Source organism: Pinus tabuliformis, chromosome J, assembly GCF_031772625.1.
Source record: "Pinus tabuliformis cultivar Carrire ecotype Pingquan chromosome J, CPIR1, whole genome shotgun sequence".
Lineage (NCBI taxonomy): Eukaryota > Viridiplantae > Streptophyta > Pinopsida > Pinales > Pinaceae > Pinus > Pinus tabuliformis.
In genome coordinates this window covers 118,686,273-118,758,361 of record NC_142295.1, presented here as the reverse complement: position 1 = coordinate 118,758,361, position 72,089 = coordinate 118,686,273, and the positions used below count along the sequence as shown (strand labels likewise).

Here is a 72,089-nt window from a genome sequence, read left to right as displayed (position 1 = left end):
GGGTTCATTGGAGTAGGTTTCGAAGGTAGAAGAGGTCATCTACATGTGTTTTTGGTCACTTGAAAATTTTTGAAGCCTAGGGTCACCAGGTGTTGGAGGCCATTCCCAGAGCAGCTGGTAACCAATTTGAGTAAAAAATAGTCATTTTTGATAGATTTGAATGTTTTAAACTCATTGGAATATGTACTAATAGCATTGGATGCATGTAACAACAATTTGAGCACTATTGAAGATAATAGAAAGGCTCACACTATGAAGTTTGACCAAGGAGATGTAGCCCTAGAGGGGTGAAATCCTTCAACAAAAATTTGTGTATTGAACTCTGTTATTTCTGCTTGCTATGTTTTTATATGCTGTTGTTCAGCCATTTAAATTCATGCTTTTTAGTTCATGCAAAACACTAAATCTCACCAAGTTAGATGAATTGACAATCACATGCTCATGTATAAGCAAACCAAAGCGAAGGAAATTTTATATCTAGAAATGATACTAGGATAGAATTAACTAGCAATCAATTTCAACTCACCATATCAGAAATTTGTGAGGCCTATTCACAACGACAATTTGTTAATCAAAAATTATTTCAGGGGCATAGCTCAGCGTTACAACACATGCAGAATTTGAGCACCAGAAAGCCAACTATTCTACCATTTTAGTGCCACCACTTCAGCTAGTTCGAATTTCCCTGATATCATTGTAATAAGTTGGATTGATTCAATTTTATTATTTTCAGATACATTTTAGTGATTCTGACAAGATATTTTTGGTGAATTAGTTATAAATACTTCATTTTGAGAAGTATCAAGGGTTGGTTTTTGTATGAAGAACACTATTGTATATTTTCTGACGCATTAGCAGATTACCAGTAATACAGAAGCTCTTTCACAAGATTCTTGTGTCAAGTTGTTGGTGAAGTGTATCTATTTGTCTTATGTGTTTATATTTATCTGTTTATAGCACATATTTGTTTTCCAAATCTGAATTATTAAATAGATAAATAAAAGAAATAATTTGTTTAAATCTACACTCTGCACCTCACTACGAATAATTTTAATGTTTTCTTCTGGTCTTTAGATATAGAATTCAGGTAAAAAATTTTAATATTTAAAGTGAACCTTAAATATGTTCTTCCTTCTCCATTTCACAGACCTTAAAGAATCCATTCGCTTTGGCTACCCTGCCCTGTGATATCTATCTGTAGACACTACAGTCAATTTGTATTTTATGTAACAGACTCCATAGCCCAACGGTAATATAGTTATCAACCAACCATTCAAATACAAATCAAACCCAAAACTTCATAGCTAGCCTAATATTCAATCAAAAAAAGTTAAATCTTACAGAGAGAGCCCTCTCTGAAGCAGGCAGGGCTAGATCCCAGCTTCCAAAGTTGGTTTTGAAGAAAACTGAACAGACTAATAATAGACACTCACACTCATCAAATAAATATCAGACATATAGAAAAACCAGACATGACGGAAAGGACCTCAACCTTACAACATTCCTCACATTCTCATTATTAATCCATCCAAATCAATGTACAAAGATTGATAATAGTACAAATAAATACATGAGGAATTTGGTCTCAAGATAGTACGTCTATCTTGGACACTGTGGTTGAGAAAATATCTCAACAACACACTAATCTAGGAGCCTAACTAGTTGGAGAGAATCTCTCAACCAACTAAGCCTAAACTGACTCATAACCATGAGGAACAAACTCAATCTAGAAAGGTAGAATTCAATCCTAATTTTCATTATTTTAATTAATTTAATTATTTGGACTTAGAATTGCTTTTAATGTGAGAGTGAGGCTAACATTCCCCCCCTCAATGGTAAGTCCAAATTAAGAAACAAGAACCATCTTCCAAGTTCTCATGTTGAAATTGTTGATCCTCAAAAAACATTTGCATGAAAACCACCAAAGCTGGATGCTGAAGAAACTGCAATATGAAGAGGCCATGAGTCAGCTGCATGTCTGATTCATCTCTGAATGTCGCTTGACAAATCCATCATGTGCCAAGCTACAAAAGGATCCAACTGTCCTTTGCTTGAAATGAGCATCTTGTGTCCACTGACAAAACATTGAGAATGCCCACTAGCTACATTGATGTTGATCGCCCACTGGCGAATTTTTTGATATTCACCTGCTGATGAAAATGCCCATTGACTGCTTCGCTGATGTTTTCGAGACTTTCAGTCTGACAACCAATGAAAATTACCATTGGCTACTTCATTGATGTTGTCAAGACTTTTAATCTGACAACCACTGTCAATTTCATTGACATTTTCCCCCTTTGTCAACTAAAAGGAGAGACAATCTTCTTCAAATTATTTTTGAACTCCCCCCTTCAGGTGTAGGAGTGTTTCACTGGTGTACTCCCCCATTCAACTCCACGAGAGTACCATTTTCATTCTTACTATTGGCTGCAATATGTGTGAGTGAATTCGATTGTGAAACTTATTCAATCTTCTGATCGTGGATGACCATTCCCAAGGATCATTCCATGAATAATTTATCTTCAATCTGGTTGATTGTTGTTGTTTGTTGCATTGCGCTAATGAATGATTTGACTCTCCACAATGGTGACAAGGATAGAGATCAAAACACTGATCTTCCAAAAGACCGCTTCTTTGACAATGAAGGCAATTTGGTTTGACTGCAACTTTAGTTTGCATGTATTTCTTTTTGTATTCAACTTTCTCAGAACTAGATGATGTGGTTTGTGCAAGAAACCCTGCACTAAGTTGTGACTCCAGTTGACGAATTTGAGCGCCAGACAGCCAACTATTCTACCATTTTAGTGCCACCACTTGAGCTAGTTCGAATTTCCCTGATATCATTGTAATAAGTTGGATTGATTCAATTTTATTATTTTCAGATACATTTTAGTGATTCTGACAAGACATTTTTTGTGAATTAGTTATAAATACTTCATTTTGAGAAGTATCAAAGGTTGGTTTTTGTATGAAGAACACTATTGTATATTTTTTGACGCATTAGCAAATTACCAGTAATACAGAAGCTCTTTCACAGGATTCTTGTGTGAAGTTGTTGGTGAAGTGCATCTATCTGTCTTATGTGTTTATATTTATCTGTTTATAGCACATATTTGTTTTCCAAATCTGAATTATTAAATAGATAAATAAAAGAGAGAATTTGTTTAAATCTACACTCTGCACCTCGCTACGAATAATTTCAATGTTTTCTTCTGATCTTTAGATATAGAATTCAAGTAAAAATGTTTAATATTTAAAGTGAACCTTAAATATGTTCTTCCTTCTCCATTTCACAGACCTTAAAGAATCCATTCGTTTTGGCTACCCTGCCCTGTGATATCTATTTGTAGACACTACAGTCAATTTGTATTTTATGTAATAGACTCCATAGCCCAATGGTAATCTAGTTATCAACTAACCATTCAAATACAAATCAAACCCCAAACTTCATAGCTAACCTAATATTCAATCAAATAAAGTTAAATCTTACAGAGAGAGCCCTCTCTGAAGCTGGCAGGGCTAGATCCCAACTTCCAAAGTTGGTTTGTGGCTACCTTGGTGATTTTCTTCTACAAACTCATAAAATTACTGAATGCTAATAGATTCACAAAAAGAAGAAATATTACATTTTCATCTTTACTCCAGATCTACCAAGCCCCATCAAATATGTCAAGATGAAAACCTAAAATTACTGAGTCCTAACAGATTCACAAAAAAAGAAATATTACATTCTCATCTTAACTCCGGATCTACCAAGCCCCAACAAATATGTCAAGATGCAAACCTTTTTTTAATGCAAAACTTAAATAAATGTTTTCATGTCGAAATATTTTATTTCTCTTGACTCTTGGTAGATTCTAAGTTAAGATAGATCTATGTTGATTTTGAGGAAAACACACACACACACACACACACATAAGATTAAAATATTAATATTTTATTTCTCTTGACTCTTGGTAGATTCTAAGTTAAGATAGATCTATGATGATTTTGAGCAACACATACACACACACATAAAAGATTAAAATATTTTATTTATAATTCACATTCTACATATTATATTTGAAAGTAGAAAACACACACACACATATATATACCATTGAAGTATTTTATTTATTATTGACATTTTACACATTAGAAATCAATACATGTTCTAATCATATTTGGAAGTAGAGAATATGTACTACACAACTCTTTCTATATATATAAAAAAAATGTTATAATTTTTTTTTAAATGTTATATATATATATATATATATATATATATATATATATATATATATATATATATATATATATATATATATATATGTCAATTCCATATTAAAAAATAATAAATTACAAATTTCCCTAATTTATATATAGTTGATATTGAAATATTTTATTTGGGGTTGACTTTTTACACATTCAGAGTGTAAATACATACCCTAATCATATTTAGAAATAGAAGGCAAATATCTATAGAACTTTCTCTAAATATAAATAATTAATTTTGGTCCTCGCTCTCCATATATATATATATATAATACATCCACAATCCCTAAGCATATTGACTCTATGTTTATTCATTGAGAGAAAAAATAACCCCTTCCTCTCTTATAGTATTTTTTTTTTGTTATTGATATTGTTTAAATGTTATATATCAATTTCATATGAACAATGCAATAAATTACACATATTTCTTTCAATAAAAAGTGAAAACATAAGTTTTTTTTTTGATATAAAATTATGTTACTTAATATAAATATTGAAGTATTTTATTTATGGCTAACAGTAAATTATTTTTTCTTATTAGTTTATTTTTATTTAAGCTATTTACATGCCAATTAAACATAAAAGAAATTACATATCATATTATATCAATTATATTATTTGTATATTGCATATGTGTACTCAGTGAAAAAATTACATATATATTTTTTTATTTTTTATTATTTTCAAATAGTTTATCTCTGTATAAAGTGGATATACATTTAAAATAGAAATTGAAATCTTTTATTTATGGGAGACATTAATATTTTTTTTTTTTTTTATTTGTTATGGTAAGTATTAGTTTATTATTTTTAAATATAATGTAAAACACTTTTTCCATATTAAATTATAAAACACTTATCCAAACTTTTATATGCAGAATTAAATTTTACAATTTTATCCATTAAATATTTTCATTACATTTTTAATTAAAAATTTATTTAAAAAAATATTTACTATTAACACTTTTATAAAATCCAAAAACATCAGTGGATTCCTCCTTTATTATTATTTTTCCCTTTTAAATAAAATTGAAATCAAAAAACATTTACCAATTTTCCTCGAGAGACTCGATAAGAAGGAGAAAAAAAAGGGTGTCATTTCACAAATACGACAAGTGCACGATCTCGAATCGTGATCCCGCTGCAAGTAAAATGTCATTTCACAAATACGACAATTGCATGATCTCGAATCATAGCAGCGTTTGAAGTCAATGTAGGCAGCCGAATGAATGCGTGTACGAGGACCAGCTAGGGATCGACAACTCCTATTTCTTACCCCATAGCAAAGTTAATGCTATGGAGGTACCCCTCTGACAGCCTCATAGAGCATCATCGACCATACATCATCGGACCATGCATTCACTGTCATTCCGTGGACATAGACTGTAGTACAAGCACGCTGACACACCTGAATATTTCTGAACAAACGCTTTCCGGTAAAACCTTACCATGGATAACCGCCATGTACAATACATAAAACTATACCATGCTATGCTATGCATCTGGACGCACATCTGAGATGTGATGAGCTGAGCATGTATGTTATGCATGTTGCTCCATGTTAACCGAACAATTCAAATTCAAATTCGAAATTTGAACTGGTGAACCCGCCCCGCCCAAGTTCGAAATTTGAACTGGTGAACCCGCCCTGCCCAAATTCAAATTCAAGCCCAAATTCAAAATTTGAACATCAATAATTATTTCAAGTCGTCTGGCATCATAGTTTAGGGTGGGCAAGAGACATACATCCGGAATTCCTTCCTGGGGCAGCGCATTACCGCCGGCGGAAGCCCCGACGAGAAGAAATTCAGCGGTGTGGGCATAAGTCTCATGGGCAGCGACAACGCTGTAACAGACGTTGTCATCTTTTCGGCTACTGTGGGGATTGCAGTGACAGGTCAAGCCAATATCCTCAGAGGAGTTCATTGTTATAACAAGGTCATGCGCTTCGGAGGAGTTGGAATCAAACTAAAGCTCTGTGGATTGACTCAGACGAGGAACATCGGTTGTTATTTAGATTATACTGCCATTGTTGCAGAGGATCCTGTGCAGCTTGATATTACCAATAGTTTATTTATTGAGGATGCCAACCTGGTGCTGAAATCAACACTTGCCAAGCACGCCAATATTCTTACCCTCCGCATATTCCATAACCAAATATTCAAGAAATGAAAAGGCTTCCTGTTGTCCCACTATAAAAGGTTCGTCGATAAGCTTCATCTCTGAATAGTCGGTTAGAGCAGGACCGCCATGGGAACTGCTTGCAGAACGAAGGTTGTGCTTCTAATGTTTCCTTAATTTGCTGAAGTCCCTGTTGGAGGTTCTGAGTTTGTTCCTCTAATAGCTCTAGAAGTTGGGCAAACTCAACCAAAGGAGACAATTTGAGATGTTGTTTGATGTGTAAAATCAAATCATAGATCTTCCTGCTGGTTTGATAAAGTTACACATGATTGGTATTGTGCAACGTCATCAAATCATAGATCTTCATGCTGGTTTTATAACATTACACATGATTGGTATTGTGCTATGTCCTGCCACCTATGATGCTTCTTGGAGAAGGGCATCCAAATATTTAAGACATATACTCACAGAGGAACCCTTATCATTCTTGTTCTTCTTTATTGCTTGGCGGTCTCTCTAGATCTTCTTAACAATAGGCTTTATTTTCATTACGACATCTTTTAGAGGCACCAATTATTTCCTGCAGCGAACTGCAATGTCTATGGGATCCATGATCTGTTGGATTACTTTGTCGATACCCACACCAATTTGAAGTTAGCATCTAGCAGTGGGCACATCTAGTTTTGTTTTTTCTTCTTTTTAAAATGGTTTTGATCCTGAGCGTGAGAGATATTGATTTTGAAAAGTTATTCAATTTATAAATTAGGAGTAATATTTACAATGAGATTTATATATAAATTAAATTTGAGTAGGAATTAGTTGTAGATAAAGACGTCCTCGTTGCCTAGAGCAAGCGATCGCAAACACTGTTTAGAGCCAATTCCCATTGCCTTTGTGGAGGCTTTGGAAAATAACGTCTAACACACAAATCACAAAGCAGATCAAGTCAGTAATTATTTATATTATTTTGGTCTTCCAAGGGATAACAGTGCAATTTTTTTATATTATTTTGGTCTTCCAAGGGATAACAGTGCAAATTTTTTATGTATTTTCTGATTCTTTGGTTTCACGTTTGAAATAAGAGCCAACAAATTTAATTTCCAAAAAGCTTTCATTTTTAATTTTGAATTCACCTTCAATTTCATTTCATTTTAAAATTTAAAGCTTTCAGATGGTTTCACGTTTGGAATGAATAATGGATGGAGAATTGAATTTCTGAAAGCTTTCAATCTTAATTGACGAGGGAGAATGTTTAGAAGATTTGTAATTTGAAGTGAGCATCTTCTAACCTCACGGAAAAGAGTGGACACATCTCGTTTCGTTCTTCTATGTCATTTTAATCCGTAGCGTGAGGAAGATCGTTCCGTATAGAAATTAGGGACAGCCCGGTCGAGTTAATGTATACCATGATTATTATATATATTCTAAATTAGAAAAAGAAAAGGGTAGACACGTTTCCAAGTCATTTCCATGATTATTAATATATATTCTGATCTAGAAAAAACGAAGTGTCAACACATTTTAAGTCATTTTCGATTAAGTCATTTTTTACATTTATTTTGACAAATGGAATGGTTATGTTTATTATATTTCTTTATAAAAATTATTACTATATAAATTATGAATTTAAATAAATGTAATGATAATGTTTTTAGCAAAATTTATAATATTATATTTTGTAAAATCGGATGGATTTTATATTTTACATCTAAATTAATTTCATATTTTTTATATTTTAAAATATCTATAAAACAAATCTATATTAAATATGGATGTAGAAAATTGTACACATATATTAATTTTTCCATAATTATATGGATTTTGAATTATTTTTAAATGATATTTTTTAAGAAGAAAGTATAAGATAATTGTTTGTATTGCTGAAATATTTCCATTTAAATGAGGAATAAATACGTAAAAATTGTGGACAAGGAATACAATTGTGAGGCTAATTTCACAAAGAAAATTGATTGTTTTTTATTTTTAAAATAATAAAATTAGAAAAAACCAAACCTTATAGGTAAAGAATTGGTGCAACATTTAAAACTATTAACATAATGAATATTTATATTTTTTACCATGTAAAGCTCACTATGAAGTAAGTCAAAATATAATCTCTCAAGGTAACTATCTAGTAGCTCAAAACATAATTTTTCGTTAAATTTATAAGAGAGACATTCATCATTGAATTTTTACATTAATAATTTTATGGCAAGAAAAATAAAATATAAATTAATATCTCTTTTACAAATTACAAATTTGTTATTTATATAAACACATATATGTATGCTTGCAATTTCACCAATTATGAATATTTGTAACATGTTGTATTAGTTCAATTATGAATATTTGTAACATGTTATATTAGTTTGTCTGGACAAAACATATTGAAGAAAAACATGTTATTATGTTTTATACATTCATAACATTAAAGGGGCCGACCTCCAAGCCCGCCTATACCCCGACCTCTAACATGAAGGTGGGACTAGTGCCAAGGAGAATAGAGGGATTAGAATACCATTAAGAAATTTTTTATTGTTGATTGGGAGAGCCGCCTAGGCATCGTTGTTGAAGGACCAGAGTTCTAAGGCACCTCCTGGTGGTTCAAGATTCCTCATAAGCACCTGAGTGATTCTTCCCAAATGAAATAGGTTCATCAACCAGAAGCTTCCAGTGGTTTCTTTAGCCTCATAGGTAGATCTTGCTCTCAAAAACTAATCACTAGCAAGCCTCCCGGGAGGCATTTCACTATGCAAAGAACTTCATCTCACTTTCAAGAGAAGAGAGCCCATTAGCAACAAGGTTCAACACTATTGTCAAAATGTCTATGGGTATACGTAAGATATGTTCATATATAGAACTTGTGCATGTGCGAAAGATGTGTAACTATCTATCTAGGAGCATTTCAAAAATGTCTGAAAAAATACAATTGAAGGACAAAGAGAACTCCCCAAGCTTGTTTCATCACAATCTAATCAAAACCATTGTCCTTTACCAGCTGGCACAGAAAGGTATGGCTTGGGAAGCCTTTTTGGAAATAGCCCTGAAATGGCATGAAGAAAATGCAGCATCTCAGTCTCCTAGTGTGCCAAAACAGCAAACAGAGGTGGGGTCCTCTAGCAAAATAATGGAGAAGACTCACCTGCGAAACCTGAGGTGACTAAAGTGTATAAGAAAGGACAAAGGCTTGTGTTTTCTTCTCATGGAGTTAAAGGGGCCAAGCCTTCTTCATCGACAAAGTAGGAACCAACAGCAAAAGAGAAAGACACAGTTGAGCATGAGTTTGAATTAGTTGATTTAGAGGTTGAGGATCAAACTTCAAACATGCGACAAACAATAAAGGATAAGGAATATCAAATCGAGGCACTAACAATCAATTTGGAAAGAGCAAAATATGTCATGTCATTCCTTGAACAGGAAAATAATTAGCTCAAAGCAAAGGAGCTGATCCTAGAAGGAAAAATCCAAGTTATTCCAGCAAGTTGGAAAAGGCAAGGAGATCATAGAATCAAGCGAGCCTGAAGCATCAAAGGGGAAAGGAAGGAGGAAAAGACCAAGAACAAGAGGCCTCAATAAAGCTTTGCAAGAAGAGCAAGAACACATTCTGTTGAATGAAAACCTTGACCTAGAGGATAGGATTACCCTTGAGGTCCATCAAGACAAGGAATATTGGCTCAATAGGGTAAATGAACACTTGGAGAAGCTCCTTGAGAAGGAAAACATGGATAATTAGTTTTTCAGACACATGGCGCGCAGATCCCTATCATGGTCATAACTACGCCAAACACATTATGTTCAGTGGATCAACACTATTTGTGCAACTATTAATCTCCATATCCATTTAAATTTTAGGAATGGTGCAACTATTAATCTCCATCTCCATTTCAATTTTAGGAATGATTGAAAAAGGGTTAAAAAATATCCTTTATGTTCTATAAATTCAACATATTAATATAAATTCAATAATATATCATTTCAACATAGTGAGTAGGTAGTTAAAAATGTTTATATATATATATATATATATATATATATATATATATATATATATATATATATATATATATATATATATATATAGATATGTTAGGGCTAACACCTACATATCTCCTCATAATGAAATGTAGAGAGTTTCTCCACACAACGATTTATATTTTCAAATCATAATATAGATAATGAATAAAATTATTCATTTATAAATTACATTTTTTTTAGTTACAATTTATAATTCTTTTTAAAATTATTTATTTTTCATAATAAATTTAAGGTTTTTGGTTAATGTTGTTTGATGCCTGAAAATTCTCTTGAAAGGTTTCAAACGTCGATTTTCCAAACTGGTTCCTACTGATAGAAATGGTCTTGTGAGCTCATTTCTCCACTTTTTCCACTCTAAAAGAATCGACATGAATGAAAAACAATATAATGATCCAATCCAGGTCAACGATGTGGATGTTGAGGACTGAGTTACAATTTCCATGGTAGATGACATGGAAGTTCATATTTTTAACATACTGATAAGAATTAATTAACATCCAAAAACCTAAAAATCTAGAAGAATTAGATATGACTGCAGGAAGGATAAAATATAAACCAAGATTTGGATATGACCTAGCAAGCCAAGGTGTCTGGCTTGCAAATGTGGTGCAATATCATGATGAGACATGGGTGTGAGACTACTATGTGTCAATTGTATGAATGTTGATGTGGCATAAAATGGTACATCTTATGAGTTCCATAACATTATTCCTAGAGCTTATAATGAGATGACAAAGCTCTCGATGAGCAGAAGATGATAATGACCTCCGATTGGGTGTGTTACGTTGTGTATGCTTTGAAACCTTGAAATCTTTGGCATTATGAAATAACAACCCATATTTGTTGGGATTTGGCCATGAACCACTTGGTGAAAATATATTATATTGTTGAGATATGAATAGACAATATGTGAGTCATATTAAATTAAGGTCATCACAAATCAACGGGGTTACCCTATACAATGATTGTCCTACCCATGGGAGTTATCTTCCTTCTCTTATTCTATCATAGGATCAATCATTCCATAATGTATGTAGAACAATCTATTTGTGCACACAATAATAACTATATATGAATGATTTGCTTCAACTAAATAATTCATAATATAATTTGAGTTTGTGATTCTGAGCACAAACACAAATTGTCCACTCACAATAATGCTTCTTAAAGTGTAGGCTTCCTTTCAACTATACTATGTTACCAAACAACATTTTTTCTATGAAAGCATAAACTCATTCTTATAATAACCAAATTGGCTTGTTACAACTGGATAAATTAATTTGTATTGTAATTCATTCATTTGAGTAAATTTACGTCTTCTCAATTTATTAAAAACCAAACTTCTAATCTTAGTTTTGAATTTACTTTATAACAAAAACTCAAGCCATGAAAGTTAATATAAGTTGATGTTTGTGAGACCTTTGTAATGTAAGTTGTATTGTAATTTAATTCATTTGAGTAAATTAAAAAACCATCTTCTCCCCTCGATCAGGGTATGAGCTGGCGAATAGATCCATTAAGGTTGTCATAATGAAAAGCACAAGAAGGGATGGTTCCACTACCTCCCAAATGTTTGACACGTAGGGCGTGGTGGCCATCGACGTGCTTAAGGCAAGTAAGAGGAGGGAAGGTGGCCTTTGCATGCAATTGAGTTTACTGACTGTAAAGGGAAAGAATAATTTGGAGGGTGTAATCACAGAGGTGACGACAATGAAAGAGGAGTGGCAACTTCGAGAAAGAGATGAGATGCGACGTCTTCAAACATAGATAATCGGGTATGTTAACTGGCTCATCCTACATTCTGTTATGCTTCCCTACATTTGTTCTAGTAACTGGGGCTTTCATGGGGGCACGAGGTTTGTGTGGGTGAGTAACTCGGGCAGAGGAATTAACCTAAAGGAGGTGGTCTGTGGGAAAAATCCCAATTCTAGGGGGTCTGCTCGGTTGTCTCTTAAGTTTGGCATTCTGTTATATCGCATGGGGATTATAGGGATAGGATGGGAGGGAGTATGCCTGAGTGAATTGTTTTCTATTGTATGCCTGGCAAACCCAGGAGTTAAATGTAAGGAAGTGGCAATTATCGTTGCGGTTGGACCACTCCAATTCCTAAAATGCTCTAACGCCAAGCCCCTAAGGAGCGTTAGGTGAGGGAAGACTGTCGCGAGTCGGGGTCTTCTTTAATGGGGGGAATTGGCACGCAGAGAATGTTGGTCGGGCTAGCTTAAGCTAGTCGCTGGGAAGCCGGGTGGTGAGTAAGCTAGGGGCATGATGCCTTGTGGGTGTTTGGGTTCAGATGTCAGGTCGCGGGGAGGATCTGAGTCATGCTAAGCAAAGGCTAAGTCAAGGGGAATGGGGGCAGAGGCAGTCAACAAGGGGAAATGGAGATGAGGGGCACGGTTCCTTCAGGCTTGACCTTTAGGTTACAAGTGTGGTGGGTGTCCATGCACCTTGCCTCAAAGACCATGGTCACAGTGCAAGCAAGGCAGGGGTTATGCAGGGGCATCTCGAGAGTCTCAGGTGGAGGTCCCTTATGCTCGATGGTTATGCGCATAAATCCTAGGTGACAGATTTGTTGCATTGTCAGAACCGTGGGATGAAGGCAATTCAGAAATTAACATTTTAGAAATTATGGTTTCTTTCTCCCACAACAGGTTAGCCGGGAGGTAACTTTCCTTATCCAAGAAAATCACAGAGGTTTATTTCATACCAATGTTTGAAGGTGCCCAGAAGGTACAGGGGTATTGTGGTTATGGTTCGAGCAGTGATTACCAAGGGTCGTAGGGGTAGCATGCCCATATCACAATCCATACTTAACACTTTCCATATTTCCCATTGTCGCTTTCATGGTTGTTGTCACCTATCACAAAAAGGTTCAAGCATCATAATCCCATGAGAAGGAATTATAAGGTGAAGGTCAATTTAACTAAATAAAAAAAAGGGGAGGAAGAGAAAGATGCAAATTAAAACGAAAATAAAATAAAATAAAAAGCCAAGGCAAAGCTTGAATAATTGCCGCCTCATAATGAGGCCATTACCCTAAGTCTTATGCGAGGAAATGCATCACTTATAAAAGGACTAAATGAAATTATTTGAAGTTTTATCTAATGAAACTCATATGGATAAAAAAGGACTCAATGAAATGAAGTTTGAAAAAAAGCCAAATAAAGTGGTCGTAAGAAATAGTGCCAAGCAAAAGGGTATATCAAAGCATATGTGCTCCTCCATTTTCAAACATGCTCATGTTAATGAATATCTTAAATAATCTCGCTTGATTGTGTAATGCAACTTATGAAGTCACATGCCAAACCATACTATATATCACTACACCTACAAATATGTAACCATAGATATTTTTATCATAAGCTACCATACAATAACGACTCTTAAGTATAAACAAAATATATATCGAAAAAAATATGACAGCTTAAATATATTTTCACATCCTCGACCCTAGAATATTCATTTATTTCTTTACATATGAATTATAGTTTATAGTTTATGTTCATATTCCATAGATTTTACATGTGAGAATCAACCCATTTAATAAACATGTACTTGTTATTTAACCTCTTTAACCTTTATTGAAACTGTGCATATACGGAAACTGTGCATATACGGAAGATGTGCGCATATACGGAAACTGGGCATATATGGAAGATATGCGCGTGTCTTCCGTGTATGCATAGTTTCCATATATGCGCAAATTCTGCATATACGGAAGACACACGCACATCTTCCGTATATGCACAGTTTTCGTATATGAGCAGTTTCTATAACATAAACGAAGATGTGTACAAATTCCATGTACAGAAATTGCACATATACGGAAACTGTGCATATAGGGAAGATGTGCCCATATACGGAAACTGGGCATATATGCAAGACATGCCCATGTCTTCCGTATATTCCTAACTTTCCTGTATGTGCATACCTTCTGTATATGCACGTCGTTCGTGTATCTGCATCGCAGATGCGCAAATTCCATATACAGAAATTGGGCATATACAGAAATTGTGCATATACGGAAGACACGCGCATAGCTTCCGTATATGCACAGTTTCCGTACATGCGCAATTTCTGTATATTGAATTTGCGCGTATACAATGCAGATACACGAATGGCGTGCATAATCAAAAGGCATGCACATATCTTCCGTATATGCCCAGTTTCCGTATATGCGCACATCTTCCGTATATGCCCAGTTTCCATATATGCGCACATTTTCCGTATATGCCCAGTTTCCGTATATGCGCACATCTTCCGTATATGACCAGTTTCCTTATATGCACACATCTTCTGTATATGCACACATCTTCCGTATATGCCCAGTTTTCGTATATGCACACATCTTCCGTATATGCCCAGTTTCTGTATATGCACACATCTTCCGTATATGCCCAGTTTCCGTATATGTGCACATCTTCCGTATATGCCCAGTTTCCATATATGCGCAAATCTTCCGTATATGCCCAGTTTCCATATATGCGCACATCTTCCGTATATGCCCAGTTTCCGTATATGCGCACATCTTTCGTATATGCTCAGTTTCCGTATATGCGCACATCTTCCGTATATGCCCACATCTTCCGTATATGCCCAGTTTCCGTATATGCACACATCTTCCGTATATGCCCAGTTTTCCGTATATGCGCACATCTTCCGTATATGCCCAGTTTCCGTATATGCACACATCTTCCGTATATGCCCAGTTGCCATATATGCGCACATCTTCCGTATATGCCCAGTTTCCGTATATGCGCACATCTTCCGTATATGCCTAGTTTCCGTATATGCGCACATCTTCTGTATATGCCCAGTTTCCGTATATGCACACATCTTCCGTATATGCCCAGTTTCCCAGTTTCCGTATATGCGCACATCTTCCGTATATGCCCAGTTTCCGTATATGCGCACATCTTCCGTCTATGCCTAGTTTCCGTATATGCGAACATCTTCCATATATGCACAGTTTCCGTATATGCGCACATCTTCCGTATATGCCCAATTTCTGTATATGCACACATCTTCCGTATATGCCCAGTTTCCGTATATGCACACATCTTCCGTATATGCCCAGTTTCCGTATGCGCACATCTTCTGTATATGCCCAGTTTCCGTATATGCACACATCTTCCGTATATGCACAGTTTCCGTATATGCGCACATCTTCCGTATATGCACAGTTTCCGTATATGCGCACATCTTCCGTATATGCATAGTTTCCGTATATGCGCACATCTTCCGTATATGCCCAGTTTCCGTATATGCGCACATCTTCCGTATATGCCCAGTTTCCGTATATGCGCACATCTTCCGTATATGCCTAGTTTCCGTATATGCACACATCTTCCGTATATGCCCAGTTTCTGTATATGCGCACATCTTCCGTATATGCCCAGTTTCCGTATATGCGCACATCTTCCGTATATGCCCAGTTTCCATATATGCACACATCTTCCGTATATGCCCAGTGTCTGTATATGCGCACATCTTCTGTATATGCCCAGTTTCCGTATATGCATATGCCCAGTTTCCGTATATGCGCACATCTTCCGTATATGCCCAGTTTCCGTATATGCCCACATCTTCCGTATATGCCCAGTTTCCGTATATGCGCACATCTTCTGTATATGCCCAGTTTCTGTATATGCGCACATCTTCCGTATATGCCCAGTTTCTGTATATGCACACATCTTCCGTATATGCACACATCTTCCGTATATGCCCAGTTTCCGTATATGCCCAGTTTCCGTATATGCGCACATCTTCCGTATATGTCCAGTTTCCGTATATGCGCACATCTTCCGTATATGCGCACATCTTCTGTATATGCCCAGTTTCTGTATATGCGCACATCTTCCGTATATGCCCAGTTTCCGTATATGCGCACATCTTCCGTATATGCCCACATCTTCCGTATATGCCCAGTTTCCGTATATGCACACATCTTCCGTATATGCCCAGTTTCCGTATATGCGCACATCTTCTGTATATGCCCAGTTTCCGTATATGCGCACATCTTCCGTATATGCCCAGTTTCCGTATATGCACACATCTTCCGTATATGCCCAGTTTCCGTATATGCGCACATCTTCCGTATATGCCCAGTTTCCGTATATGCACACATCTTCCGTATATGCGCACATCTTCCGTATATGCCCAGTTTCCGTATATGCACACATCTTCTGTATATGCACAGTTTCCGTATATGCACACATCTTCCGTATATGCCCAGTTTCCGTATATGCGTACATCTTCCGTATATGCCCAGTTTCCGTATATGCGCACATCTTCCGTATATGCCCAGCTTCCGTATATGCGCACATCTTCCGTATATGCCCAGCTTCCGTATATGCGCACATCTTCCGTATATGCCCAGCTTCCGTATATGCGCACATCTTCCGTATATGCCCAGTTTCCGTATATGTGCACATCTTCCGTATATGCCCAGTTTCCGTATATGCGCACATCTTCCGTATATGCACAGTTTCCGTATATGCGCACATCTTCCGTATATGCCCAGCTTCCGTATATGCGCACATCTTCCGTATATGCCCAGCTTCCGTATATGCGCACATCTTCCGTATATGCCCAGCTTCCGTATATGCGCACATCTTCCGTATATGCCCAGTTTCCGTATATGTGCACATCTTCCGTATATGCCCAGTTTCCGTATATGCGCACATCTTCCGTATATGGACAGTTTCCGTATATGCACACATCTTCCGTATATGCACAGTTTCCGTATATGCACACATCTTTCGTATATGCACAGTTTCCGTATATGCGCACATCTTCCGTATATGCCCGGTTTCCGTATATGCGCACATCTTCCGTATATGCCCGGTTTCCGTATATGCGCACATCTTCCGTATATGCCCAGTTTCCGTATATGCGCACATCTTCCGTATATGCCCAGTTTCCGTATATGCGCACATCTTCCGTATATGCCCAGTTTCCGTATATGCGCACATCTTCCGTATATGCCCAGTTTCCGTATACGGAAGATGTGCGCATATACAGAAACTGGGCATATACGGAAGATGTGCGCATATACGGAAACTGGGCATATACGGAAGATGTGCGCATATACGGAAACTGGGCATATACGGAAGATGTGTGCATATACAGAAACTGGGCATAGACGGAAGATGTGCGCATATACGGAAACTGGGCATATACGAAAGATGTGCGCATATACGGAAACTGTGCATATACGGAAGATGTGTGCATATACAGAAACTGGGCATATACGGAAGATGTGTGTATATACGGAAACTGGGCATATACGGAAGCTGTGCGCATATACGGAAACTGGGCATATACGGAAGATGTGCGCATATACAGAAACTGAGCATATACGGAAGATGTGCGCATATACGGAAACTGGGCATATACGGAAAAAAACCAGAAACCCAAAAATCACAAGTACTAACATGTTTTCAAGTGAGATTGCACTTTTTGGGCTAAAAGGTGCGCTCTAGACTTTAGTTCCCACTTTTTGGGCTAAAAAGTGCAATTTCTGCTCCTTGATTCTCATTCAGAGAATCTCGGAAAAAATTGTCATCTCTGTCGCAGCTAGTTCCTTTGACCTGCGGAAAAGAGCAGAAAGCTTGTGAAACTAAAAATTTTAACATATATAAGATTAAAAAGCTAGGAAACATTACGAGACTTAAAAAAGATGAAACTCTAAGCTGAAAACTGAAGGTCACCAAGGTTTCTGGATCTGAAGTATAATTCCAGTGGAGTCACCAATTTTGTTGTAGTGTTTTCTTCTCAAACATGTACAAAAAGAACCCACTTAAGATTGTGGATGACAAACAATCTCAACAACATAAATGGTTGCTAAACATTATAGATCTCCAGCAACTCATAGAAGCAAATCCTACCAAAATTCGGATCTATGCCACAATCATAGTTAAACAACAAAAATAAATAGTAATAACTCCAATCATCCAATAGAAACCAGATATACAAAGAATAAACAAAATATCCAACTTATATCCATTCGATCCTCACACCTATTCGGTTCCTCTCCCACCTGCGTCAATTCTCCTTCCACTTGCGTTCTGGGAGTTCCCTGTTCGGCGTCAGCATGAACGCTCGGGAAGTAGCCACGTGTCCCCATTGGAACAGTGCCAGCCTGCTCGTCGATTCATTTCCTCTGTTACGTCCTGTATGCATTGTTTCTCCACCGTGGCGGTCAAACGGATTCCAAATCCCTTTAGAATGCAGCTTAATTTCCTGTCGATTCCGCTTCTTTCCATCGGACGCAATCTCAGCCGTTTGATCTGGGCTCCTCCAGATCCAACCTCATACGCACATCGAGCGTGGTTGACTTGCTCGACCGATAACGCACGATCACGGCTGTTTTTCTCTCACCTCCGCTGCCACACGTCGATCGCTGAGTGTGATCGCTCCGCTTCCTCCAAAACCTCTTACCGCTCAAGGGCGTCCCAGGGAAACCGTCGGTTTTCCAGAGCGCGGGTCCCGCCTTTGTACTTTAGCGCCTTTACCTTTTTTCACCTGCGATCCTTCGGTCCCTCCATGCGACCGGGTGCTCGGATTTTTCCATTTTAGACCTTTTCACCCAATCGAAAATCAGCTCCTTTTCACGTTCTGGGGCTCCTAGGGGCTACATCGACCTCCTGCACAGTCTCCATGGGCCTCAGTCAGCGCGCTTTGACCGGGATCCTCGTCGTTCCACGCCGGCTGCCATGGCCACTAGTTTAGGGTGTTTTCGATTGTTGTTTTGGATTTCATTAGAGATTTGTTCAACCTGATTTAGTCATGGTTCTTTGACAGTCATTTATGGATCTGATTCGAACCATAGAGGATGGAAAAACCTTTTCAAAAATGTGTACCTTTACTCAAATTGGTAAGAAGACCATAGAAACACCTAGTGGAGTTACTTGAACCTTGTTGAAATACAAGTACTCTAGTTACATTGCAAAGGTCTCACAAACATCAACTTATATTAATTTTCATGGCTTGAGTTTTGTCTATAAATGAAATTCAAAACTAAACTTAGAAATTTGGTGTTTAATAAATTGAGAAGATAGTTTTTTTTTTTTGTTAAGCTTAGCAAATCCTTCTTGTTCATTATAAAATAAGTAAGCAAGTTACTTTCACATATCCTGGTTAGGTGGTCTCAACTTGCCTAGCTAGAAACCACGTCTGTTGGCCACCTAATTGTAGTTTAAGTTTTCTACTAGCAAAAAATACTTATTCTATCTATCCAAGCTATATAAACTTTATAGTCATGTCCACAACCATATTCTAGTTGTCTTTACATATATATGACTGTAAACTGTAAATTAAAAGCCATCCACATGAAAACAAATAAAAAAAAAGGACTAAGAGTCAACATTCTTTTCCTCCTATTCAGTGGAAGCCGAAGCCACCTGGGCCGGATCTATCACGGTAAATATATAGATAAATGGACTATTTGTATTATGCCTCTTGACCTTTGGTGTGTCCCGGGTCCGGAATCAGGATCTTCCAATCCTCTGTGTCTATTGGCTCCACACTCGCTTGACATTTTATAATTTCCTCCCATTCGGCTATGAGCTGTTTGATTTCCCCTCTGGTGCCCCCTGCATACACAACCACTACTTCCTGGATCATGTTGGCCACAAGCTTCCTGCCCCGATGTTTGCCCACAGTGCTCGGCTCAACCTTGGCCTCGCTCCCTCGCATTCTCTTCCTGCGACCCTTGGTAATCACTGCTCGAACCATAACCACAATACCCCTGTACCTTCTGGGCACCTTCAAACATTGGTATGAAATAAACCTCTGTTATTTTCTTGGATAAGGAAAGTTACCTCCCAGCTGACCTGTTGTGGGAGAAAGAAACCATAATTTCTAAAATGTTAATTTCTGAATTGCCTTCATCCCACGGTTCTGACAATGCAACAAATCTGTCACCTAGGATTTGTGCGCATAACCATCGAGCGTAAGGGACCTCCACCTGAGACTCTCGAGATGCCCCTGCATAAACCCTGCCTTGCTTGCACTGTGACCATGGTCTTTGAGGCGAGGTGCATGGCCACCCACCAAACTTATAACCTAGAGGTCAAGCCTAAAGGAACCACACCCCTCATCTCCATTGCCCCTTGTTGATTGCCTCTGCCCCCATTCCCCTTGACTTAGCCTCTACTTAGCATGACTCAGATCCTCCCCGCGACTTGACATCTGAACCCAAACACCCACAAGGCATCATGCCCCTAGCTTACTCACCACCCGGCTTCCCAGCGACTAGCTTAAGCTAGCCCGAGCAACATTCTCCGCAAGCCAATCCCCCATTAATGAAGACCCTGACTCGCGACAGTCTTCCCTCACCTAACGCTCCTTAGGGGCTTGGCGTTAGAGCATTTTAGGAATTGGAGTGGTCTGACCGCAACGATAATTGCCACTTCCTTACCTTTAACTCCCAGGTTTGCCAGGCATACAATAAACAACAATTCACTCAGGCACACTCCCTCACATCCTATCCCTATAATCCCCATGCGAGATAACAGAATGCCAAAATTAAGAGACAACCAAGCAGGCCCCCTGGAATTGGGATTTTTTCCACAGACCACCTCCTCCAAGCTAATTCCCCCGCCCTAGTTACTAGACCAAATGTATGGAAGCATAACAGAATGTACGCTGAGCCAGTTAACATACTCGATTATCTATGTTTGAAGACATCACATCTCATCTCTTTCCTAAAGTCATCGCTCCTCTTTCATCGTCGTCACCTCTGGGATTACACCCTCCAAATTATTCTCTCCCTTTGCAATCGGTAAACTCAATTTCATGCAAAGGCCACCTTCCCTCCTCTTACTTGCCTTAAGCGTGTCGATGGCCACCACACCCTACGTGTCAAACATTTGGGAGGTAGTGGAACCATCCCTTCTTGTGCTTTTCATTATCACAACCTTAATGGATCTATTCGACAGCTCACACCCTGATCGAGGGGAGAAGATGGTTTTTTAATTTACTCAAATGAATTAAATTACAATACAACTTACATTACAATGGTCTCACAAACATCAACTTATATTAACTTTCATGGCTTGAGTTTTCGTTATAAAGTAAATTTAAAACTAAGATTAGAAGTTTGGATTTTAATAAATTGAGAAGACGTAAATTTACTCAAATGAATGAATTATAATACAAATTAATTTATCCAGTTGTAACAAGCCAATTTGGTTATTATAAGAATGAGTTTATGCTTTCATAGTAAAAATGTTATTTGGTAACATAGTATAGTTGAAAGGAAGCCTACACTTTAAGAAGCATTATTGTGAGTGGATAATTTGTGTTTGTGCTCAGAATCAGAAACTCAAATTATATTATGAATTATTTAGTTGAAGCAAATCATTCATATATAGTTATTATTGTGTGCACAAATAGATTGTTCTACATACATTATGGAATGATTGAACCTATGCCAGAATAAGAGAAGGAAGATAACTCCCGTCAGTAGGACAATCGTTGTAGAGGGTAACCCCGTTGATTTTTGATGACCTTAATTTAATATGAGTCACATATTGTCTATTCATATCTCAACAATATAATATATTTTCACCAAGTGGTTTGTGGCCAAATCCCAACAAATATGGGTTGTTATTTCATAATGCCAAAGATTTCAAGGTTTCAAAGCATACACAACGTAACGCACCCAATCGGAGGTCATTATCATCTTCTGCTCATCGAGAGCTTTCTCATCTCGTTATAAGCTCTAGGAACAATGTTGTGGAACTCATAAGATGTACCATTTTATGCCACATCAACATTCATACAATTGACACATAGTAGTTTCACACCCATGTCTCATCATGATATTGCACCACATTTGCAAGCCAGACACCTTGGCTTGCTAGGTCATATCCAAATCTTGGTTTATATTTTATCCTTCCCGCAGTCATATCTAATTCTTCTAGATTTTTATGTTTTTGGATGTTAATGTATTCTTATCAGTATGTTAAAAATATGAACTTCCATGTCATCTACCATGGAAATTGTAACTCAATCCTCAACATCCACATCGTTGACCTGGATTGGATCATTATATTGTTTTTCATTCATGTCGATTCTTTTAGAGTGGAAAAAGTGGAGAAATCAGCTCACACGACCATTTCTATCAGTAGGAACCAGTTTGGCAAATCGACGTTTGAAACCTTTCGAGAGAATTTTCAGGCATCAAACAACGTTAACCAAAAACCTTAAATTTATTATGAACAATAAATAATTTTAAAAAGAATTATAAATTGTAACTAAAAAAAATGTAATTTATAAATGAATAATTTTATTCATTATCTATATTATGATTTGAAAATATAAATCGTTGTGTGGAGTAACTCTCTACATTTCATTATGAGGAGATATGTAGGTGTTAGGCCTAACATAAAAAAAATATTAACATTTTTAACTACCTACTCACTATGTTGAAATGATATATTATTGAATTTATATTAATATGTTGAATTTATAGAACATAAAGGATATTTTTTAACCCTTTTTCAATCATTCCTAAAATTGAAATGGAGATGGAGATTAATAGTTGCACCATTCCTAAAATTTAAATGGATATGGAGATTAATAGTTGCACAAATAGCGTTGATCCACTGAACATAACGTGTTTGGCGTAGTTATGATCATGATAGGGATCTACGCACCATATGTCTGAGCAACTAATTATCCATGTTTCCCTTCTCAAGGAACTTCTCCAAGTGTTCATTTACCCTATTGAGACAATATTCCTTGTCTTGAGGGACCTTAAGGGTAATCCTGTCCTCTAGGTCAAGGTTTTCATTCAACAAAATGTGTTCTTGCTCTTCTTGCAAAGCTTTATTGAGGCCTCTTGTTCTTGGTCTTTTCCTCTTTCCTTTCCCCTTTGATGCTTCAGGATCACTTGATTTTATGATCTCCTTGCCTTTTCCAACTTGCTGGAATAACTTGGATTTTTCCTTCTAGGATCAGCTCCTTTGCTTTGAGCTAACTATTTTCCTGTTCAAGGAATGACATGACATATTTTTCTCTTTCCAAATTGATTGTTAGTGCCTCGATTTGATATTCCTTATCCTTTATTGTTTGTCGCATGTTTGAAGTTTGATCCTCAACCTCTAAATCAACTAATTCAAACTCATGCTCAACTGTGTCTTTCTCTTTTGCTGTTGGTTCCTACTTTGTCGATGAAGAAGGCTTGGCCCCTTTATCTCCATGAGAAGAAAACACAAGCCTCTGTCCTTTCATATACACTTTAGTCACCTCAGGTTTCGCAGGTGAGTCTTCTCCATTATTTTGCTAGAGGACCCCACCTCTGTTTGTTGTTTTGGCACACTAGGAGACTGAGATGCTGCATTTTCTTCATGCCATTTCAGGGCTATTTCCAAAAAGGCTTCCCAAGGCATACCTTTCTGTGCCAGCTGGTAAAGGACAATGGTTTTGATTAGATTGTGATGAAACAAGCTTGGGGAGTTCTCTTTGTCCTTCAATTGTATTTTTTCAGACATTTTTGAAATGCTCCTGGATAGATAGTTACACATCTTTCGTACATGCACAAGTTCTGTATATGAACATATCTTACGTATACCCATAGACATTTTGACAATAGTGTTGAACCTTGTTGCTAATGGGCTCTCTTCTCTTGAAAGTGAGATGAAGTTCTTTGCATAGTGAAATGCCTCCCGGGAGGCTTGCTAGTGATTAGTTTTTGAGAGCAAGATCTGCCTATGAGGCTGAAGAAACCACTGGAAGCTTCTGGTTGATGAACCTATTTCATTTGGGAAGAATCACTCAGGTGCTTATGAGGAATCTTGAACCACCAGGAGGTGCCTTAGAACTCTAGTCCTTCAACAACGATGCCTAGCCGGCTCTCCCAATCAACAATAACAAATTTCTTAATGGTATTCTAATCCCTCTATTCTCCTTGGCACTAGTCCCACCTTCATGTTAGAGGTCGGGGTCTAGGCGGGCTTGGAGGTCGGCCCCTTTAATGTTATGAATGTATAAAACATAATAACATGTTTTTCTTCAATATGTTTTGTCTAGACAAACTAATACAACATGTTACAAATATTCATAATTGAACTAATACAACATGTTACAAATATTCATAATTGGTGAAATAGCAAGCATACATATATGTGTTTATATAAATAACAAATTTGTAATTTGTAAAAGAGATATTAATTTATATTTTATTTTTCTTGCCATAAAATTATTAATGTAAAAATCCAATGATGAATGTTTCTCTTATAAATTTAACGAAAAATTATGTTTTGAGCTACTAGATAGTTACCTTGAGAGATTATATTTTGACTTACTTCATAGTGAGCTTTACATGGTAAAAAATATAAATATTCATTATGTTAATAGTTTTAAATGTTGCACCAATTCTTTACATATCAGGTTTGGTTTTTTCTAATTTTATTATTTTAAAAATAAAAAACAATCAATTTTCTTTGTGAAATTAGCCTCACAATTGTATTCCTTGTCCACAATTTTTAAGTATTTATTCCTCATTTAAAGGGAAATATTGCAGCAATACAAACAATTATCTTATACTTTCTTCTTAAAAAATATCATTTAAAAATAATTCAAAATCCATATAATTATGGAAAAACTAATATATATGTGTACAATTTTCTACATCCATATCTAATATAGATTTGTTTTATAGATATTTTAAAATATAAAAAATATGAAATTAATTTAGATGTAAAATATAAAATCCATCCGATTTTACAAAATATAATATTATAAATTTTCTAAAAACATTATCATTACATTTATTTTAATTCATAATTTATATAATAATAATTTTTATAAAGAAATATAATAAACATAACCATTCCATTTGTCAAAATAAATGCATTTCTCAATTAAAAAGGAAAAAAGAATGAAAATGATATATATGTGTGTGTGCGCGTGCACGCGTGTGTGAGAAAGAGGTGTCCATATCTAATATAATTAAATCTACACCTTTACTTACTTTAATCAGTTGCCTTAAATACTAAGTAAATTATTTATTGATTATTTATAATAAGATATTAAAAAAAGAGAGTAGAAATTGGTTGTCTATGAGCTTCCAAGAAATAATCCACAACTATATTAGCTCAAGGGTGCTTTTTCAAAATAGTTCTAGTGAAGCATGTAAGATAATCCCAATTGAATATTTATTTCTAATAAAATATTAAAAGATATAACATAATTATTATAGGTATTCATGAAATATATCCATTAATTATCATTCCTTATTCCTTATTTTAAACATAATTAAAAATAACGAAATATCTCATTAATCTAAATACAATTTTAAACTATGCTCCTTATTTAAAAATATATAAAAAACTTTAAATAAATTTTTACATTAATTTTAATTCTTCATATTAAATGTAATTAAAAATAAAAATAACTAAATAACTCTTAACCTCAATATAATTTTATACCATGTTATTATTTGAAAAAAAAAAAGGAAAAACATGACCAGAAATTTCATTTAAGAAGAAAATAGAATAACTTAATTTTAGACCATGCTTTTATTTGAAAAAAAAAAAGAATAACATAGCCAAAAATTTCATTTAACAAGAAAATGGAATAACTTTTCCAAATCTGTTGCATTAAATCCCTTTGTATATTATAATTCTTTTTAAATGAGAAGGGCAAAAGGATGGGCACAGAGAATAATTTTTCAAAAATCACAAATTGTAAATGACTTAAAATGTGTTGACACTTTGTTTTTTCTAAATCAGAATATATATTAATAATCATGGTAGACTTCAAATCCGAAATCACAAATTGGAAATCACTTGGAAATATGTCTACCCTTTTCTTTTTCTAATTTAGAATATATATAATAATCATTGTATACATTAACTCGACCCTAATTTCTATACGGAACGATCTTCCTCACGCTACGGATTAAAATGACGTAGAAGAATGAAACGAGATGTGTCCACTCTTTTCCGTGAGGTTAGAAGATGCTCACTTCAAATTACAAATCTTCTAAACATTCTCCCTCGTCAATTAAGATTGAAAGCTTTCAGAAATTCAATTCTCCATCCATTATTCATTCCAAACGTGAAACCATCTGAAAGCTTTAAATTTTAAAATGAAATGAAATTGAAGGTGAATTCAAAATTAAAAATGAAAGCTTTTTGGAAATTAAATTTGTTGGCTCTTATTTCAAACGTGAAACCAAAGAATCAGAAAATACATAAAAAATTTGCACTGTTATCCCTTGGAAGACCAAAATAATATAAAAAAATTGCACTGTTATCCCTTGGAAGACCAAAATAATATAAATAATTACTGACTTGATCTGCTTTGTGATTTGTGTGTTAGACGTTATTTTCCAAAGCCTCCACAAAGGCAATGGGAATTGGCTCTAAACAGTGTTTGCGATTGCTTGCTCTAGGCAACGAGGACGTCTTTATCTACAACTAATTCCTACTCAAATTTAATTTATATATAAATCTCATTGTAAATATTACTCCTAATTTATAAATTGAATAACTTTTCAAAATCAATATCTCTCACGCTCACGATCAAAACCATTTTAAAAAGAAGAAAAAACAAAACTAGATGTGCCCACTGCTAGATGCTAACTTCAAATTGGTGTGGGTATCGACAAAGTAATCCAACAGATCATGGATCACATAGACATTGCAGTTCGCTGCAGGAAATAATTGGTGCCTCTAAAAGATGTCGTAATGAAAATAAAGCCTATTGTTAAGCAGATCTAGAGAGACCGCCAAACAATAAAGAAGAACAAGAATGATAAGGGTTCCTCTGTGAGTATATGGCTTAAATATTTGGATGCCCTTCTCCAAGAAGCATCATAGGTGGCAGGACGTAGCACGGTGGCAGGACGTAGCACAATACCAATCATGTGTAATGTTATAAAACCAGCATGAAGATCTATGATTTGATGACGTTGCACAATACCAATCATGTGTAACTTTATCAAACCAGCAGGAAGATCTATGATTTGATTTTACACATCAAAGAGCATCTCAAATTGTCTCCTTTGGTTGAGTTTGCCCAACTTCCAGAGCTATTAGAGGAACAAACTCAGAACCTCCAACAGGAACTTCAGCAAATTAAGGAAACATTAGAAGCACAACCCTGCAAGCAGTTCCCATGGTGGTCCTGCTCTAACCGACTGTTCAGAGATGAAGCTTTATCGACGAACCTTTTATAGTGGGACAACAGGAAGCCTTTTCATTTCTTGAATATTTGGTTATGGAATATGCGGAGGCTAAGAATATTGGCGTGCTTGGCAAGGGTTGATTTCAGCACCACGTTGGCATCCTCAATAAATAAACTATTGGTAATATCAAGCTGCACAGGATCCTCTGCAACAATGGCGGTATAATCCAAATAACAACCGATGCTCCTCGTCTGAGTCAATCCACAGAGCTTTAGTTTGATTCCAACTCCTCCGAAGCCCATGGCCTTGTTATAACAGTGAATTCCTGTGAGGATATTGGCTTGACCTGTCACTGCAATCCCCACAGTAGCCGAAAAGATGACAACGTCTGTTACAGCGTTGTCGCTGCCCATGAGAATTTCTTCTCGTCGGGGCTTCCGCCGACGGTAATGCGCTGCCCTAGGAAGGAAATCCGGATGTATGTCTCGTGCCCACCCTGAACTATGATGCCAGACACGCTGAAATGTGAGGTATAGCAATTATCGATGTTCAAATTTTGAATTTGGGCGGGGCGGGTTCACCAGTTCAAATTTCGAACTTAGGCGGGGCGGGTTCACCAGTTCAAATTTCGAATTTGAATTTGAATTGTTCGGTTAACATGGAGTAACATGCATAACATGCATGCTCAGCTCGTCACATCTCAGATGCGCGTCCAGATGCATAGCATAGCATGGTATAGTTTTATGTATTGTACATGGCGGTTATCCATGGTAAGGTTTTACCGGAAAGCGTTTGTCCAGAAATATTCAGGTGTGTCAGCCTGCTTGTACTACAGTCTATGCCCACGAAATGACAGTGAATGCATGGTCCGATGATGTATGATCGATGATGCTATGTGAAGCTATCAGAGGAGTACCTCCATAGCATTAACTTTGCTATGGGATAAGAAATAGGAGTTGCGCTAGGGATCGAATCGTCCCCAACCCTTCCTATTTATACTCCAAATTCCATCCATCCCACTACCCGCCGCCTTCGAATCGTCCCCCAACCCTTCCTATTTATACTCCAAATTCCATCCACGCAATGGCTTCCCTCCGTGTAGTCCTAATAGCCGCCGTCATCATCTGTTTCTGCCAATTCCCTCCAAGTGTGTCCCAGAGGAAGCCGGTTACGCTGATGATTATTCCAGACACCACAACGCTGCGCTACACCTTCCAAAGCCAGCAGGGAACCCCTCTGCAGATCCAGGGCTTTGGCCGCAAGTTTGCCATGTGCTTGCCAAGTGGCAATGCATCGGGTCCTCTCTTCTTTGGCGACGGGCCTCTCGTATTTCCTGCATTTGGCTCATCCACAGACCTCTCTCTCCAGCTCATCCACACTCCCTTCATCAAGAATCCCGTCTACCCGGACGACTTTTACATTGGTGTACAGAGAATAGATGTCAATGGTGTCCCCCTTGCGATCGACGCAGCTATGCTGCAAATCGGCACGCAGGGCCGTGGTGCCCTACACGCAACTAGCAACCCCCATCTACAATTCCATCGTGGCCGCCTTCGCCAAGCAAAAGAATCTCCCGCGGGTTGCTTCCGTGGCGCCTTTCGCCGCATGTTTCAACTCGAGCGCTGTTGTGTCCACTCGCCTTGGGCCTGCCGTGCCGGAGATTGACCTTGTGCTGCAGAGCAACGCTACCATTTGGGCGATCTTTGGAGCTAACTCCATGGTGTCTGTTACTGATAACGTGTTTTGTCTGGGATTTGTTGATGCAGGGGAGGATCCGGTGACATCGATTGTGATAGGGACGTATCAGATGCAGGATAATCTGCTCCAATTCGATTTGGCCAACTCCACACTCGGATTCTCCTCCTCTCTGCTCGGCCGAGAATCGTCATGTTCCTCTTTCAACTTCAAGACGTCCGCATGATGAGTCGTTTTCATATGTAATAAGGTCTTGCAGTCCTCTTTCAACTTCAAGACGTCCGCATGATGAGTCATTTTCATATGTAATAAGGTCTTGCAGTAAACCATGAGCGCCTTAGGTTTCCTTACGTTAGGTTTAATTGCCGTGTACACGAATATGGTTTTTTATTTGTGTGTTACTGGAGTGGAGTCTACAGAGCATCCACCATGTCATGTATTCCATCGTATGATGGTTGATTCAATGTTTTCTAAATAAAAATGCTTCGAGCTTCGAGACTATGAAGTAGAACAAATTAAGGTGTAATATTTAATAATATTATTCCTAAAAAGAACATTTTTTTTCTTAAATTTTTTTTTTTTTTTTTCATCTGAATGATGGATATTTGTCGAAGGCTTTTTTATAAATGATATGTTAAGGAATTTAGACTTCTGTGATCCATAACATTGTTTAGATAGTCTTCGGCAAAATCACATAACCAATTTTTTGTCGACGCGTTTCGAACCAGCCACTGTGGTTCAACTTGTCGTGACCATGAACCACACTGGCTGGTTCGAAACGCGTCGACAAAAGATTGGTTATGTGATTTTGCCGAAGACTATCTAAAAAATGATATGTTCTCAATTTATAAATAAAGATCATTTGTTTTAATAAATAAAAAATTGTTAAGTTTATAATTCATAAATTTATTTTTATTTGTATGATATAATTTTATATAGAAATTTATTTTTAAATCATAGGTAATTTTTTTTGTATTTTTTTATTTTATTGCGAACACTTTTATTATATTTTTAGCTTCTTTAGAAAAAAAAAATTGTTTAAAGAGGAGAGGAGATAAGAGGAAGTTTATTTAAATGGTGTTTCCAATTTTTCTTTTTTGAGAAGATTCATCTCTTTTTTTTGGAAAAAACTAATTGCATATTTGCTTCACTTCTTATCCTCATTCTCTCCTTTAAAAGGAGATTTATTCTCGCTATAAAAGTGTGGTATTAATGGAAAAAGTAAATAAATTAAAAGGTATACAAATTTTTGATAGAAATATTTTATATTTTTATATTTGTATATATGAAAAATATTTTGTCTTAGCTATGTTGATAGGGCTATTAATTTTGTAATAGTGCCTTTAGAATTTTATTTTAATTGTCAATGATTATTAGGTGGATGGTAGAGATTTTACCTCCATAGAATATTCTAGAAAATTCACATTATTGTAGGTAAATAGAAGATTGAGTTTTATCTCTAAAGTAGTTTTGTCATTTTTCTCCTTTTAATTAAAAAAAATCATGTCAACAAGTGTCACATGAAGTGACTTATGGTGTTTTGGGCATGTGGTATGGTATTATAACAAAGCCTATTTACAGATTAAAAATGTCCAATGCAAAGCTAAATATCCATAATTAACAAGAGGGAAAACTTTAGGGGCTAAATATCCATTAACATGTAGCCCCTCCACATATACCATCCATAATTAACAAGGAGGGAAATTTTAGTGGCTAATATTCGCAAGTGGGCTAATTTTCCCAAAAAAAATTCACTAATTTCCTTTTTTTCTAAAAATTATTCACCCAAATTTTATAGTATAAAATTATCTTACCTTAAAATTTGCAAATATTTTATATGGAGACTATATAAAATTATTAGAAATTTGAATATTTTTACAAAATTATTGCCAAACAATTTACAAATTGCATATTATGGACAAATTAGATTCACCAAGGTTTATAAACTTTAAAATAAATTTCTATCCTTAAAATTTTCATTTAACAAGTAGTTCCTCCTTGATTTGGTAGAGCATGGGGGTAGAACCCTCGTCCAACCACTAAGGGGTCTTGTTCCAGTAGTAAGTTGTATGGACTCATTTTGCATTGCATGCAAGATGTTTCGTGGCACCATATTACATTGTCTCAAGGAGATCGTCACCTCCATGCATGAATATAAATCAGATTGTGAAAAATCAAGAACTCAATGCGAGTTCCTTGACACAACTTTGAAAGTTATCATTGAGTTACAAGTGAGGGTAATTAGCATGGAAGATGAGTTTGCTAAAATAAAAGGGTTGTTGGAGGATTTTAACCTCAAGGTCAGGGAGCAACGAGCTCTCGTGGTAAATGTGCTCATTGTTCCAAAGTGTCTTAAACATCAAGTGGATAATGATGTTTGCTCAATTTCAGGGCATGTCCCTAGATGAAGGGGCTAAATAATTTGTGTATATATTAGGTACATGTTTATTTATTGTTTTATCTTTTGGAAAATTTACAAGTAAATGTTAGTAGCTTTGTGTAATGACCTTGTACTCATTTCAGGGAGCAATTTTATTTTACATGTTACAACTTTTTGTAGTATAGTGCTCCCAATGAGTCTGGGCATGAATGAAAATTTGTAATGGTTTTATAATTTTGCTTCCTAATAAAGATTTGATGAAACATAAATATGTTTTCAGTGCCATATTTTTTAAAATTATATATGTTTAACTTGTATATTAATTATTTTTATTGATTATTATTATTAATAAAAAAATTAAGATAAAGTTAGTTTTTATGATTTTTTCTTTTTTTTCCTTTTTTTTTAATAATGTGAAGTGTATAACGAGTGTTTTGATACTTCTTATAGATTTATTCCTATCTATGTTTACCAGGCATTTAATTTATATGTTCCCACCAGTATTATATAATGGTGAAGACGTCTTCTTTATTTATAAATTCTATAACATTCTCCTACCAAAAATGAAATATTATAAATTTTGTAAATATTTAACTCTATGAGATATTTATCTTTAAATTAATTAAATATTATAGTAAATCTGTAGTGTGTTCTTTCGGGTATAAATTCCTTTGTAACTTTGATGTCTTCAGTCTCATTCATTAACATCATCCAAACTTACATGTTTGATGACCTTACTTTTGAATAAGAAATCCTCCTTGACTTTTACGAATCTACATAGAGAAGGAGATTACCATGTAACCATATGATTTTAAATTAAAGAACACAAAATAATAGATGAATGAAACTCACAGCAGTTAGGTGAGGAGCCCCCGAGGCTCCCACAACAATGATTTTCAATGATTAATCAAACAATCAATACAATCATATAAAGATACATTCGAATAGGGAGGTCAAAACAAATGTCAGAAAAATAGGACCTAAGTCCTAAATAAAACAAACTCAAAACAACCTAACAAATCGTTTCTCCATTATTTTCAAGTTTCCCCCTTAACAAAGAAAGGAATTATTTCCACACCTAAAATCTCCCTAAACAACTCAAATTTCATCTTCCCAAGGGGTTTAGTGAAAATATCAGCGACATTTGACAAGTATTACATTATTCAAGAAACATTTATTTTGACTGTATCTTCTCTCTAACAAAATGACACTAATCATCAACATGATTTGTTCTTACATGACAAATTGGATTGTTTTCCAACTTCATCGAGCTCTAGTTGTCACATCTGATCATTATAGCCTGCTTTTTCTTTAATCCGACATCGCAAAGACCTCTCCTCAACCAAACAACTTCACAAGTTGTTGCACACAAAGCTTTATATTCTGCCTCAATAGATGACAATCATACATATGGTTTCTTCTTTCTACTCCATGAAACAATCTCGAATCCAATTCTAAAGGCGTAACCTATAGTAGATCTCCTATCATCCAGATTACCACCCCAATTTGAATCTGAGTAACCTCTCGGCTCAACATAAAATGAATCAATATACTTAAAACCAAAATTAATTGTTCCTTTAAGATACATGAGTACATCTTTCATTGCTCTCCAATGGCTTTCTACAAGGCTCGCCAAAAACTGATTTAATACACTAACAAAGTATGCTAAATCAGGTCTAGTTGTAGTAAGATAGTTCAAGCTTCCCACCATCTATCTATATATTGTACCATCAACCTCCTTTGAGCCATCATCAAAGTGAAGTTTCACATTCTATTGCATTGGAACAAAAACAACTTTACACTTATCCATCTTAAACTTTTTAAGCAATTCTCTGACATACTTACCCTGAGAGATAAAAGTCTGACCAACATTTCTGCTTGCTTCAAGACCTAAACAAAAATGTAATTCTCTAATATCTTTCATCTCAAATTATTGTGACAAATGCACCTTAATTGTATTAGTTAGTTTAATTGAATTTCATGTAATAATTAAATCATCAACATACAAGGAAATCAGTACAACATGCCCCTTTGCATCAAATTTGGTATACAAATGTGGATCACTTTGGCTTTTCATAAAACCTTGTTGAAGAAAGAAGGAATCTATCTTTTCATACCATCACCTAGGTGCATGATTTAGCCCATACAAAGCTTTCTTTAATTTGCAAACTAAATGTAACTACCCCTTTTTCACAAACCATTCAGGTTGTGTCAAATACACTTCCTCCTTTAAATCACCATTAAGAAAAGAAGATTTTACATCTAATTCATGTACATTCCAATGGTACTTTGTAGCTAATGCAATTAACAATCAAATAGTATTTAGTTTAGCTACAGGTGCAAATGTTTATGCATAATCAGTGCCCTTTTTTTGTGAGTAACCTTTTGCCACCAGTCTAGCTTTATATTTATCTACACTGTCATCTGTTTTAAAATTGGGTTTGTATAACCATTTACATTCTATGGGATATTTACCTTTAGGTAATTCAATCAATTCATAGGTTTTGTTTCTAATTATAGATTCATATTTTTCCTTCATTGCTTTTCTCCACTCTTCATGTTCATTAGCTTCATTAAAACTCATGGATTCTATGACATTCAAAACACTACTCATTAGGGCATACTCCTTATATCTTTCAGGTAGACGAATTTGTTGAGTATATCTCCTTGGCACTTCACTGTCTTCACCCATGTTCTATATAGATACTTCTCCACCTCTAGGTGAACTCTGATTGTGGCTGATGTCCATATCACTGGATGTTTCCCCAATCTTTTGCGGCTCATTTTTTTATGCTTCTTCTTTGTTGTATTCAACTTCAAGAAGTATGTGACACCTTTCATAGTTGTTGTCTGTGTTCCCTTCATCTAGTGCTTGTTCATGGAAAATTAGATTTCTACTCCGAAATAATTTGTGAGTAGATGGATCAAACATTTATATGCTTTAAATTATGAATAGTGTCATACAAAAATGCATTTGATACCTTTAACATCAAGTTCCTTTTTGTTTTCCTCCAGAATATGTGCAAACACCTTACACCTAAGTACCCTCAAATGATGAATTGTTGGTTTAAAACCAAATAAGGCTTCAAAAGGGGTCTTGAGATCAAGATACCTTGTTGGACTTATGTTCTGTAAATAAACAGTAATGGCCTCTACCCAAAAATAATTTGAGACATTCTTACCTTTAATCATACTCCAAGCACACTCCACCAATGTTTTGTTTTTCCTTTTCTACAACACCATTCTACTTTGGAGTGTAGGGTAATGTAAATTGCTGCACAATTTCATGATACTTGCATTACTTGATGAAGTTACCCAACCTGTATTCTCCCCCTTGATCTGAATAAAGAATCTTTATGAGCTTCCATGTTTGCTTCTCTGCCATGTTTTTGAACTATTTGAAATACTCAAAGACATCACTCTTTTTCCTAAGGAAGTACACCCAATTGTACCTTCTGCAATCATCAATAAACAATGAAAAATAATAAGCACCTCCCAGGGAGCTGGTTTGCATGGGTCCACAAACATCAGAATGCGTAAGTTCTAATACATCTCTTCTTTTCTTATCATAAATAGAGGGGAATTAATCTCTGTGAACTTTTCCTAATGCATAGCCTTCACAAGCAACATACTCATTCTTTAACATAGGGATTCGTTCAACCATTCTTTGTTTCTACAACAACAAAATATCATGATAATTGATATGACCATACCTCTAGTGCCAAAGGCTTTTAGTTGATATAGTTGCCAATGTCAATGAACAATGTAAAGTTTGAAACAAGAACTGATACTGTTACCCGTTTCATAGAGATAGTAAAAAGGTGACCCGATTTTTAAAAGGGGCGATGCAGAACACACCTATCTTTTTAAATTTGTTAATTTGTAATGGTTTTATAATTTTCCCTCCTAATAAATATTTGATGAAACAGAAATATGTTTTCAGTGCCATATTTTTTAAAAGTATATATGTTTAACTTGTATATTAATTATTTTTATTATTTATTATTAATAATAATAAATTTAAGATAAAGTTATATTTTAGTTAGTTTTTATGAATTTTTAAAATTTTAATAATGTGAAGTGTATAATGAGTGTTTTGATACTTCTTATAGATTGATTCCTATATGGGTTTACCATGCATTTAACTTATATGTTCTCACTAGTACTATATAATGGTGAATACTTTTGCTTTATTTACAAATTCTATAACATTCTCCTACCAAAAATGAAATATTACAAATTTGTAAAAAAAAAAAAATTGTTAAGCTTGGCAGGACCTTTTCATTTTCTATTTAATCATAGGAAAATTTACACCACATAGATTAGATAGGTGGCCTCAACTTGCCCAAGTTGGAAATCAAGTCTGTTGGCCACCTATTCGAATTGTAAGCCATCCAAAAACAATATAGTTTTAAACTCTCTAACCAAGCTATATATGTTTCTGTTTCATGTCCATACTCTATATTTCTATCTATACATATACTTGCATGCCGAAAATTAAAATCTAACAACATATAAAACAAAAGTGAGCATAGGAAAATGACTAGGCCTTTTGCTCCTTCGAGGTCGATTCTATAGGTGTCGGGTCCTTGAATTTTGATCCGGGTATCTCAGACAGTTTTAGGATGCAAGGAATGTCTCTTTCAATTACGTCCCGCCTAATGTCTTCCTTATGTAGTTGGAATTGTATTTTCTGCAGGTCTTTTTTATAGCTCGGCATACCTTGGAGTGAAATCGCCATGCGTGCACCATGCCCACTGAGATTCGTTCCATTTCTTTTCCCAATAGGTTTTTCATAAGCTAATATAGCTATAAGGTCGGTTTGAACTGCATAATTCTTCTTCTAGTGTTTCCAGGATTCGGAACTAGGTTCCTCCAGTTTTCCATATCCTCCTCAGTCTCACTGCCCTACTTAATTTCCTCTTCTCATTCTTCTAACAGCTTCTGAATTCCTTCATCAGTACCCTCACGGTAAGCCTTAGCAGCTTCGCTGATAGGATTTTATACCGATTTTCTCCCTCTGCGGGATTCTAATGTGCTCAGCTCCTTATCCTTCTGGGGGATGTGGCCCCGCCTTCCTCATTCATGACCTCTCGTAGGTGTTGAGTCTTGAAAATGTCATTCATTTGCATTATACTTTCACTATTATGTCCATTATATCACCTCCATTTCACTACTATGTCACCACATTCATCCCACTTTCATTATCATTGGGCCACCTTTATGTTTTTCCAATATTTATTATTTCTAAGCCTTTTAAGTGAATTTGTGGTTAAACATTAGAAAATAAGGTGCATATGCTTATACCTAACAAATGGGTTGAGATTGTTGACATGTGTAGGTTGAAAGGAGGCTTCTAGAAGACCCTTATGTGGCACTCTAAGGCCAAATTCGAATTTGGTTGGAAAGAATCATGGGATCATGAGGATATGTGTCACATCTCCTAATTGTATTGTAACTCTAAGAAGACATGTGTCTTATCAGTTCCTATTCTGATTAGGACTCTGGAGGTAGAGGGAGAGATTCATGGATTCTCATTAATGAGATGGCTCTCATCTTTTTGTATAAATAGGAGATCTCTCTCCTTCATTTGTTAGTCTTCCCTTTTAGTTTTTTCTTAGTCCTTTTAGCTTGTTAGTCCCATGGCTTTTGAAAGCTTTGGAGAGCTTTGTTGTACTTTGCACTTTTGAAGAAATTGAATAAATCTTTGATGTTCTCAACATGGAAGGAGATGTGAAGTAGATGTCATGGAGCATATTAGGATGTAAGTAGAGTAGATTTCATTTTGTAAATATTGCTTTGTGGAATGTAAGGTAGATTAGATTTTCATTCATGCAATTTTAATTTATGCAAGTGTGTTTAATTTTGCTTTGATTTCATAGGTGGTAGGGGGCCCCTGCCTTGTATAGTTGTCACTTTAATTTCTTGTATTTCTTTTTCTGATTTTCATGTATATTAATGTACAGTTTGAATTACTGCATTTTATTTTCCTTTTAACATGTATATTATTGTACATAAATTGCTTTCAAGTTGATTGTAGATTAGTGATGCACATAGCCTTTTAATGAACTAATGACGTGATAGAATCATCTTGTCCTTTTGTTGAAGCAGCAAGGATACTGGGTCTCATAGTCATTCTCTCATTATTTGATTATTGCATTTTATTTTGATTGAACTAGTTGTATATTTACACTTTTGTTTAAATACTAACTCCATCAATAACATGTTTTAAGTTCTTTTGAAGTGCTAAGTTTTGGAAGTTACCATTAAGGACATAGGCCTTGTCTTGAAATCTTTATCCATACTTGTCCTTTAAAAGTATTCTTAAGATCTTAGAAAACCAACAAGAACAAAACCCCAAAAACAACATAAACTATAAAACAACGAAGTAAGAGAAAGGTTAACTAAGCACATATAGTGCACCACACTTCATCAGTTTACGATACCCGGATTGATAATTTATGTAGAGCAATTTAAGACATTAAATTGACTAGACAGTAGGCCGAGCCATATGATCAGGGATTAATATTTTAGCTAAAAAATGAAGGTGCTTAGAATTGCTTCAGACTTGAATGAATGGATAGAGTTCATCTCCAGGGTTCCAACGACGTAAACAGTTTGAAAAGCCGACACTGTATGCAAAAGTTAGAGCTTCTGCAAGTTTGGTAAAAAGAATGCACCTCGGGGCCAGCCCTCATCCCATGTGACCAAGCGCTCGAACCAGGAGCTACGAGCCAACTGTTAAGCGGGATTACTGCACCACTAATCAGTTTAACATTTAATTAATCTGTAATTAAGTTGGTGGAATTTATAGCAGAGCCACTAAATCTGGAACCACCACCAAACTTGGCAGACTTAACTAGCAGTTCTCCAGATTTAGAGGAGGTTTTCTAGGTAAAACTCTTTGAGCCATAACTTACTCAATTCTCAAACAAATTTCGAAAATGAATAGTCATTTTTGGCTAATTGGAACGCTAGGAATTCATTGGAGTAGGTTTCAGAGGCCGAAGAGGTCATCTACAGGTGTTTTTGGTCACTTGAAGATTTTTGAAGCTTGGGGCCACCAGGTGTTGGAGGTCATTCCCAGAGCAGTTAGTAACCAAATTGAGTAAACAAATAGTCATTTCTGATAGATTTGAATGTTTTAAGCTCATTGGAACAAGTACCAAGCATATTTAATGCATGTAACAACAATTTGGGCACTATTGAAGCTAATACAAAGGCCCACACTATGAAGCTAGAACAAAGAGATGTAGCCTAGGAGGGGTGAACTCCTTCAACAAAAATTTGTGTATTGAGCTCTGTTATTTTTGCTAGTTGTGTTTTATTAGATTGTTGTTCAGCCATTTAAATTCATGCTTTTAAGTTCATGCAAAACACTAAATTTCACCAAGTTAGATGAAATGATAATCGCATGCTCATGGATAAACTCTCTACGGATAAGCAAACCAAAGCAAAGAAAATTTTATAGATGGAAATGATACTAGCATAGCATTAACTATCAATCAATTCCATATCAAGTTCCTATCAAAGTACAAGGTTGCTTGCTTGATTTGCTTGAAGGGTTTAATAATTGCAATTGTTATTATGATTACAACGTTGAAGTTAGAGAGAGGAGAAGGGAAGCTACGGATAGCTAGTCCTGCTATTAGGACAAGAAGGAAGAAGGCTGAGAACCATCCTCACCCAAAGAACCACTCAAGGCAGCACCTGAATCACCTCAAGTTCCATCTCCATCAGTTGAGATAGAAGAGGCACAGATTGCACAAGAGGCTGAAGTGATTGAAGAGGTACAATCAGTACAAATTTCTGAGCCTGAATCCATAAACATTATGTCTGGAGAAAGAGAGAATGAAGGCCCCTCTTCAAAAGAGGAATAATTCAAGAAAGCTTTCTATACTTTAACTAAGATGGTTAAAGTCCTCTATGGAGAGAGGAACACTAGAATGGTTGGAGAGAGTTCTAAACCTCCACATGGAGAAGGAAGCTCAGAGGAAGAAAAAAGACAAAAAAAGGGGTTTCAAAGGGAATGGTGGAAATCCACCTCCATCTGCACCATCCTCATCATCTTCACCATCTCACACAACATCATCTTCCACTACCACCACTATCGATACCCATTCCAAAACCCCAAAAGAAAAAACTCCATTACTGAAATTGGACATAAAATTCAAACTTCCCATGTACAATGGAGAGGTGAATGCAAAAAAGTTGGATAATTGGATTCGACAATTGGAGGTATACTGCAGAATTTAGAACCTTCGAGAAAATGACATAAAGATCCAGTTGGCTTCACTGAGGCTAGAAGGAGCTGCACTAGTTTGGTGGGAAGCAAAGACTCAAGAGGAAATGATAATCCATGGTAAGATATCCATTTCTTGGGTTGAATTTGTTTCTGCAATTAAAATATAGTTTTATCCTTCGGCCTATATGCAAAAATCCATCATCATTTGGCAACACTTTAGGCGGCTTAAAGGCCAAACAATCCAAGATTATACACAAGGTTTTAGGAAAAATTCTTTGTTATTAGGAGTAAACTTGAATTCACAAGACACACTCTTGAAATATATTGGAGGTTTACATTCCTATTTGCAACATATTATCCTTATGTTTAACCCAAGTAACTTAGATGAAGTGTGTGTGCAAGACACACATCTTGAGGCAAGGGGAAAAGAAAACATAGAGGAGAAAGGTGAAAGTGAAGGTAAGGGAAAAGAGAAGGGAGGAAAATGGAAGGGAAATAAGAATGCAAGTATCAAAAAAGAGAAGGAAAAACTCACATGCAAAAACTGTTCAAAGATTGACCATGATGAAGACCATTGTTGGAAACTTCATACACAATTAAAATCAGATAGATTGAGAGCCAAAGAGAAGGGAAAAAATGTTGCTATAGTTGAAAAAGACTTAGGGTCAGATTCAGGAGATGAGACAAAAATTATAGTTATGGGTTTCAAAGGTCAACATGTTGAAAGCACTAATTCCTCAAATAGTTGCAACAACACTCCAAATGAATACAAAAGGGAAGAGTTGTTCACTGTCAGAGTAATCTCAAATCATACCAGGATTGATGCACTCCTTGATAGTGGATCACAAGCAAACCTGATTCCAGAAGACTTAGTTAAAGAGCTTAAACTTGAAACCGTACCACATCATAAGCCATACCCTTTGGGTTGGATAGTTAAGGATGCTAATTTACAGGGTTCAAGGAAATGCATTTTTAGATTTGCTATTACTGCAAACTTTGGTGATGAAGTCGAGTTAGACATGGTTCCATTTGACATTTCTGGAATTATCTTGGGAAGTCAATATTTGTATGACAGGAAAGCGGTGTTTCATCATTATGAGCACAAATATAATTTGCTTAAAGATGGGGTGAAGTATATTGTGAGAGCTCATCGCAAGAAAGTAAACATTTCTTCAGTTAATGCAGGGCAAATGAAGAGGCTAGTGAATGCAAGTCAGAACTTGACATTGTTGATGATCAAACAAAGAGATGTTTTGAATCATGATTTTCATAAAGATGCTTATATTTGTAATGAGTTCTTTCAGAATGATAACAGGTTGCCTTTGAAAGAAGGCGAAAAACATTTGTAGCAACAAACATTGGTGTTGAGCGGCGTTGAAGACAAGGTGCTAGTGCAAGAAGTTGTAAAGGTCAAAGAGAAGAGGACAAAGCAGCTTGGCGAAGAAGGCTTGGGTTTCACAAATGATCATTGCTGGTTTCCAAAAGGCACATTACAATGGCGAAAAAGCTTGGGTAAGAGTCGACTCAGTACAAGGCAAAAACAACTAAAAATCGCCATAGAGACAAAGTGCAAGGTGAGAAAGATTCCAAGTTTCCTTTGATTGTTGATCAAGGTAGGAAAAGATGTTTTCTACAAAATTAGATTGTTGTTCTGCAAATTCAGAAATATTGTAGCATGACGGTGTCAAAGACAACAATAGATGGTCGTCGAAATCAAGGAAAATTTTGACTTTTTATGAAAAGCTACAAATGATGAAATTAGGAAAATTTCAAAGGATAAAGCTTGGAAGGATGAGGGAACAATCCCCTCATCAACATAATCAGTGATCAAGAGAGCTTTTGGGGTCCAAATGGCTTCTAGTGGGGAGGAATGATCAGGGATCAGTATTTTCGCTAAAAAATGAAAGTGCTTAAAATTGCTTTAGATTTGAATGAATGGAAAGTGTTCGTCTCTAGGATTCCAATGCTACAAATGTTTCAAAAAACCGACATTGTATGCAAAATTTAGAGCTTCTGCAAGTTTGGTAAAAAGAAACCCCCTCGGGGGCTAGCCCACAGGATGTGACCAAGTGCGCGAACGAGGAGCTAGGGGCCAACTGTTAAGGGGGATTAGTGCGCCACTAATCAACTTAGAATTTAATTTATCCGTAATTAAGTTAGCAGAATTTATAACGGAGCCACTAAATCCGGAACTGCCACCAAACTTGGCAGACATAACTGGCAATTCTTTAGATTTAGAGGAGGTTTTCTAGGAAAACCTGTTTGAGCCATAACTTACTTAATTCTCAACCAAATTTTGAAAATGAATTGTGATTTTTGGATAATTGGCATGCTGGGTTCATTGGAGTAGGTTTCGGAGGTAGAAGAGGTCATCTACATGTGTTTTTGGTCACTTGAAGATTTTTGAAGCCTAGGGTCACCAGGTGTTGGAGGCCATTCCCAGAGCAGCTGGTAACCAATTTGAGTAAAAAATAGTCATTTTTGATAGATTTGAATGTTTTAAACTCATTGGAATAGGTACTAATAGCATTGGATGCATGTAACAACAATTTTAGCACTATTGAAGCTAATAGAAAGGCTCACACTATGAAGTTTGACCAAGGAGATGTAGCCCTAGAGGGGTGAAATCCTTCAACAAAAATTTGTGTATTGAACTCTGTTATTTTTGCTTGTTATGTTTTCATATGCTGTTGTTCAGCCATTTAAATTCATGCTTTTAAGTTCATGCAAAACACTAAATCTCACCAAGTTAGATGAATTAACAATCACATGCTCATGTATAAGCAAACCAAAGCGAATAAAATTTTATATTTGGAAATGATACTAGGATAGAATTAACTAGCAATCAATTTCAGCTCACCATATCAGAAATTTGTGAGGCCTATTCACAATGACAATTTGTTAATTAAGAATTATTTCAGGGGCATAGCTCAGCGTTACAACACATGCAGAATTTGAGCACCAGAAAGCCAACTATTCTACCATTTTAGTGCCACCACTTCAGCTAGTTCGAATTTCCTTGATATCATTGTAATAAGTTGGATTGATTCAATTTTATTATTTTCAGATACATTTTAGTGATTCTGACAAGATATTTTTTGTGAATTTGTTATAAATACTTCATTTTGAGAAGTATCAAGGGTTGGTTTTTGTATGAAGAACACTATCGTATATTTTCTAACGCATTAGCAGATTACCAGTAATACAAAAGCTCTTTCACAGGATTCTTGTGTCAAGTTGTTGGCGAAGTGTATCTATCTGTCTTATGTGTTTATATTTATCTGTTTATAGCACATATTTGTTTTCCAAATCTGAATTATTAAATAGATAAATAAAAGAAATAATTTGTTTAAATCTACACTCTGCACCTCGCTACGAATAATTTCAATGTTTTCCTTTGATCTTTAGATATAGAATTTAGGTAAAAATGTTTAATATTTAAAGTGAACCTTAAATATGTGCTTCCTTCTCCATTTCACAGACCTTAAAGAATCCATTCGCTTTGGCTACCCTGCCCTGTGATATCTATCTGTAGACACTACAGTCAATTTGTATTTTATGTAACAGACTCCATAGCCCAACGGTAATATAGTTATCAACCAACCATTCAAATACAAATCAAACCCAAAACTTCATAGCTAGCCTAATATTCAATCAAACAAAGTTAAATCTTACAGAGAGAGCCCTCTCTGAAGCAGGCAGGGCTAGATCCCAGCTTCCAAAGTTGGTTTTGAAGAAAACTGAACAGACTAATAATAGACACTCACACTCATAAAATAAATACCAGACATATAGAAAATCCAGACATGACGGAAAGGGCCTCAACCTTACAACATTCCTCACATTCTCATTATTAATCCATCCAAATCAATGTACAAAGATTGATAATAGTACAAATAAATACATGAGGAATTTGGTCTCAAGATAGTACGTCTATCTTGGACACTGTGGTTGAGAAAATATCTCAACAACACACTAATCGAGGAGCCTAACTAGTTGGAGAGAATCTCTCAACCAACTAAGCCTAAACTGACTCCTAACCATGAGGAACAAACTCAATCTAGAAAGGTAGAATTCAATCCTAATTTTCATTATTTTAATTAATTTAATTATTTGGACTTAGAATTTCTTTTAATGTGAGAGTGAGGCTAACATTCCCCCCCTCAATGGTAAGTCCAAATTAAGAACCAGGAACCATCTTCCAAGTTCTCATGTTGAAATTGTTGATCCTCAAAAAACATTTGCATGAAAACCACCAAAGCTAGATGCTGAAGAAACTGCAATATGAAGAGACCATGAGTCAGCTGCATGTCTGATTCATATCTGAATGTCGCTTGACAAATCCATCATGTGCCAAGCTACAAAAGGATCCAATTGTCCTTTGCTTGAAATGAGCATCTTGTGTCCACTGACAAAACATTGAGAATGCCCACTAGCTATATTGACGTTGATCACCCACTGGCGAATTTTTTGATATTCACCTGCTGATGAAAATGCTCATTGACTGCTTCGCTGATATTTTCGAGACTTTCAGTCTGACAACCAATGAAAATTACCACTGGCTACTTCATTGATGTTGTCAAGACTTTTAATCTAACAACCACTCTCAATTTCATTGACATTTTCCTCCTTTGTCAACTGAAAGGAGAGACAATCTTCTTCAAATTATTTTTGAACTCCCCCCTTCAGGTGTAGGAGTGTTTCACTGGTGTACTCCCCCATTCAACTGCACGAGAGTACCAATTTCATTCTTACTATTGGCTACAATATGTGTGAGTGAATTCGATTGTGAAACTTATTCAATCTTCTAATCGTGGATGACCATTCCCAAGGATCATTCCATGAATAATTTATCTTCAATCTGGTTGATTGTTGTTGTTTGTTGCATTGTGCTAATGAATGATTTGACTCTCCACAATGGTGACAAGGATAGAGATCAAAACACCGATCTTCCAAAAGACCGGTTCTTTGACAATGAAGGCAATTTGGTTTGACTGCAACTTTAGTTTGCATGTATTTCTTTTTGTATTCAACTTTCTCAGAACTAGCTGATGTGGTTTGTGCAAGAAACCCTGCACTGAGTTGTGACTCCAGTTGAAGAATTTGAGCGCCAGACAGCCAACTATTCAACCATTTTAGTGCCACCACTTCAACTAGTTCGAATTTCCCTGATATCATTGTAATAAGTTGGATTGATTCAATTTTATTATTTTGAGATACATTTTAGTGATTCTGACAAGACATTTTTTGTGAATTAGTTATAAATACTTCATTTTGAGAAGTATCAAAAGTTGGTTTTTGTATGAAGAACACTATTGTATATTTTCTGACGCATTAGCAAATTACCAGTAATACAGAAGCTCTTTCACAAGATTCTTGTGTGAAGTTGTTGGTGAAGTGCATCTATCTGTCTTATGTGTTTATATTTATCTGTTTATAGCACATATTTTTTTTCCAAATCTGAATTATTAAATAGATAAATAAAAGAGAGAATTTGTTTAAATCTACACTCTGCACCTCGCTACGAATAATTTCAATTTTTTCTTCTGATCTTTAGATATACAATTCAGGTAAAAATGTTTAATATTTAAAGTGAACCTTAAATATGTTCTTCCTTCTCCATTTCATAGACCTTAAAGAATCCATTCGCTTTGGCTACCCTGCCCTATGTAATCTAGTTATCAACTAACCATTCAAATACAAATCAAACCCCAAACTTCATAGCTAACCTAATATTCAATCAAACAAAGTTGAATCTTACATAGAGAGCCCTCTCTGAAGCTGGCAGGGCTAGATCCCAACTTCCAAAGTTGGTTTGTGGCTACCTTGGTGATTTTCTTCTACAAACTCATAAAATTACTGAATGCTAATAGATTCACAAAAAGAAGAAATATTACATTTTCATCTTTACTCCAGATCTACCAAACCCCATCAAATATGTCAAGATGAAAACCTAAAATTACTGAGTCCTAACAGATTCACAAAAAAAGAAATATTACATTTTCATCTTAACTCCAGATCTACCAAGCCCCAACAAATATGTCAAGATGCAAACCTTTTTTTAATGCAAAACTTAAATAAATGTTTTCATGTCGAAATATTAAATATTTTATTTCTCTTGACTCTTGGTAGATTCTAAGTTAAGATAGATCTATGATGATTTTGAGCAACACATACACACACACAGATATAAGATTAAAATATTTTATTTATAATTCACATTCTACATATTATATTTGAAAGTAGAAAACACACACACACATATATATATACCATTGAAGTATTTTATTTATTATTGACATTTTACACATTAGAAATCAATACATGTTCTAATCATATTTGGAAGTAGAGAATATGTACTACACTACTCTTTCTATATATAAAAAAAAATTGTTATAATTTTTTTTAAATGTTATATATATGTATGTCAATTCCATATTAAAAAATAATAAATTACAAATTTCCCTAATTTATATATAGTTGATATTGAAATATTTTATTTGGGGTTGACATTTTACACATTCAGATTGTCAATACATACCCTAATCATATTTAGAAATAGAAGGCAAATATCTATAGAACTCTCTCTAAATATAAATAATTAATTTTCGTCCTCCCTCTCCATATATATATATATATGTCCACAATCCCTAAGCATATTGAATCTATGTTTATTCATTGAGAAAAAAAATAACCCCTTCCTCTCTTATAGTATTTTTTTTTTTTGTTATTGATATTGTTTAAATGTTATATATCAATTTCATATTGACAATGCAATAAATTACACATATTTCTTTCAATAAAAAATGAAAACATAAGTTTTTTTTTGATATAAAATTATGTTACTTAATATAAATATTGAAGTATTTTACTTATGGCTAACAGTAAATTATTTTTTCTTATTAGTTTATTTTTATTTAAGCTATTTACATGCCAATTAAACATAAAAGAAATTGCATATCATATTATATCAATTATATTATTTGTATATTGCATATGTGTACTCGGTGAAAAAATTACATATTTTTTTTTTATTTTTTATTATTTTCAAATAATTTATTTCTGTAGTGGATATACATTTAAAATAGAAATTGAAATCTTTTATTTATGGGAGACATTCGCCTTTTTTGTTATTACTAATTTTTTTTATTTATTAAGGTAAGTATTAGTTTATTATTTTTAAATATAATGCAAAACACTTTTTTCCATATTAAAATATAAAACACTTATCCAAACTTTTATATGCAGAATTAAATTTTACAATTTTATCCATTAAATATTTTCATTACATTTTTAATTAAAAATTTATTTAAAAAAATATTTACTATTAACACTTTTATAAAATCCAAATCCAAAAACATCCGTGGATTCCTCCTTTATTATTATTTTTTCCTTTCAAATAAAATTGAAATCAAAAAACATTTACCAATTTTCCTCGAGAGACTCGATAAGAAGGAGAAAAAAAAGGGCGTCATTTCACAAATACGACAAGTGCACGATCTCGAATCATAGCAGCGTTTGAAGTCCATGTAGGCAGCCGAATGAATGCGTGTACGAGGACCAGCTAGGGTTTGAAGTCAATGAATGCGTGTACGAGGACCAGCTAGGGATCGAATCGTCCTATTTATACTCCAAATTCCATCCATCCCACTACCCGCTGCCTTCGAATCGTCCCCCAACCCTTCCTATTTACACTCCAAATTCCATCCACGCAATGGCTTCCCTCCGTGTAGTCCTAACAGTCGCCGTCATCATCTGTTTCTGCCAATTGCCTCCAAGTGTGTCCCAGAGGAAGCCGGTTACGCTGATGATTATTCCAGACACCACAACGCTGCGCTACACCTTCCAAAGCCAGCAGGGAACCCCTCTGCAGATCCAGGGCTTTGGCCGCAAGTTTGCCATGTGCTTGCCAAGTGGCAATGCATCGGGTCCTCTCTTCTTTGGCGACGGGCCTCTCGTATTTCCTGCATTTGGCTCACCCACAGACCTCTCCCTCCAGCTCAGCCACACACCCTTCATCAAGAATCCCGTCTACCCGGACGACTTTTACATTGGTGTGCAGAGAATAGATGTCAATGGTGTCCCCCTTGCGATCGACGCAGCTATGCTGCAAATCGGCACGCAGGGCCGTGGCGGCACCAAGCTGAGCTCCGTGGTGCCCTACACGCAACTAGCAACCCCCATCTACAATTCCATCGTGGCCGCCTTCGCCAAGCAAAAGAATCTCCCGCGGGTTGCTTCCGTGGCCCCTTTCGCCGCATGTTTCAACTCGAGCGCTGTTGTGTCCACTCGCCTTGGGCCTGCCGTGCCGGAGATTAACCTTGTGCTGCAGAGCAACACTACCTTTTGGGCGATATTTGGAGCTAACTCCATGGTGTCTGTTACTGATAACGTGTTTTGTCTGGGATTTGTTGATGCAGGGGAGGATCCGGTGACATCGATTGTGATAGGGACGTATCAGATGCAGGATAATCTGCTCCAATTCGATTTGGCCAACTCCACACTCGGATTCTCCTCCTCTCTGTTCGGCCGAGAATCGTCATGTTCCTCTTTCAACTTCAAGACGTCCGCATGATGAGTCATTTTCATATGTAATAAGGTCTTGCAGTCCTCTTTCAACTTCAAGACGTCCGCATGATGAGTCATTTTCATATGTAATAAGGTCTTGCAGTCCTCTTTCAACTTCAAGACGTCCGCATGATGAGTCAGTTTCATATGTAATAAGGTCTTGCAGTAAACCATGAGCGCCTGCCTTAGGTTTCCTTACGTTAGGTTTAATTGCCGTGTACACGAATATGGTTTTTTATTTATGTGTGTTACTGGAGTGGAGTCTACAGAGGATCCACTGTTTTCTAAATACAAATGCTTCGAGCTTCGAGACTATGAAGTAGAACAAATGAAGGTGTAATATTTAATAATATTATTCTTAAAAAGAACATTTTTCTCTTAAAAACTTTAGTTTTTCTTTATAAAGATCATTTATTTTAATAAAAAAAAATTGTTAGATTTATAATTCATAAATTTATTTTTATTTTTATTTTTATGATATAATTTTATATAGAAATTTATTCTTAAATCATAGGTAATTTTTTTGTATTTTTTTATTTTATTGCGAACACTTTTATTATATTTTTAGCTTCTTGAGAAAAAAAAAATTGTTTAAAGAGGAAAGGAGATAAGAGGAAGTTTATTTAAATGGTGTTTCCAATTTTTCTTTTTTGAGAAGATTCATCTCTTTTTTTTTTTGGAAAAAACTAATTGCATATTTGCTTCACTTCTTATCCTCAAGGAGATTTATTCTCGCTATAAAAGTGTGTTATTAATGGAAAAAGTAAATAAATTAAAAGGTATACAAATTTTTGATAGAAATATTTTATATTTTTATATTTGTATATATGAAAAATATTTTGTCTTAGCTATGTTGATAGGGCTATTAATTTTGTAATAGTGCCTTTAGAATTTTATTTTAATTGTCAATAATTATTAGGTGGATGGTAGAGATTTTACCTCCATAGAATATTCTAGAAAATTCATATTATTGTAGGTAAATAGAAGATTGAGTTTTATCTCTAAAGTAGTTTTGTCATTTTTCTCCTTTTAATTAAAAAAAATCATGTCAATAAGTGTCACATGAAGTGACTTATGGTGTTTTGGGCATGTGGTATGGTATTATAACAAAGCCTATTTACAGATTAAAAATGTCCAATGCGAAGCTAAATATCCATAATTAACAATAGGGAAAACTTTAGGGGCTAAATATCCATTAACATGTAGCCCTGCCACATATACCATCCATAATTAACAAGGATGGAAATTTTAGTGGCTAATATTCACAAGTGGGCTAAGTTTCCCAAAAAAAAATTCACTAATTTCCATTTTTTCTAAAAATTATTCACCCAAATTTTATAGTATAAAATTGTCTTACCTTAAAATTTGCAAATATTTTATATGGAGACTATATAAAATTATTAGAAATTTGAATATTTTTACAAAATTATTGCCAAACAATTTACAAATTGCATATTATGGACAAATTAGATTCGCCAAGGTTTCTAAACTTTAAAATAAATTTCTATCCTTAAAATTTTCATCTAACAAGTAGTTCCTCCTTGATTTGGTAGAGCATGGGGGTAGAACCCTCGTCCAACCACTAAGGGGTCTTGTTCCAGTAGTAAGTTGTATGGACTCATTTTGCATTGCATGCAAGATGTTTCGTGGCACCATATTACATTGTCTCAAGGAGATCGTCACCTCCATGCATGAATATAAATCAAATTGTGAAAAATCAAGAACTCAATGCGAGTTCCTCGACACAACTTTGAAAGTTATCATTGAGTTACAAGTGAGGGTAATTAGCATGGAAGATGAGTTCTCTAAAATAAAAGGGTTGTTGGAGGATTTTAACCTCAAGGTCAAGGAGCAACGAGCTCTGGTGGTAAATGTGCTCATTGTTCCAAAGTGTCTTAAACATCAAGTGGATAATGATGTTTGCTCAATTTCAGGGCATGTCCCTAGATGAAGGGGCTAAATAATTTGTGTATATATTAGGTACATGTTTATTTATTGTTTTATCTTTTGGAAATTTTACAAGTAAATGTTAGTAGCTTTGTGTAATGACCTTGTACTCATTTCAGGGAGCAATTTTATTTTACATGTTACAACTTTTTGTAGTATAGTGCTCCTAATGAGTCTGGGCATGAATGAAAATTTGTAATGGTTTTATCATTTTGCTTCCTAATAAAGATTTGATGAAACATAAATATGTTTTCAGTGCCATATTTTTTAAAATTATATATGTTTAACTTGTATATTAATTATTTTTATTGTTTATTATTATTAATAAAAAATTTAAGATAAAGTTAGTTTTTATGATTTCTTCTTGTTTTTTTTTCCTTTTTTTTAATAATGTGAAGTGTATAACGAGCGTTTTGATACTTCTTATAGATTTATTCCTATCTATGTTTACCAGGCATTTAATTTATATGTTCCCACTAGTATTATATAATGGTGAAGACGTCTTCTTTATTTATAAATTCTATAACATTCTCCTACCAAAAATGAAATATTATAAATTTTGTAAATATTTAACTCTATGAGATATTTATCTTTAAATTAATTAAATATTATAGTAAATCTGTAGTGTGTTCTTTCGGGTATAAATTCCTTTGTAACTTTGATGTCTTCAGTCTCATTCATTAATATCATCCAAACTTACATGTTTGATGACCTTACTTTTGAATAAGAAATCATCCTTGACTTTTACGAATCTACATAGAGAAGGAGATTACCATGTAACCATACGATTTTAAATTAAAGAAGACAAAATAATAGATGAATGAAACTCACATCAGTTAGGTGAGGAGCCCCCGAGGCTCCCACAACAATGATTTTCAATGATTAATCAAACAATCAATACAATCATATAAAGATATATTCAAATAGGGAGGTCAAAACAAATGTCAGAAAAATAGGACCTAAGTCCTAAATAAAACAACCTAACAAATCGTTTCTCCGTTATTTTCAAGTTTCCCCCTTAACAAATAAAGGAATTATTTCAACACCTAAAATCTCCCTAAACAACTCAAATTTCATCTTCCCAAGGGGTTTAGTGAAAATATCAGCAACATTTTGACAAGTATTACATTATTCAAGAAACATTTATTTTGACTGTATCTTCTCTCTAACAAAATGGCACTAATCATCAACATGCTTTGTTATTACATGATAAATTGGATTGTTTTCCAACTTCATCGAGCTCTAGTTGTCACATCTGATCATTATAGCCCGCTTTTTCTTTGATCCAACATTGCGAAGACCTCTCCTCAACCAGTCTAGCTTTATATTTATCTACATTATGATCTATTTTAATATTGGGTTTGTATAAAGATTTACATTCTATGGGATATTTACCTTTAGGTAATTCAATCAATTCATAGGTTTTGTTTCTAATTATAGATTCATATTTTTCCTTCATTGCTTTTCTCAACTCTTCATGTTCATTAGCTTCATTAAAACTCATGGATTCTATGACATTCAAAACACTACTCATTAGGGCATAGTCCTTATATCTTTCAGGTAGACAAATTTGTTGAGTATATCTCCTTGGCACTTCACTGTCTTCACCCAAGTTCTATATAGATACTTCTCCACCTCTAGGTGAACTTTGACTGTTGCTGATGTCCATATCACTGGATGTTTCCCCAATCTTTTGCTGCTCATTTTTTTATGCTTCTTCTTTGTTGTCTTCAACTTCAAGAAGTATGTGACACCTTTCATAGTTGTTGTCTGTGTTCCCTTCATCTACTTGTTCATGGAAAATTAGATCTCTACTCCGAAATAATTTGTGAGTAGATGGATAAAACATTTTATATGCTTTAAATTATGAATAGTGTCCTACAAAAATGCATTTGATACCTTTAACATCAAGTTCCTTTTTGTTCTCCTTTAGAATATGTGCAAACACCTTACACCTAAGTACCCTGAATTGATGAATTGTTGGCTTAAAACCAAACAAGGCTTCGATTGGGGTCTTGAGATCAAGATACCTTGATGGACTTATGTTCTGTAAATAAACAGTAATGGCCTCTACCCAAAAATAATTTGAGACATTCTTACCTTTAATCATACTCCAAGCACACTCCACCAATGTTTTGTTTTTCCTTTTCTACAACACCATTCTACTTTGGAGTGTAGGGTACTGTAAATTGCTGCACAATTTCATGATACTTGCATTACTTGATGAAGTTACCCAACCTGTATTCTCCCCCTTGATCTGAATAAAGAATCTTTATGAGCTTCCCTGTTTGCTTCTCTGCCATGTTTTTGAACTATTTAAAATACTCAAAGACATCACTCTTTTTCCTAAGGAAGTACACCCAATTGTACCTTCTGCAATCATCAATAGACAAGGAAAAATAATAAGCACCTCCCAGGGAGCTGGTTTGCATGGGTCCACAAACATCAGAATGCATAAGTTCTAATACATCTCTTCTTTTCTTATCATAATTAGAGGGGAATTAATCTCTGTGAATTTTTCCTAATGCATAGCCTTCACAAGCAACATACTCATTCTTTAACATAGGGATTCGTTCAACCATTCTTTGTTTCTACAACAACAAAATATCATGATAATTGATATGACCATACCTCTAGTGCCAAAGGCTTTTAGTTGATATAGTTGCCAATGTCAATGAACAATGTAAAGTTTGAAACAAGAACTGATGCTGTTACCCGTTTCATAGAGATAGTAAAAAGGTGACCCGATTTTTAAAAGGGGCGATGCAGAACACACCTATCTTTTTAAATTTGTTAATTTGTAATGGTTTTATAATTTTCCCTCCTAATAAATATTTGATGAAACATAAATATGTTTTTAGTGCCATATTTTTAAAAAGTATATATGTTTAACTTGTATATTAATTATTTTTATTATTTATTATTAATAATAATAAATTTAAGATAAAGTTATATTTTAGTTAGTTTTTATGAATTTTTAAAATTTTAATAATGTGAAGTGTATAATGAGTGTTTTGATACTTCTTATAGATTGATTCCTATATGGGTTTACCAGGCATTTAACTTATATGTTCTCACTAGTATTATATAATGGTGAATACTTTTGCTTTATTTATAATTTCTATAACATTCTCCTACCAAAAATGAAATATTATAAATTTGTAAATATTTTTTTTTTTGTTAAGCTTGGGAGGACCTTTTCATTTTCTATTTAATCATAGGAAAATTTATACCACATAGATTAGATATGTGGCCTCAACTTGCCCAAGTAGGAAATCAAGTCTGTTGGCCACCTATTCGAATTGTAAGCCATCCAAAAACAATATAGTTTTAAACTCTCTAACCAAGCTATATATGTTTCTGTTTCATGTCCATACTCTATAGTTCTATCTATACATATACTTGCATGACGAAAATTAAAATCTAACTACATATAAAACAAAAGTGAGCATAGGAAAATGACTAGCCCTTTTGCTCCTCCGAGGTCGATTCCATAGGTGTCAGGTCCTTGACTGTTGATCCGGGTATCTCAGAGAGTTTTAGGATGCAAGGAATGTCTCTTTCAATTTCGTCCCGCCTAATGTCTTGCTTGGAATTGTATTTTCTGCAGGTCTCCTTTGTAGCTCGGCATACGTTGGAGTGAAATCGCCATGCGTGCACCATGCCCACTGAGATTCTTTCCATTTCCTTTCCCAATAGGTTTTTCATAAGCTAATATAGCTATAAGGTCTGTTTGAGCTGCGTAATTCTTCTTCTAGTGTTTCCAGGATTCAGAACTAGGTTCCTCCAGTTTTCCATATCCTCCTCAGCCTCACTGCCCTACTTAATTTCCTCTTCTCATTCTTCTAACAGCTTCTGAATTCCTTCATCAGTACCCTCACGGTAAGCCTTAGCAGCTTCGCTAATAAGAATTTATACCGATTTTCTCCCTCTGCAGCATTCTAATGTGCTCATCTCCTTATCCTTCTTGGGGATGTGGCCCTGCCTTCCTCATTCACGACCTCTCATAGGCCGAGCCATATGATCAGGGATTAGTATTTTAGCTAAAAAAATGAAGGTGCTTAGAATTGCTTCAGACTTGAATGAATGGATAGAGTTCGTCTCCAGGGTTCCAACGCCGTAAACAGTTTGAAAAACCGACACTGTATGCAAAAGTTAGAGCTTCTGCAAGTTTGGTAAAAAGAATGCACCTCGGGGCCAGCCCTCATCCCATGTGACCAAGCACCCGAACCAGGAGCTACGAACCAACTGTTAAGCGGGATTAGTGCACCACTAATCAGTTTAGCATATAATTAATCTGTAATTAAGTTGGCGGAATTTATAGCAGAGCCACTAAATCTGGAACCACCACCAAACTTGGCAGACTTAACTAGCAGTTCTCCAAATTTAGAGGAGGTTCTCTAGGTAAAACTCTTTGAGCCATAACTTACTCAATTCTCAACCAAATTTCGAAAATGAATAGTCATTTTTGGCTAGAAATTCATTGGAGTAGGTTTCAGAGGCCAAAGAGGTCATCTACAAGTGTTTTTGGTCACTTGAATATTTTTGAACCTTGGGGCCACCAGGTGTTGGAGGTCATTCCCAGAGCAGTTAGTAACCAAATTGATTAAACAAATAGTCATTTCTGATAGATTTGAATGTTTTAAGCTCATTGGAACAGGTACCAAGCATATTGAATGCATGTAACAACAATTTGAGCACTATTGAAGCTAATACAAAGGCCCACACTATGAAGTTAGACCAAGGAGATGTAGCCTAGGAGGGGTGAACTCCTTCAACAAAAATTTGTGTATTGAGCTCTGTTATTTTTTCTAGTTGTGTTATATTAGATTATTGTTCAGCCATTTAAATTCATGCTTTTAAGTTCATGCAAAACACTAAATTTCACCAAGTTAGATGAATTGATAATTGCATGCTCATGGATAAACTCTCTACGGATAAGCAAACCAAAGCAAAGAAAATTTTATAGATGGAAATGATACTAGCATAGCATTAACTATTAATCAATTCCAGATCAAGTTGCTATCAAAGTATAAGGTTTCTTGCTTGATTTGCTTGAAGGGTTTAATAATTGCAATTGTTTTTATGATTACAAGGTTGAAGTTAGAGAGAGTAGAAGGGAAGCTACGAATAGCTAGTCCTGCAATTAGGACAAGAAGGAAGAAGGCTGAGAACCATCCTCACCCAAAGAACCACTCAAGGCAGCACCTAAATCACCTCAAGTTCCATCTCCATTAGTTGAGATAGAAGAGGCACAGATTGCACAAGAGGCTGAAGTGATTGAAGAGGTACAATTAGTACAAATTTCTGAGCCTGAATCCATAACCATTATGTCTGGAGAAAGAGAGAATGAAGGCCCCTCTTCAAATGAGGAATAATTCAAGAAAGCTTTCTATACTTTAACTAAGATGGTTAAAGTCCTCTATGGAGAGAGGAACACTAGAATGGTTGGAGAGAGTTCTAAACCTCCACATTGAGAAGGAAGCTTAGAGGAAGAAAAAAGACAAAAAAAAGGGTTTCAAAGGGAATGGTGGAAAGGCACCTCCATCCCCACCATCCTCATCATCTTCACCATCTCACACAACATCATCTTCCACTACCACCAGTGTCAATACCCATTCCAAAACCCCAAAAGAAAAAACTCCATTACTGAAATTGGACATAAAATTCAAACTTCCCATGTACAATGGAGAGGTGAATGCAGAAAAGTTGGACAATTGGATTCGACAATTGGAGGTATACTGCAGAATTTAGAACCTTCGAGAAAATGACATAAAGATCCAGTTGGCTTCACTGAGGCTAGAAGGAGCTGCACTAGTTTGGTGGGAAGCAAAGACTCAAGAGGAAATGAGAATCCATGGTAAGATATCCATTTCTTGGGTTGAATTTGTTTCTGCAATTAAAATACAGTTTTATCCTTTAGCCTATATGCAAAAATCCATCATCAGTTGGCAACACTTTAGGTGGCTTAGAGGCCAAACAATCCAAGATTATACACAAGAGTTTAGGAAAAATTCTTTGTTATTAGGAGTAAACTTGAATTCACAAGACACACTCTTGAAATATATTGGAGGTTTACATTCCTATTTGCAGCATATTATCCTTATGTTTAACCCAAGTAACTTAGATGAAGTGTGTGTGCAAGACACACATCTTGAGGCAAGGGGAAAACAAAACATAGAGGAGAAAGGTGAAAGTGAAGGTAAGGGAAAAGAGAAGGGAGGAAAATGGAAGGGAAATAAGAATGCAAGTATCAAAAAAGAGAAGGAAAAACTCACATGCAAAAACTGTTCAAAGATTGGCCATGATGAAGACCATTGTTGGAAACTTCATCCAGAATTAAAATCAGATAGATTGAAAGCCAAAGAGAAGGGAAAAACTGTTGCTATAGTTGAAAAAGACTTAGGGTCAGATTCAGGAGATGAGACAAAAATTATAGTTATGGGTTTGAAAGGTCAACATGTTGAAAGCACTAGTTCCTCAAATAGTTGCAACAACACTCCAAATGAATACAAAAGGGAAGAGTTGTTCACTGTCAGAGTAATCTCAAATCATACCAGGATTGATGCACTCCTTGATAGTGGATCACAAGCAAACCTGATTCCAGAAGACTTAGTTAAAGAGCTTAAACTTGAAATCGTACCACATCATAAGCCATACCCTCTGGGTTGGATAGTTAAGGATGCTAATTTACAGGTTTCAAGGAAATGCATTTTAAGATTTGCTATTACTGCAAACTTTGTTGATGAAGTCGAGTTAGACTATGTGGTTTCATTTGACATTTCTAGAATTATCTTGGGAAGTCAATATTTGTATGACAGGAAAGCGGTGTTTGATCATTATGAGCAAAAAATATAATTTGCTTAAAGATGGGGTGAAGTATATTGTGAGAGCTCATCGCAAGAAAGTAAACATTTCTTTAGTTAATGCAGGGCAAATGAAGAGGCTAGTGAATGCAAGTCAGAACTTGACATTGTTGATGATCAAACAAAGAGATGTTTTGAATCATAATTTTCATAAAGATGCTTATATTTGTAATGAGTTGTTTCAGAATGATAACAGGTTGCCTTTGAATGAAGGCAAAAAACATTTGTAGCAACAGACATTGGTGTTGAGCGGCGTTGAAAACAAGGTGCTAGTGCAAGAAGTTGTAAAGGTCAAAGAGAAGAGGACAAAGCAGCTTGGCGAAGAAGGCATGGGTTTCACAAATGATCATTGCTGGTTTCCAAGAGGCACATTACAATGGCGAAAAAACTTGGGTAAGAGTCGACTCAGTACAAGGCAAAACAACTAAAAATCGCCATAGAGACAAAGTGCAAGGTGAGAAAGATTCCAAGTTTCCTTTGATTGTTGATCAAGGTAGGAAAAGATGTTTTCTACAAAATTAGATTGTTGTTCTGCAAATTCAGAAATATTGTAGCATGACGGTGTCAAAGACAACAATAGATGGTCATCGAAATCAAAGGAAAATTTTGACTTTTTATGAAAAGCTCCAAATGATGAAATTAGGAAAATTTCAAAGGATAAAGCTTGGAAGGATGAGGGAACAATCCCCTCATCAACATAATCAGTGATCAAGAGAGCTTTTGGGGTCCAAAAGGATTCTAGTGGGGAGGAATGATCAGGGATCAGTATTTTCGCTAAAAAATGAAAGTGATCAGAATTGCTTTAGATTTGAATGAATGGACAATGTTCGTCTCTAGGATTCCAATGCTACAAATGTTTCAAAAAACCGACATCGTATGCAAAATTTAGAGCTTCTGCAAGTTTGGTAAAAAGAAAGCCCCTCGGGGGCTAGCCCACCCGATGTGACCAAGCGCTCGAACCAGGAGCTAGGGGCCAACTGTTAAGTGGGATTAGTGTGCCACTAATCAATTTAGAATTTAATTAATCCGTAATTAAGTTAGCAGAATTTATAGCGGAGCCACTAAATCCGGAACTGCCACCAAACTTGGCAGACTTAACTGGCAATTCTTTAGATTTAGAGGAGGTTTTCTAGGAAAACCTGTTTGAGCCATAACTTACTCAATTCTCAACCAAATTTTGAAAATGAATTGTGATTTTTGGATAATTGGCATGCTGGGTTCATTGGAGTAGGTTTCGGAGGTAGAAGAGGTCATCTACATGTGTTTTTGGTCACTTGAAGATTTTTGAAGCCTAGGGTCACCAGGTGTTGGAGTCCATTCCCAGAACAGCTGGTAACCAATTTGAGTAAAAAAAGGTCATTTTTGATAGATTTGAATGTTTTAAACTCATTGGAATAGGTACTAATAGCATTATATGCATGTAACAACAATTTGAGCACTATTGAAGCTAATAGAAAGGCTCACACTATGAAGTTTGACCAAGGAGATGTAGCCCTAGAGGGGTGAAATCCTTCAACAAAGATTTGTGTATTGAACTCTGTTATTTTTGCTTGCTATGTTTTTATATGTTGTTGTTCAGCCATTTAAATTCATGCTTTTAAGTTCATGAAAAACACTAAATCTCACCAAGTTAGATGAATTGAAAATCACATGCTCATGTATAAGCAAACCAAAGCGAAGAAAATTTTATATCTGGAAATGATACTAGGATAGAATTAACTAGCAATCAATTTCAGCTCACCATATCAGAAATTTGTGAGGCCTATTCACAACGACAATTTGTTAATCAAAAATTATTTCAGGGGCATAGCTCAGCGTTACAACACATGCAGAATTTGAGCACCAGAAAGCTAACTATTCTACCATTTTAGTGCCACCACTTCAGCTAGTTCAAATTTCCCTGATATCATTGTAATAAGTTGGATTGATTCAATTTTATTATTTTCAGATACATTTTAGTGATTCTGACAAGATATTTTTTGTGAATTAGTTATAAATACTTCATTTTGAGAAGTATCAAGGGTTGGTTTTTGTATGAAGAACATTATTGTATATTTTTTGACACATTAGCAGATTGCCAGTAATACAGAAGCTCTTTCACAGGATTCTTGTGTCAAGTTTTTGGTGAAGTGTATCTATTTGTCTTATGTGTTTATATTTATCTGTTTATAGCACATATTTTTTTTCCAAATCTGAATTATTAAATAGATAAATAAAAGAAATAATTTGTTTAAATCTACACTCTGCACCTCGCTACGAATAATTTCAATGTTTTCTTCTAATCTTTAGATATAGAATTCAGGTAAAAATGTTTAATATTTAAAGTGAACCTTAAATATGTTCTTCCTTCTCCATTTCACAGACCTTAAAGAATCCATTCGCTTTGGCTACCCTGCCCTGTGATATCTATCTGTAGACACTATATTCAATTTGTATTTTATGTAACAGACTCCATAGCCCAACGGTAATATAGTTATCAACCAACCATTCAAATACAAATCAAACCCAAAACTTCATAGCTAGCCTAATATTCAATCAAATAAAGTTAAATCTTACAAAGAGAGCCCTCTCTGAAGCAGGCAGGGCTAGATCCCAGCTTCCAAAGTTTGTTTTGAAGAAAACTGAACAGACTAATAATAAACACTCACACTCATAAAATAATATCAGACATATAGAAAAACCATACATGACAGAAGGGGCCTCAACCTTACAACATTCCTCACATTCTCATTATTAATCCATCCAAATCAATGTACAAAGATTTGATAATAGTACAAATAAATACATGAGGAATTTGGTCTCAAGATAGTACGTCTATCTTGGACACTATGGTTGAGAAAAAATCTCAACAACACACTAATCTAGGAGCCTAACTAGTTGGAGAGAATCTCTCAACCAACTAAGCCTAAACTGACTCCTAACCATGAGGAACAAACTCAATCTAGAAAGGTAGAATTCAATCCTAATTTTCATTATTTTAATTAATTTAATTATTTGGACTTAGAATTGCTTTTAATGTGAGAGTGAGGCTAACATTCGCCCCCTCAATGGTAAGTCCAAATTAAGAACCAGGAACCATCTTCCAAGTTCTCATGTTGAAATTGTTGATCCTCAAAAAACATTTTCATGAAAACCACCAAAGCTGGATGCTGAAGAAACTGCAATATGAAGAGGCCATGAGTCAGCTGCATGTCTGATTCATCTCTGAATGTCACTTGACAAATCCATCATGTGCCAAGCTACAAAAGGATCCAACTGTCCTTTGCTTGAAATGAGCATCTTGTGTCCACTGACAAAACATTGAGAATGCCCACTAGCTACATTGATGTTGATCGCCCACTGGCGAATTTTTTGATATTCACCTGCTGATGAAAATGCCCATTGACTGCTTCGCTAATGTTTTCGAGACTTTCAGTCTGACAACCAATGAAAATTACCACTGGCTACTTCATTGATGTTGTCAAGACTTTTAATCTAACAACCACTCTCAATTTCATTGACATTTTCCCCCTTTGTCAACTGAAAGGAGAGACAATCTTCTTCAAATTATTTTTGAACTCCCCCCTTCAGGTGTAGGAGTGTTTCACTGGTGTACTCCCCCATTCAACTCCATGAGAATACCATTTTCATTCTTACTATTGGCTGCAATATGTGTGAGTGAATTAGATTGTGAAACTTATTCAATCTTCTGATCATGGATGACCATTCCCAAGGATCATTCCATGAATAATTTATCTTCAATCTGGTTGATTGTTGTTGTTTGTTGCATTGTGCTAATGAATGATTTGACTCTCCACAATGGTGACAAGGATAGAGATCAAAACACCGATCTTCCAAAAGACCGGTTCTTTGACAATGAAGGCAATTTGGTTTGACTGCGAATTTAGTTTGCATGTATTTCTTTTTGTATTCAACTTTCTCAGAACTAGCTGATGTGGTTTGTGCAAGAAACCCTGCACTGAGTTGTGACTCCAGTTGAAGAATTTGAGCGCCATACAGCCAACTATTCTACCATTTTTGTGCCACCACTTCAGCTAGTTCGAATTTCCCTGATATCATTGTAATAAGTTGGATTGATTCAATTTTATTATTTTCAGATACATTTTAGTGATTCTGACAAGACAGTTTTTGTGAATTAGTTCTAAATACTTCATTTTGAGAAGTATCAAAGGTTGGTTTTTGTATGAAGAACACTATTGTATATTTTCTGACGCATTAGCAAATTACCAATAATACAGAAGCTCTTTCACAGGATTCTTGTGTGAAGTTGTTGGTGAAGTACATCTATCTGTCTTATGTGTTTATATTTATCTGTTTATAGCACATATTTGTTTTCCAAATCTGAATTATTAAATAGATAAATAAAAGAAAGAATTTGTTTAAATCTACACTCTGCACCTCGCTACGAATAATTTCAATGTTTTCTTCTGATCTTTAGATATAGAATTCAAGTAAAAAATGTTTAATATTTAAAGTGAACCTTAAATATGTTCTTCCTTCTCCATTTCACAGACCTTAAAGAATCCATTCGCTTTGGCTACCCTGCCCTGTGATATCTATCTGTAGACACTACAGTCAATTTATATTTTATGTAACAGACTCCATAGCCGAACGGTAATCTAGTTATCAACCAACCATTCAAATACAAATCAAACCCCAAACTTCATAGCTAGCCTAATATTCAATCAAACAAAGTTAAATCTTACAGAGAGAGCCCTCTCTGAAGCAGGCAGGGCTAGATCCCAGCTTCCAAAGTTGGTTTTGAAGAAAACTGAACAGACTAATAATAGACACTCACACTCATAAAATAAATATCAGACATATAAAAAAACCAGACATGACGGAAAAGGCCTCAACCTTACAACATTCCTCACATTCTCATTATTAATCCATCCAAATCAATGTACAAAGATTGATAATAGTACAAATAAATACATGAGGAAGTTGGTCTCAAGATAGTACATCTATCTTGGACACTGTGGTTGAGAAAATATCTCAACAACACACTAATCTAGGAGCCTAACTAGTTGGAGAGAATCTCTCAACCAACTAAGCCTAAACTGACTCCTAACCATGAGGAACAAACTCAATCTAGAAAGGTAGAATTCAATCCTAATTTTCATTATTTTAATTAATTTAATTATTTGGACTTAGAATTGCTTTTAATGTGAGAGTGAGGCTAACATTCCCACCCTCAATGGTAAGTCCAAATTAAGAACCAGGAACCATCTTCCAAGTTCTCATGTTGAAATTGTTGATCCTCAAAAAACATTTGCATGAAAACCACCAAAGCTGGATGCTGAAGAAACTGCAATATGAAGAGACCATGAGTCAACTGCATGTCTGATTCATCTCTGAATGTCGCTTGACAAATCCATCATGTGCCAAGCTATAAAAGGATCCAACTGTCCTTTGCTTGAAATGAGCATCCTGTGTCCGCTGACAAAACATTGATAATGCCCACTAGCTACATTGATGTTGATCGCCCACTGTCGAAGTTTTTGATATTCACCTGCTGATGAAAATGCCCACTGACTGCTTTGCTGATGTTTTCGAGACTTTCAGTCTGACAACCAATGAAAATTCCCACTGGATACTTCATTGATGTTGTCAAGACTTTTAATCTAACAACCACTGTCAATTTCATTGACATTTTCCCCCTTTATCAACTGAAAGGAGAGACAATCTTCTTCAAATTATTTTTGAACTCCCCCCTTCAGGTGTAGGTGTGTTTCACTGGTGTACTCCCCCATTCAACTGCACGAGAGTACCATTTTCATTCTTACTATTGGCTGCAATATGTGTGAGTGAATTTGATTGTGAAACTTATTCAATCTTCTAATCGTGGATGACCATTCCCAAGGATCAATCCATGAATAATTTATCTTCAATCTGGTTGATTGTTGTTGTTTGTTGCATTGTGCTAATGACTGATTTGACTCTCCACAATGGTGACAAGGATAGAGATCAAAACATCGATCTTCCAAAAGACCAGTTCTTTGACAATGAAGTCAATTTGGTTTGACTGCAACTTTAGTTTGCATGTATTTCTTTTTGTATTCAACTTTCTCAGAACTAGCTGATGTGGTTTGTGCAAGAAACCCTGCACTGAGTTGTGACTCCAGTTGAAGAATTTGAGCGCCAGACAGCCAAATATTATACCATTTTAGTGCCACCACTTCAGCTAGTTCGAATTTCCCTGATATCATTGTAATAAGTTGGATTGATTCAATTTTATTATTTTCAGATACATTTTAGTGATTCTGACAAGACATTTTTTGTGAATTAGTTATAAATACTTCATTTTGAGAAGTATCAAGGGTTGGTTTTTGTATGAAGAACACTATTGTATATTTTCTGACGCATTAGCAAATTACCAGTAATACAAAAGCTCTTTCACAGGATTCTTGTGTGAAGTTGTTGGTGAAGTGCATCTATCTGTCTTATGTGTTTATATTTATCTATTTATAGCATATATTTGTTTTCCAAATCTGAATTATTAAATAGATAAATAAAAGAAAGAATTTATTTAAATCTACACTTTGCACTTCGCTACGAATAATTTCAATGTTTTCTTCTGATCTTTAGATATAGAATTCCAGTAAAAATGTTTAATATTTAAAGTGAACCTTAAATATGTTCTTCCTTCTCCATTTCACAGACCTTAAAGAATCCATTCGCTTTGGCTACCCTGCCCTGTGATATCTATCTATAGACACTACAGTCAATTTGTATTTTATGTAACAGACTCCATATCCCAATGGTAATCTAGTTATCAACTAACCATTCAAATACAAATCAAACCCCAAACTTCATAGCTAACCTAATATTCAATCAAACAAAGTTAAATCTTACAGAGAGAGCCCTCTCTGAAGCTGGCAGGGCTAGATCCCAACTTCCAAAGTTGGTTTGTGGCTACCTTGGTGATTTTCTTCTACAAACTCATAAAATTACTGAATGCTAATAGATTCACAAAAAAAAGAAATATTACATTTTCATCTTTACTCCAGATCTACCAAGCCCCATCAAATATGTCAAGATGAAAACCTAAAATTACTGAGTCCTAACAGATTCACAAAAAAAGAAATATTACATTTTCATCTTAACTACGGATCTACCAAGCCCCAACAAATATGTCAAGATGCAAACCTTTTTAAAATGCAAAACTTAAATAAATGTTTTCATGTCGAAATATTTTATTTCTTTTGACTCTTGGTAGATCTATGTTGATTTTGAGCAAAACACACACACACACACAGATAAGATTAAAATATTAATATTTTATTTCTCTTGACTCTTGGTAGATTCTAAGTTAAGATAGATCTATGATGATTTTGAGCAACACATACACACACACATATAAGATTGAAATATTTTATTTATAATTCACATTCTACATATTATATTTGAAAGTAGAAAACACACACACACACATATATACCATTGAAGTATTTTATTTATTATCGACATTTTACACATTAGAAATCAATACATGTTCTAATCATATTTGGAAGTAGAGAATATGTACTACACGACTCTTTCTATATATATAAAAAAATTGTTATAATTTTATATATATACATATATATATGTCAATTCCATATTAAAAAAAATAAATTACAAATTTCCCTAATTTATATATAGTTGATATTGAAATATTTTATTTGGGGTTGACTTTTTACACATTCAGAGTGTCAATACATACCCTAATCATATTTAGAAATAGAAGGAAAATATCTATAGAACTCTCTCTAAATATAAATAATTAATTTTGGTCCCCCCTCTCTCTCTATATATATAATATGTCCACAATCCCTAAGCATATTGAATCTATGTTTATTCATTGAGAGAAAAAATAACCCCTTCCTCTCTTATACTATTTTTTTTTGTTATTGATATTTTTTAAATGTTATATATCAATTTCATATTAACAATGCAATAAATTACACATATTTCTTTCAATAAAAAATGAAAACATAAGTTTTTTTTTTATATAAAATTATGTTAAGTATTTTATTTAGGACTAATAGTAAATTATTTTTTCTTATTAGTTTATTTTTACTTAAGCTATTTACATGCCAATTAAACATAAAAGAAATTGCATATCATATTATATCAATTATATTATTTTTATATTGCATATGTGTACTCAGTGAAAAAATTACATATCTTTTTTTTTTTTTTTTTCATTATTTTCAAATAGTTTATCTATGTATAAAGTGGATATACATTTAAAATAAAAATTGAAATCTTTTATTTATGGAATATTTTTTTGTTATTACTAATTTTTTTTATTTGTTATGGTAAGTATTATTTTATTATTTTTAAATATAATGTAAAACACTTTTTTTCATATTAAATTATAAAACACTTATCCAAACTTTTATATGCAAAATTAAATTTTACAATTTTATGCATTAAATATTTTCATTACATTTTTAATTAAAAATTTATTTACTATTAACACTTTTATAAAATCAAAAAACATCAGTGGATTCCTCCTTTATTATTATTTTTCCCTTTTAAATAAAATTGAAATCAAAAAACATTTACCAATTTTCCTCGAGAGACTCGATAAGAAGGAGAAAAAAAGGGCGTCATTTCACAAATACGACAAGTGCACGATCTCGAATCGTGATCCCGCTGCAAGTAAAATGTCATTTCACAAATACGACAATTGCACGATCTCGAATCATGATCCTAATCACTATACGGAGAATGTAGGCAGCCTAATGCGTGTACGAGGACCAGCTAGGGATATTTGTCGAAGATAATTTGTTTTAATAAAAAAAATTGTTAAATTTATAATTCATAAATTTATTTTTATTTTTATTTTTATTTTTATGATATAATTTTATATGGAAATTTATTTTTAAATCATAGATAATTTTTTTTTGTATTTTTTATTTTATTATAAACACTTTTCTTATATTTTTAGTTTCTTGAGAAAATTTCCTTTTTTGTTTAAAGAGGAGAGGAGACAAGAGGAAGTTTATTTAAATGGTGTTTCCAATTTTTCTTTTTTGGGAAGATTCATCTCTTTTTTTTTGGAAAAAACTAATTGCATATTTGTTTCACTTTTTATCCTCATTCTCTCCTTTAAAAGGAGATTTATTCTCGCTATAAAAGTGTGGTGTTAATGGAAAAAGTAAATAAATTAAAAGGTATACAAATTTTTGATAGAAATATTTTATATTTTTATATTTGTATGTATTAAAAATATTTTGTCTTAGCTATGTTGACAGGGCTATTTATTTTGTAATAGTGCTTTTAGAATTTTATTTTAATTGTCAATAATTATTAGGTGGATGGTAGAGATTTCACCTCCATTGAATATTCTAGAAAATTCATATTATTGTAGGTAAATAGAGGATTGAGTTTTATCTCTAAAGGAGTTTTGTCATTTTTCTCCTTTTAATAAAAAAAATTCATATCAACAAGTGTCACATGAAGTGACTTATGGTGTTTTGGGCATGTGGTATGGTATTATAACAAACCCTATTTAAAGATTAAAAATCTCCAATGCAAAGCAAAATATCCATAATTAACAATAGGGAAAATTTTAGGGGCTAAATATCCATTAACATGTAGCCTCTCCACATATACCATCCATAATTAACAACAAGGGAAATTTTAGTGGCTAATATTCGCAAGTGGGCTAATTTTCCAAAAAAAAATTCACTAATTTCCATTTTTTCTAAAAATTATTCACCCAAATTTTATAGTATAAAATTGTTTTACCTTAAAATTTGCAAATATTTTATATGGAGACTATATAAAATTATTAGAAATTTGAATATTTTTACAAAAATATTGCCAAACAATTTACAAATTTCATATTATGGACAAGTTAGATCCAAGGTTTCTAAACTTTAAAATAAATTTCTATCCTTAAAATTTTCATTTAACATGTAGTTCCTCCTTGATTTGGTAGAGCATGGGGGTAGAACCCTCGTCCAACAACTAAGGGGTCTTGTTTGAGTAGTAAGTTGTATGGACTCGTTTTGCATTGCATGCAAGATGTTTCATGGCAGCATATTACATGGTCTCAAGGAGATCGTCACCTCCATGCATGAATATAAATCAAATTGTGAAAAATCAAGAACTCAATGCGAGTTCCTCGACAATAACTTTGAAAGTTATCATTGAGTTACAAGTGAGGGTAATTAGCATGGAAGATGAGTTTGCTAAAATAAAAGCATTGTTGGAGGATTTTATACTCAAGGCCAGGAAGCAATGAGCTCTGGTGGTAAATGTGCTCATTGTTCCAAAGTGTCTTAAACATCAAGTGGATAATGACGTTTGCTCAATTTTAGGGCATGTCCCTAGATCAAGGGGCTAAATAATGTGTATATATTATGTACATGTTTATTTATTGTTTTATCTTCTGGAAAATTTACAATTAAATGTTAGTAGCTTTGTGTAATGACCTTGTACTCATTTCAGGGAGCAATTTTAGTTTACATGTTACAACTTTGTGTAGTATAGTGCTCCCAACTCATTGGGCATGAATGAAAATTTGTAATGGTTTTATAATTTTTCCTCCTAATAAAGATTTGATGAAACATAAATATGTTTTTAGTGCCATATTTTTTTAAAGTATATATGTTTAACCTGTATATTAATTATTTTTTTTATTTATTATTATTAATAATAAATTTAAGATAAAGTTAGTTTTTATGATTCTTTTTTAAATTTTAATAATGTGAACTGTATAATGAGCATTTTGATACTTCTTATAGATTTATTCCTATATGTGTTTACCAGGCATTTAATTTATATGTTTCCACTAGTATTATATAATGGTGAAGACGTTTTCTTTATTTATAAATTCTATAAAATTCTCCTACCAAAAATGAAATATTATAAAATTTGTAAATATTTAACTCTATGAGATATTTATCTTTAAATTAATTAAATATTATAGTAAATCTGTAATATGTTCTTTTGGGTATAAATTCCTTTGTAACTTTGATGTCTCCAGTCTCATTAATTGCGATCATCCAAACTTACATGTTTGGTGACCTTACTTTTGAATAAGAAATCCTCCTTGACTTTTACGAATCTACATAGAGAAGGAGATTATCATAACCATATGATTTTAAATTAAAGAAAACAAAATAGTAGATGAATGAAACTCACAGTAGTTAGGTCAGGAGCCCCCGAGACTGCCACAACAATGATTTTCATTGATTAATCAAACAATCAATACAATCATATAAAGATACATTCGAATAGGGAGGTCAAAACAAATGTAAAAAAAATAGGACCTAAGTCCTAAATAAAACAAACTCAAAACAACCTAACAAATCGTTTCTCCATTATTTTCAAGTTTCCCCCTTAACAAAGAAAGGAATTATTTCCACACCTAAAATCTTCCTAAACAACCCAAATTTCATCTTCCCAAGGGGTTTAGTGAAAATATTAACAACATTTTTACAAGTATTACAATATTCAAGAAACATTTATTTAGATTGTATCTTCTCTCTAACAAAATGACACTGATCATCAACATGCTTTGTTCTTACATGATAAATTGGATTGTTTTCCAACTTCATCGAGCTACAGTTGTCACATTTGATCATTATAGCCTTCTTTTTCTTTTCTCCAACATCACAAAGACCTCTCCTCAATGAAAAAACTTCACAAGTTGTTGCACACAAAGTTGTATATTCTGCCTCAGTAGATGACAATCATACATTTGGTTTCTTCTTTCTACTCCACGAAACAATCTCGGATCCAATTCTAAAGGCGTAACCTATAGTAGATCTCCTATCATCTGGAATACCACCCTAATTTGAATCTGAGTAACCTGTCAGCTCAACATTAATTGAATCAATATACTTCAAACCAAAATTAATTGTTCCTTTAAGATACATGAGTACATCTTTCATTTCTCTCCAATGGCTTTCTACAGGTCTCACCAAAAACTAATTTAATACACTAACAATGTACGCTAAATCAGGTCTAGTTGTAGTAAGATAGGTCAAGCTTCCCACCAGCTATCTATATATTGTACCATAAACCTCCTTTGAGCCATCATCAATGTGAAGTTTCACATTCTGTTGCATTGGAACAAAAGCAACTTTACATTGATCCGTCTTAAACATTTTAAGCAATTCTCTAACATACTTACCCTGAGAGATAAAAGTCTGACGAACATTTCTCCACACTTCAAGACCTAAACAATAATGTAATTCTCCAAGATATTTCATCTCAAATATTTGTGAAAAATGCACCTTAATTGTATTAATTAGTTTAATTTAATTTCATGTAATAATTAAATCATCAACATACAAGGAAATTAGTACAACATGCCCCTTTGCATCAAATTTGGTATACAAATTTGGATCAGTTTGGCCTTTCATAAAACCTTGTTAAATAAAGAAGGAATCTATCTTTTCATACCATGACCTAGGTGCCTCCTTCAACCCATACAAAGCTTTCTTTAATTTGCAAACTAAATGTTCCTACACCTTTTTCACAAACCATTCAGGTCGTGTCAAATACACTTCCTCCTTTAAATCACCATTCAAAAAGAAGATTTTACATCTAATTGATGTACATTCCAACGGTACTTTGTAGCTAATGTAATTAAAAATCAAATAGTATTTAGTTTAGCTATAGGTGCAAATGTTTATGCATAATCAGTGCCCTCTTTTTGTGAGTAACCTTTTGCCACCAATCTAGCTTTATATTTATCTACACTATCATCTACTTTAAAATTAGGTTTGTATAACCATTTACATTCTATGGGATATTTACCTTTAGGTAATTCAATCAATTCATAGGTTTTGTTTCTAATTATAGATTCATAGTTTTCCTTCATTGCTTTTCTCCACTCTTCATGTTCATTAGCTTCATTAAAACTCATGGATTCTATGACATTCAAAACACTACTCATTAGGGCATAGTCCTTATATCTTTCAAGTAGACGAATCTGTTGAGTATATCTCCATGGCACTTCACCTTCTTCACCCATGTTCTATATAGATACTTCTCCACCTCTAGGTGAACTCTGACTGTTGGTGATTTCCATATCATTGGATGCTTCCTCAAGCTTTTGCTGCTCATTTTTTTATGCTTCTTTATTTTCTTCAACTTCAAGAAGTATGTGACACCTTTCATAGTTGTTGTCTGTGTTCCCTTCATCTACTTGTTCATGGAAAATTAGATCTCTACTCCGAAATAATTTGTGAGTAGATGGATCAAACATTTTATATGATTTAAATTATGAATAGTGTCCTAAAAAATGTATTTGATACCTTTAACATCAAGTTCCTTTTTTTTCTCCTTCAGAATATGTGCAAACACCTTACACCCAAATACCCTCAAATGATGAATTGTTGGTTTAAAACCATACAAGGCTTCAAATGGGGTCTTGAGATCAAGATACCTTGTTGGACTTATGTTCTTTAAATAAACAGTAATGGCCTCTGCCCAAAAATAATTTGAGACATTCTTACCTTTAATCATACTCCAAGCACACTCCACCAATGTTTTGTTTTTACTTTTCTGCAACACCATTCTACTTTGGAGTGTAGGGTACTATAAATTCCTGCACAATTTCATGATACTTGCAGTACTTGATGAAGTTACCCAACCTGTATTCTCCCCCTTGATCTGAATAAACAATCTTTATGAACTTCCCTGTTTGCTTCTCTGCCATGTTTTTGAACTATTTGAAATAATGAAAGACATCACTCTTTTTCCTAAGGAAGTACACCCAATTGTACCTTTTGCAATCATCAATAAACAATGAAAAATAATAAGCACCTCCTAGGGAGCTGGTTTGCATGGGTCCACAAACATCGGAATGCATAAGTTCTAATACATCTCTTATTTTCTTATCATAATTAGAGGGGAATTCATCTCTGTGAACTTTTCCTAATGCATAGCCTTCACAAGCAACATACTCATTCTTTAACATAGGGATTCCTTCAACCATCCTTTGTTTCTACAACAAAAAAATATCATGATAATTGATATGACCATACCTCTAGTGCCAAAGGCTTTCAGTTGATATAGTTGCCGATGTCAATGAACAATGTAAAATTTGAAACAAGAACTGATATTATTACCCGTTTCGTAGAGATAGTAAAAAGGTGACCCGATTTTGAAAAGGAGCGATGCAGAACACACCTATTTTTTTAAATTTGTTAATTTGTAATGGTTTTATAATTTTCCCTCCTAATAAATATTTGATGAAAGATAAATATGTTTTCCATGCCATATGTTTTAAAAGTATATATGTTTAACTTGTATATTAATTATTTTTATTATTTGTTAATAATAATAATAATAAATTTAAGATAAAGTAATATTTTAGTTAGTTTTTATGATTTTTTAAAATTTTAATAATGTGAAGTGTATAATGAGTGTTTTGATACTTCTTATAGATTGATTCCTATATGGGTTTACCAGGCATTTAACTTGGTGAATACTTTTGTTTTATTTATAAATTCTATAACATCCTCCTACCAAAAATAAAATATTATAAATTTGTAAATATATTTTTTTTGTTAAGCTTGGCAGGACCTTTTCATTTTCTATTTAATCATAGGCAATTTACACCACATAGATTAGATAGGTGGCCTCAACTTGCCGAAATAGGAAACCAAGTTTTTTGGCCAACTATCCGCATTGTAAGCTATCCAAAAACAATATAGTTTTAAACTCTCTAACCAAGCTATATATGTCTCTGTTTCGTGTCCATACTCTATATTTCTATCAATACATATACGTGCATGACGAAAATTAAAATCTAACTGCATATAAAACAAAAGTGAGCATAGGAAAATGACTACCTCTCTTGCTCCTCCGAGGTTGATTCCAC

General features: G+C 34.6%; 2 pseudogenes; both read left to right on the top strand.

The window, feature by feature from the left end:
• The first annotated feature begins 28,635 nt into the window (after positions 1-28,635).
• On the top strand, positions 28,636-29,473 carry LOC149225847 (putative aspartic proteinase GIP2 pseudogene; annotated as a pseudogene).
• An 18,113-nt stretch (positions 29,474-47,586) lies between these two features.
• LOC149225846 (putative aspartic proteinase GIP2 pseudogene) lies at positions 47,587-48,447 on the top strand (annotated as a pseudogene).
• The last annotated feature ends 23,642 nt before the right edge of the window (positions 48,448-72,089 follow it).